The 72,089-nt window shown below is 43.8% G+C and overlaps 2 protein-coding genes across 2 annotated transcripts in view; one reads left to right on the top strand and one right to left on the bottom strand.

Moving 5' to 3' along the window:
- The first annotated feature begins 5,124 nt into the window (after positions 1 to 5,124).
- LOC145358344 (putative G-protein coupled receptor 82) lies at positions 5,125 to 42,195 on the top strand. Its single transcript, XM_080212296.1, has 2 exons — positions 5,125 to 5,298; positions 35,639 to 42,195. Exon 2 carries the CDS (start codon positions 35,643 to 35,645, stop codon positions 36,663 to 36,665), a length of 1,023 nt encoding a protein of 340 aa, XP_080068422.1. The 5' UTR covers positions 5,125 to 5,298; positions 35,639 to 35,642; the 3' UTR covers positions 36,666 to 42,195.
- Positions 42,196 to 64,115: 21,920 nt separating this feature from the next.
- LOC145358327 (putative G-protein coupled receptor 34) overlaps positions 64,116 to 72,089 on the bottom strand; it is a 10,834-nt gene continuing 2,860 nt past the window's right edge. The window contains exon 2 of the mRNA XM_080212243.1: positions 64,116 to 65,247. Within this exon, the coding sequence (XP_080068369.1) occupies positions 64,175 to 65,224 (1,050 nt within the window). The 5' untranslated portion in view covers positions 65,225 to 65,247 and the 3' untranslated portion in view covers positions 64,116 to 64,174. The remainder of the gene's footprint in view (positions 65,248 to 72,089) is intronic.

Below are 72,089 nucleotides of genomic sequence, written 5' to 3' on the forward strand. Positions count from 1 at the left end.
CTTTGAAACCTTCTCCATTGTAATGGAACTCTTTGATCTCCAACAAATTCAATGTGCAGTGCCTTGAAAAAGATTTCACTGACAGCTCAGTGGCATTCTGCTCCAACCATTTGTGCTTATTATCATTTCTCTTCCCACTTGAATGGATTTCAAGTATCCCATTGATCCTGACTGCAAAGTTGACATTATAACCAATCCTTATTTGCGTTTCAGATAAGGTATGCGAAACAGAATAAGCCTTCAGTCAAAGTATTTGGTGAATTGCCGCACACTAAATGTGTGGGCAAAGTTGTAGTTCATCCAATTTTAATGATGGCACAGTGGTTAGCACTACTGCACCAGGGATGTAGGTTTGATTCCCATCTTGGGTCATGGTCTGTGTGGAGTCTGCACATTCTCCCCATGTCTGTGCGGGTTTCCTCCGAGTGCTCCAGATTCCTCCCACAGTTCAAAAGGTGCGCTGGTTAGGTGAATCGGCCAAGCTAAATTCTCCCTCAGTGTATCCAAACAGGCGCCAGAGTGTGGCAACTGGGGGATGTTCACAGTAACTTTATTGCAATGTTAACAGAAGTCTGCTTGTGACTAATAAATAAATAAACTTAGAAGAGAAAGTAGTGACAGATATGTAATGAGCTGAGTGACAGGAATCAGAGAGTAGTAGTTATTGGATGTTTTTCAGGTTGAGGGTTAGGTTTGTAGTGGAGTTTCTCAGGGATCAGCTGGGACCCCAGCTCTTCCAGATACATATTAATGACCTAGACCTTGCTGTACAGGGCACAATTTCAAAATTTGTAGATGATCAGAAATTTAGAAGCATAGTGAACTGCAAGGTGGATACTGCTAGAACTTGAGGACTTTTTTTTATTCATTCGTGGGACATGAGTGTCGCTGGCTGGCCAGCATTTATTACCCATCCCTATATGCCCGAGGGCATTTTAAGAGTCAACCACATTGCAGTGGCTCTGGAATCACACGTAATCCAGAGCTAGTAAGAATGGCAGGTTTCCTTTCCTGAAGGACATTAGTGAACCAGGTGGGTTTTTACAACAATTGATAATGGTTTCATGGCCATCAGCAGATACTTAATGGTAGGTTTTTTTATTGAATTCAAATTCCACCTCCTACTGTGAAGGGATTCAAATCCAAGTTCCCTGGCTGGGTTTCTGGATTACTAGTCTAGCAATAATACCATTAGACCATTGTCTCCCCAGACAAGATGATTGGTATAGGTGGACAATTGGCTCATGATATTCAATGCGGAGAAGGGTGAGTGATTAGTTTTGTCGGAAGGACATGAAGAGACAATATAAAACAAAGGATACAATTCTAAAGTGGGCGCAGGAGGGACCTGGGTGGTTTTGTGCATGGAATTTTCAGGGTGGCAGGACAGGTTCAAAAAGTGGCTAATAAAGCAAGCAATATTCTGGGCTTTATTAATAAAGGCATAGAGTTCAAAAGCAAGGAAGTTATGTTGAACTTATATGAGACACTAGTTTGACCTCAGGTGGAGTATTGCATCCAGTTCTGGGGATTGGACTTCAGGAACGATGTGACGGCTTTAGAGAGAGTACAGAAAAGATTCAGAAGAACAGTTCCAAGGGTGATGTACATATTTAGGGATAGATTGGAAAAGTTGGGACTGTTTTCCTTGGAGAAGAGAAGGCTGCGAGGAGATTTGATGGAGATGATCAAAATCATGAGGTATTTTACAGGGTAGATAGGGGGAAACTTTTCTCGCTCTTGAAAAAACTGAGAATGAGAGGACGCAGATTTAGAATTATCAGCAAAAGAAACAGACATGGCATGACATAGTGAGTGATTAGGGTTTGGAATGTAGTGCGATACTGATAATGCAATGGAGGCAGGTTTAACTGAGGCAATCAAAAGTGAATTAGATGGTTATCTGAGAAGGAACTGTGTGCAGGGCTCTGGGGAGAAGTGGGGGTGGTGGGCAATGGTACTCAGTGAGTTGCTCATTCAGAGATCCGGTGCAGACACAATGGGCCAAATGGCCTCATTCTGTGCTTTAACAGTTCTGTGATTCCGCAAAATACACCACCACCCCTTACTATGGACATGGTTATTTGTGTCACTGGGTAAGTCAGAATGGTGCGCACCATCTTTACAAATATTTAGACAAGGAGTGTGTGATCTTTCTTCACTAGAATGTGCCCTTGTTGTACCATCATTCAGAGAATGCAAAGAAATCATTAATATACAAACTCTCACGGAATTTAGTTTTAGAAGTTAAACGTCAAAGAGGTTTTTTATTTAAACATAGGGAGCAGAATTCCTCCAAGACATAGATATGCGTTACCACAGCTTACTCTAATAATATTCCCCTTCCTAACCCCATCAAGAGGATTGTCTGTGTCGATCTGGTATTATTAAAAATTTTGCTGAGCATCGAGTAGAGACAGATCATATGTGTGCCTTTAATTTTCCATCAGTGTGATCCATGTTTTATAACTGTTTCATTCTGATGGATCACAAAATGGCAAGGTATGAGAATCATAGAATCGGTAAGAAGTCTCACAACACCAGGTTACTGGTGTTCTTACTGAAGACTTCTTACTGTGTTTGCCCCAGTCCAATGCCGGCATCTCTACATCAATCATAGAATCGCACAGTGCAGAAGGTGCTCTTCAGCCAGTCGAGTCTGCACCGACACGCGAGAAACACCTGACATCCCACCTAATCCCATTTACCAGCACTTAGCCTTTAGCCTTCAATGTTACGACGTGCTGAATGCTCATCCAGGGAAATGGAAAACTTTACAGACCTGTTGGGGGCGACTTTGAGCCAACAGTGCATTTTAATACATTAGTTTATTATTAACAAGCACTCCCCCCCACTCCTCCACCCCCGCACCACCTCACCGGATCTTCAGCAGGTACCAGCATGCCGTCACACCAGTGCCACTTATATGTCCACCTAGATGTGAACCTGCCATGGGGGTTTCCCCAGGAAAAAGTCTGACAACACCAGGTTTTAGTCCAACCTATTTATTTGACAATATACTCGCAAGCTTTCGGGTTAGCCCCTTCGTCAGGTGAATGGAGAGTTCTGGCCTCACAGTTTAAAGAGATGTGTATACATCTCTTTAAACTGTGATCAGTGCTCCTTCCACTCACATTATCAGCCACTTCAGGTCTTGAACAGCAGGTTAGGTGTAAGGATTCGCATTCTAATCAGTAATCTCTAAACTGCCTGTGCTTTATATGCTCTGTCTGAGGCCAGAACTCTCCATTCACCTGACGAAGGGGCTAACCCGAAAGCTTGCGAGTATATTATCAAATAAATAGGTTGGACTAAAACCTGGTGTTGTCAGACTTTTTACTGTGTTTACGCCAGTCCAACGCCGGCATACCCACATCATGGTTTCCCCAGGGCCAGAGTGGGAAAGATAGCCCCTGGGCAAGTGGTCAGGAAGTGGCCTTGCACTAACTGCCCCTGGCACAGGTTGGCACCATCCTTGGGTCAACCTGGCAGTGCCAACTTGGCAATGTCATCCAGTGCCAACGTGTGGGACCCAGTGGAAACATCATGGGGGGATTTATGTAGATGTGGTGGTGACCAGGAGCAGACAGAGGGGCGGCAGATGCCGGCGATGGCTGCCGGGGGGTGGTTGGTGGTAGTGGTGGTGGTGGTGGTGGATGGTGGAGGTGGGTGTTGGCTCAGACGGTGGGGATGTGGTAAAATATGCTGATGATTGGTGGGGGAGAAGGGTCCGAGGTCGGGGGAAGGGGTGGGGTAGAGAAGTGCTGATTCCGAGCAAGGATGGTGGGGGCGATGCCCCTAAGACCTCCATGGTAGTCTGGGGGGAAGTTTTATCAGGTTCTGATCAGGGTGCCATTTTAAGATGGTGCCTCCAAGCTCTGAGCAGCGGGGTTTTGCCAGCGTGCTGAAGCCTCATCGCCCTGTATGAAGATGAGAAATATGCCCCCTTGATTTTTTTGGCAGAATGTCGTAATATCTGGAGAGAAAGCTGACTGTTTTCTCAGGAAACACGCCTGTTTTCTCACCAGAAACTACACTCTGCCATTGTTTAGTAAGATTAAGACAAGACACAATATTTGAGGGGCATAGATCAGCTAGATAGTCAATATCTTTTCCCAAAGGTAGGGGAGTCTAAACCTAGAGGGCAGATGTTTAAGTTGAGAGGGGGGAGACACCAAAGTTTCCAGAGGGGCAATTTTTTCACACAGAGGGTGGTGAGTGTCTGGAATAAGCTGCCAGAGGTAGTAGTAGAGGTGGGTACAATTTTGTCTTTTAAAAAGCATTTAGATAGTTACATGGGTACGAAGGGTATAGAGGGATATGGGCCAAATGCGGGCAACTGGGATTAGTTTAGGGGTTTTAAAAAAAAGGACGGCATGGACAAGTTGGGCCGAAGGGCCTGTTTCCCTGCTGAAAACTTCTATGACTCCATGACTTTTACCTTCAATAGGTCAATGCTAACCTTCATCCTTGAGTATTTGAAATGGAAACATATTCAGTCATGATTGAGTACCATCATTTCCCACACAACCAAAACCAACCTGCAGGGTGGGAGGGGGGGGCGGAGATGTAATTGACAGCAGATGACTTTACGCCACAAACGTAGATGAAACATCTTACATGTGAGGGAGGAGAAGTGATCATTTGATGCATGACACAAGCTGGTGCAGTTAAAAGCTTTTTAATATTAAGTGGCAAAAGAAAAGGTGTTTTAACAAATTGAATCAGAATATATATCTACCCTGTTGGACCTTTGACTATTCTGTGTCACAAAGTGAAGGGAGAGGTGAGTCCAATATTCTGCGTACGGTAAAGCAATAACCAAATATTCTCCCTTATATAATACTTTTTGAAGACAAGCTAAACATTTTGACCCAGAAATGTAAATAGAAGTTAAAAAGCAATAAAAATGTTTACAGGCATTGCAATTGTTTTCAACTTTTGTCTTTTCTTTAGATAAAAGGCAACTAGGTACATCCCATCTGTTTGTGGGCAGGGAGATTTCATTTTGCACTAGGACTTGTGGTAGAGTGTGCTTTTGTGTGGGCAGTCTCTCTGGCACACAGCTTTCTTACTCAGACCTGTTGCATAACCTAAGCACCTCATAGCAGAGCCTGGTTTCCCCATTTGACGAGTTCTCTTGAGTGTGAGCTGTCGAACGTTCTTCATATTGAGCGACACCGCCACTGCGTGAGGATTTTACTTTAAGATCTCTGGCGTTTACTTGTCCACAAACTTGGGCAGGATAAGTGAGGTGTATTGGGCCTCTGAATTGTCTGTCACAAACTGGAGAGAGGGGTAAGTGCAATATTCTTCATGTCTGAAGCTCACATCCATATATATATATATATATATTTTTGAAAATGCACAGAGTTTTACAATCATCAACATTTTAATATAAATTGCCAGCAATATTGCTACAAATTACATGTTGCAATATTCTCTTTTAAAAGAAAATAGATACACTTCTGTTTACTAGTCTCGGAGATGAAAGCAAGTACCGATGAGTGAAAAATTTCAGTGCGTATTTTAATCTGAAGTTTGACTTCACTGTGGTTTGAATGAATCGACCGTTAAATGTATGGGGAAAGACAGGAAACCTGTAGCCAAATTTTGTGGGTTGAAGAACAATTTCTGGACGGATGCGGGGTGGGGGCAGGAGGGGAGGCAGGGGGTGAAAGTTTTCCTCAGTTTGGGGTATTTGTACCGAAGCAAAAAAAAATGTTCTTTGCAATGTTGCCACAAACACTCAGGGAATCTCTCACCCACCCTGGCCGGGGGGTGGGGGGTGGGGGTTGTGGGGGGGGGGGGTTGAGCAAAGGAAAGATGAAGGAATAATATATAAAAGTAGAGAGAACACGTGCTGAAAATGAGTCTTCTCCCTCAGCTGTGCAGTTCCAGTAGTTCATTTCCCCTTTTGAAATTCTATAAGGCCTGTCTGCACTACATGAAAAGGGTGATGAGGAATCTTTTTATACAGATACTTAAACGATGAGCTATTCACAAACTGTGTAGGGTGTCAAAGGTTGCTGACAAACCTCTCTGCTTTTTGGCTAAGGTCAAGCGTCAGATTAAGCCGAAGATCAGGTGCAATGCTTTACCCTGTCACCGATGTCTCTCTTCATAGAATCATAGAACCCCACAGTGCAGAAAGAGGCCATTCGGCCCATCGAGTCTGCACCGACTACAATCCCACCCCAGCCCTACCCCCATATCCCTACATATTTTACCCTCAAACCTACACATCCAGGTCACTAAGGGGCAATTTTAGCACGGCCAATCAACCTAACCTGCACATCTTTGGACTGTGGGAGGAAACCAGAGTATCCGGAGGAAACTCACACAGACAAGAGGAGAACGAGCAAACTCCACACAGACAGTGACCCAAGCCGGGAATCAAACCCAGGTCCCTGGAGCTGTGAAGCAGCAGTGCTAACCACTGTGCTACCGTGGTGCCCCACACGGGGACCGTGAATTGGATTCAATTTGGGTTGGTCAGCAGAGCAAGCGAGGAGATGGATTAACAGTTTGCCCTGTCCACTCTGAGCATTCCCTTTGGAACTTTGAGAATGGTGTCAGTTTTTGTATTAAATCCCAAAGTATAATCCTATTTTTGGACTGCTGACATGTTTCCACCACTTCACGATCTGGGTCCATGAATAGTGGGGTTGAATATGAGCAATGAATTTATCATTCAATTGTATTCTCATTCGCAATACCAAGTTGTAGACTAATCAGCTGCTGTTAACAGGAAAGAAGATGGAGGCTAGAATCTCAGGCACTCAAAGTTGCTGGTGGCTTGGAAAGGAACAGAGAAACTTGTAATAATGAAAGTTAAGTGAATGAACCAGGCGGTTTTAGCGCACAATAAACAGACTTACCATTTAACAGTAGGGCCAGAAAAGAAGGGTGTCCCAGTATTAGATGATTTGAGTCATCCTTTTTTTCCTTAGCTTGCATAAAATAAATAATTTGAATCGGAAATGACTAATAGACTGAATCAGGACATTACTATACATTGAGTCTTTGAAGGTGAGGGGTCCCTGTTTATTTAATTTTACAGTAAGAAGTTTCTTACCGGTGAGTCTTCTGATGAGCTCTGTGTAAGCTCTTCTGTGTAAGCTCGTGATTCCAAATAAACCTGTTACATTTTAACCTGGTTTTGCGAGACTTCTTACTGTAACCGCCCCAGTCCAACACCAGCATCTCCACATCATTTAACATCCAGGTGGGCCAAGACTATCCACTTTGAGTGCAAATAGTGATCCAGACGTTAATTACACACAAAATTACACAAACCTCAAATTCATTTGCTTGCTGCCAAATATAAAATCTTCCATGAAACAACACAATCCCAGTGTCATAGATTGTAAAACTGCATTAAACATATTTCTTGAACTATTAAACCCAATATGATTTATTCATACAGCTGAAAATGGATTTTTCACAGAGTAAGTGTTTTTAATTACTTTTGTTTTTAATCACCCACCGCCTGTGTGAAACCCAGTTTTAAATAGCCCAGAATAATCTATTAGAACAATTAACTAATTTTAATTACATACTGTCCTCAGTTTCTTAGTAAATCAAGAATATTTCAATATGCACCGATTAGAGCCCTTGCACCTAACAAGCTTAAATTTTACAACCTCCTGAAAGGGTGTAAATAACAGAACCTCAGAATGGCTGGAAGCCTTATCTGGGAGTATGGCTAAAGTGAAAAGTTTATTAATCGTCACACGTAGGCTTAAATTAACACTGTGGATAGGGCCAGCTTCTAATGTGATATTTAAATTGGTGCAATGAGCCTCTAAATTGCTCCGGATATAATTTATGCTTAAAATGCGCCGACTCTTTGCAATAGTTTGGCTAATTTCAAGTGAATTGAAGTAAAGGAAAGTGCCACCTTGTGGGATATCCAGGCATTATTGTATAAACTGGTCCCAAATCATAATTTTAATCTATTCACAGGAATATTTATCACCCATTCTTAACTGCCCTCTAATTCAAAAAGGCATTTTTGAGTCAACCACACTGCCATGGATCTGGAGCCACATGTAGGCCAGATCAGGTGGATGGATGGATTTTTACTACAATCAACAAGGTTAGGTTGATTGGCCATGCTAAACTGATCCTTACTGTCAGGGAGATCTGCAGAGTAAATATGTGGGACTATAGGGCTGGGTGGGATTGTTGCCAGTGTGGGTTCAATGGGCCAAATGGCTTCCTCTTGCACGTAAGGATTCTATGACAATGGTTTCAATTCCAGATTTTTTTCAGTTCAAATTTCACCCTCTGCCATGGTGGGATTTGAATCCTGGCCCCCAGATTTTGCCCCAGGTCTGTGGATTACTACTTCAACGTCAATACCACTATGCCACCACCTCCCATGTATACCACCATCACCCCTGGATCTTGCCTCATGGTGCTTTGGTTTGGTGTAATCTGCAGTTTACTGATCATGTGGATTAATTGGGTGCACATGGTTAATCCACCAAACCTGTTGTTAAACATCTCATTGACTTTTTACTATTAAAATTGGATGAGCAGACAGAGTTGGTCAATTAGATTGGGAGAATGGGTTAAAAGGTAGGATTGTGGAGAAACAGTGACAGATATTTAAGGAGATAATTCCCAAGAAAGGCTGTATGAGAAGGAAACACCATTTGTGGCTAACTAAAGAAGTTAAGGATGGTATCAAATTGAAAGAAAATGCACACAATGTTATGACGATTAGTGGAGAGTTAGAAGAATTTTAGAAACCAACAAAGAATTGTGAATAAAAATGAGAGCGAAGTTAGACCATGAGAGCAAAGCTTACTAGAAATATAAAAATTGAGAATGTGCGGATGATCTTACCAAAGCAATGTTAAGTGCTGAATGACCTTGAAAATGGGAGAGAATCACACCCATTTATTTGGGCAAGTTTCCAAAGCAATCTTTTGGCACTTAGAAAAAAAAAGGCAAAATGTGATTCTCGCCAGGAGGGGAAGCGGATGAAGCCTATTCCAACAAGAAGCCAACTGCTGAGCTGTAGTGTCACCATTGCATTGGTACCCTGATCTCACAGTGTGCTGTGTGCAGTGCGTGAAAACTGGGAGATCTGTCACTTCTCCTGGACATCACATTTCCTCACGCCCAATCAATACCTGGGACTCCACCCATCCCATCCCCCACCAATTGCTCCCACTACCTGGATAGTATCCCCCAATGCCCCCCCTCCCCTCCCCAGATCACCACACTGGCTAATCATCACCTGAACGTCCCCCTCCTGGCTGATTATTGCCCCGATCCCCCAAGCCAGTAAGATCACCCCCTAAGACTTTCTACGATTATATTAAAAGGAAAAGAGTAGCTAAAGTGAGTGTTGACTGCTTAGAAGATGAGACTCGGGAATTAGTAATGGGAAGCAAGAGCAAGTATTTTGTATCAATCTTCACTGTAAAACATCCCACAATTTTATTGAATGGTGGAACTGACTTGAGGGGCTGAATGGCTTCCTCTTGCTCCTAGTTCCAATGATCCTGTAGTCATCCTTTCAAGTAGCAAGAGAGAGAGAGGGAGTGTATAACTCTGTTTCTCTCACAAGGTAATGGACTCAAAACTGCATTTTTAAGAAAAGTGTGAAAAATTTAAACTCCCCAATTTCCTTTTCATACCTCAAGAGCTCAATAATCAGATCATCATCAAAAGTGTTTTCATCTGTAATTGGTGTCAAGACCTGATTGCTATTTTTTGTGATTTTTGTGGTAACGCCTGTCTCCTAGGTCAGGCATTACTCATTTCAGCTCTGATTTTGTGTAGATAATGATTCCACAGACATGAGCTGACCCCATCAGATTGCACTGGAAGTGGAAGGTGGAAACAAAAATGGCACAAAGTTAGCAATGCTGCTGAATCTTCCAGCAAACTTATAACAATGACAAGATTTGTCAAATGCTACCAGCCAGCAAGCTGGAATTGCATTAGAAAACTGAGCAGGTAGAATCATAGAATCCCTACAGTGCAGAAAGAGGCCATTCAGCTCATCAAGTCTGCACCGACCACAATCCCACCCGGACCCTATTCCCATAACCCCGTAGATTCACCCTGCTAATCCCCATTGCCGCTAGGGTCAATTTACCATAGCCAATCAACCTAACCTGCACATCTTTGAACTGTGGGAGGAAACAGGAGCACCTGGAGGAAACCCGTGCAGAAACAGGGAGAATGTGCAAACTAGGGCTTTATTTCCTGGAGTGTAGAAGAATAAGGGAGATTTGATAGAGGTGTATAAGATTTTGATGGGTCTAGATAGACTGAATGCAAGCAGGCTTTTTCCACTGAGGCTAGGAGAGAAAAAAACCAGATGGCATGGGTTAAGGGTGAAAGGAGAAAAGTTTAAAGGGAATACTAGGGGGGGATTCTTCATGCAGAGAGTGGTGGGAGTGTGGAATGAGCTGCTGGATAAAGTGGTAAATGCAGGGTCACTTTTAACATTTAAGAAAAACTTGAACGGGTTCATGGATGAGAGGGGTGTGGAAGGATATGGTTCAAGTGCAGGTCAGTGGGACTAGGCAAAAAATGGTTCAGCACAGACAAGAAGGGCCAAAAGGCCTGTTTCTGAGCTGTAATTTTCTATAGTTCTATGGTTCTATGGTTCCACACAGACAGTGACTTGAGGCTGGAATTAAACCCGGTGCCCCTGGCACTGTGAGGCATCAGCGCCAACCACTGTGCCACCCAAATGCACCTGTAACATTCAGGTTTCTTGATATGAAAACAATATACACAAATTCCTTCTCGAAGGAAAAAAGCAGTTTGGACTAGTATTCTTAGTTCTCAGTTTTTACTGGCGTTCCGTTTTAAAGTATGCAAGACCAATTCAGACCAATACTCTTAATTCCCCATTTTTATTTCCATGTAACTCACTGAATAGAAACAAAGGGCGGGACAACAGTTTGATGAGCCAGATTAAGAAATCACTGGTGGTCAGTTCCACAAGAAATAAATATATGTTAAGCCAGGGAAGCAATGGCATAGTGGTATTATCGCTAGACTCTCAATCGAGAAACTCAGCTAATGTTCTGGGGACCCAGGTTCAAATCATGCCATGGTAGATGGTGGAATTTGAATTCAATAAAAAAAATCTGGAATTAGGAATCTACTGATGACCATGAAACTGTTCTCAGAAAAGCCCATCTGGTTCACTCTTGGGTCACTGTCTGTGCGGAGTCTGCACATTCTCCCCGTGTCTGCGTGGGTTTCCTCCAGATACTCTGGTTTCCTCCCATTGTCTGAAAAACGTGCTGAATAGATGCATTGGCCATGCTAAATTCTCCCTCAGGGTTCCCGAACAGGCGCTGGAGTGTTGCAACTAGGGGATTTTCACAATAACTTCATTGCAATGTTAATGTAAGCTTACTTGTGACACTAATAAATGAACTGAAACTTAATGTCCTTTAGGGAAGGAAATCTGCCCTCCTTACCTGGTCTGGTGACGCCAGAATCACAACAATGTGGTTGACTCTCAACAGCCCTCCGGCAATAAATGCTGGCCAGACAGTGACACCCACGAATGAGTAAAATAAAACACAATAACTTTGCAAAGGAACAATTTAATATTTTTTGATTGATTCAAAACATTTCTACCTCAGCTGAGCTCAATTATTCTCAATCCTATGATAATGGCATTGTTATCAGCTGTTTTTACAACCTGAATGGATTAATTTATCCAAAATATTTCTGTAAATTTTAAGGTTTTTTTACTGAAGAGGTCACTCAGTAGTTATGATGTTGATGGAAGACTCCAGTTTGACTTATAAGTCAAGTGTTTGATGTATCATCACCATTCCAGCTAAATCTGACCGATGAGAGAATATCATTTTCAATTACACAATGACAGGCAACCGAAACTGCTTGGCATGTTGCTTTTAGAAAAACCTAACAGTGGTGCAAACCTTTTCAGACGAGCAATGAACGGAATTTGATTTTCTGCTTTATTCTTTGTTAGATTTCAGTGACAGCCCAATATAAATTACTTTAATTATTATACCCACATATAATAACGTTTAGAACATTTAATAATGTGGTCAGCAAGAGAAGGATACCCATGGGAATTTTCAACTTTTAGAATTCAATGGAATTCAATATTTTGAGTGCCCAATGGACCCTGCTCAGCGGTACAAGATCAGAGGAGGATCATTAATGATCATTGACGGTATGTATTTGACCTCAACCACTGAGACATTTAGTATGGACTGAAATTGTTTTCTACTGCAATTCTCCATCCGCCATAATTTGTTTTTATTCCCTCGTGGGAGAATTTATTGTCCATCCCTAATTGCCTTTGCAGGGGCATATTTTTAAGAGACAGTCACATTGCTGTTGGTCTGGAGCCACGTGTAGGCCAGACCAGATAAGGACGGCAGATTTCCTTCTCTAAAGGGACATTAGTGAACGGCAGGGGAAAGGGGGTGGGGGTGTTACGACAGTTGACGATGGTTTCATGGACATGAATCTGGGTGGCACAGTTGTTAGCACTGCTGCTTCACAGCGCCAAGGACCTGGATTTGATTCCAGCCTTGGATCACTGTCTGTGTGGAGTTTGCACATTCTCCCCATGTCTGCGTGGATTTCGTCCAGGTGCTCTGCTTTTGTCCTACCGTCCAAAGATGTGCAGGCTAAGTGGATTGGCCATGCCAAATTGCCCCTTAGTGAGGGGAACAGGTAGAGTAAATACATAGGATTATGGGGATAGGGCCTGGTTGGGATTGTGGTTGGTGCAGATTCGATGGGCTGAATGGCCTCCTTCTGCACTGAAGGGAATCTATAAATACACTTCTAATTCCAGATATTTTAATTCTAATTTCACCATCTGCCATGGTGGGATTTGAACCCGGGTTCCCAGAGCATTACCTTGGATCTCTGGATTACTCATCTAGTGACCAAGCCACCTTCTCCCCTATTAATGGAACGGATATTGCCCAAATGTTACTTCTAACAGAATGCTGATAATCCCCAGAGAAAACAAACCAACCAATCCACTGGACAGTTCCTTATTTTATGTTTTATCTGCAGTTTTTGCAGCTAAAGACTGCTGCTAAATAGGTAACTTTAAATAATGCTTCATAAAGTACAGTTTACAAGCATACGATTGCTTTACATTACATAAATATTGTTAGGTACGTAATACAAACTCCCAGGTAACACTGAGCTTCCAAACTATAGTTTATGATTGGGACCTAGTGTAGACCATATACCACCTGTGTGAATATTTGCAGCCCTAAATATGCTTCCTTTTCTCAATTTTATCCCTTTCCTGCCTGAAAATGACAACAGTGCTGGAGGCTATTTATATTTTGCACTCTTCATGACTGAGTTCAGATGTGACCATTGATGAACTATTGAACCCTGACACGCACAGACACACACACGTGCACACACTCATGCACACAGACACACACACAGACACGCACATACTCACACACATGCACATACTCATGCACACAGAGACACACGCACATGCATACACTCATGCACACAGACACACACACACACTTGCACATCCTCACACACACAGACATGCGCACACACACACACACACACACACACACACACACACACACACACACACACACACACACACACACACACACACACACACACACACACACACACACACACACACACACACTATCCTGGCTAATTATTTTTCTTTTATGCTTTTCCTATTCAGTCTACACCAAACACAGAATCCCTGCTGTTGCGCCAGCTTTGATTAGATAAAACCCAAAAAGTAATTAAATGAAGAATATTAAAATGAAACTGAAGGCAGAATTCACCCTGCTCCCGTCCCCAGGGCTTTGTTTTAAATTGCAGCAAAGCTCCCACGACATAACTGTTACCAGTGGAAAAAAAATGAGACGTATGCTAAAATAAAATTCAGATTCAAATTTCAAAATTCAAATTTAATTAGGCAATGCTATCTTAGGGCACATCGACACAGCAATCACTTCAATTCTGGTTGCATTAAGATAGATCCCTATTTACATTGCCTGCACTGTTTGGGTGTGAGCTCTGGGCACACCAGTATATATTACAAAGAACAAAGAACAGTGCAGAACAGGAATAGCCCCTTCAGCCCACAAAGCCTGTGCCAACTCATGACACCTTCAAAACTAAAGACCTTTTACCTCTACGTGGTCCATATCTCTCTATCCCCTGCCTATTCACGTATCTGTCAAGATGCCTCTTGAACATTGCACAACTCTCTCCCCGACAAAAAATTAAATCCTTCACAGACAACAGGAAAAGGAAGAGGAATTTATTCTCTAAATGTCTGTTTGAAGAAGTACCTGGGAGGTCCTTGCAAACTTTCCAAACCAATGTTGGCATTATTCATTCCATTCAGTGCCAAACTGTGATGACGACAGAGGCCTGAAGTCTCCAACCTCACCTGTCAAATTCTCCATTCTCCCTGGCATCAGTGGTGGGGTGAACAACATCAAAGAATTCTGGCCAGAGTTTCTCAATCCATTTTGCTCCACAGGTCAGTTCAGTTACAGTCTGAAAAGGGAGAATTTATGGAACCATAAAACCACAGAACCATAGAACATTACAGAACAGAAACAGGCCTTTTGGCCCTTCTTGGCTGTGCCAAACCATTTTTCTGCCTAGTTCCACTGACCTGCACCTGGACCATATCCCTCCACACCCCTCTTATCCATGTACCTGTCCAAGTTTTTCTTAAATGTTAAAAAACTATAAAACGTTACAGCACAGAAACAGGCCTTTTGGCCCTTCTTGGCTATGCTGAACCATTTTTCCAACCGAGAACAAGAAAATGGCAGAGCAATCAAACAACAACTTTTACTGCGGACAATACAAATAACTTCCCAGAAATGCTAGGGAACCAAGGGTCTAGGGAGAAGGAGGAATGGAAGGAAATTAATATTCACAGAAAAATAGTGCTGGAGAAATGAATGGGACTGAGAGCTGATAAATCCTCAGGTCTGATCATCTACAATCCACGGTCTAGAGGAGGTGGCCATGGAAATAATGGGAGCATTGGTTATCATTTCCAAAATTCCATAGATACTGGAACAGTCCCTGCAGATTGGAGGGTGGCAAATGTAATCCAGCTATTTTGAAAAAGGGTTAAGTTTTTGGTTACTGACTGGTTAGCCAAACATCAGTAGTAGGGAATATGCTGGAGTCTATTGTAAAGGATGTGATAACAGGACACTGAAAAAACAGGATTAGACAAAGTCAACACTGATTTATGCAGGTGCTGTTGACGTACCTAATGGACTTCTTTGAAGATGTAACTGATTGAACAGATAAGGGTGAACCAGTGGATGTGGTGTATTTAGAGTTTTAGAAACTTTTGATCAAGATAAAAGATTAGTGTACAAAATTAAAGCACACAGAATTTGGGGTAGCATGATGGTATGGATCGAATGTTGGTTAGCAAACAGAAAACAGCATAGGAATAACTGGGGTTTTTGGAAGTGACAGTCTGTGACTAGGGGGGTTCCCACAGGGCTTGGTACTTGGGCTCCAGCTATTCACATTTGGATGATTTGGATGATTTTGACAGACAAGGGAAATAAGAACATAAGAATATAAGAAATAGGAGCAGGAGTAGGCCATCCAGCCCTTCGAGCCTGCCCCGCCATTCAATAAGATCATGGCTGATCTGTCGCTGCTCAGTTCCACTTTCCCGCTTTCTCCCTATAACCCTTAATCCCCTCTCTTATCAAAAACCCATCAACCCGCGTCTCAAAAATATTTAGCGAGGCAGCCTCCACCACTTCAACGGGCAGAGAATTCCAGAGATTCACCACCCTTTGAGTGAAGAAGTTCCTCCTCAACTCCGTTCTAAACCGCCCCCCTTTTATCTTGAGGCTGTGCCCCCTGTCTTTTTTGAGCGGGAAGAGTCTCTCCACCTCTATCCTATCCATCCCATTCATCATCTATAAGCACCAGATCCAAGATAGCTCGCTCCCTCGTCGGCTCCAACACACACTGTTCGAGGAAACTATCCCAGCAGCATTCCAAGAACTCTTTCTCGAGCCCCCCGCGTCCAACATGGGTCGACCAATCAATATGCAGATTGAAATCCCCCATAACTACGGCTGTCCCATTCCTGCACGCCGCACTTATTTGCGCGTTAACAGCCTGCCCCACCTCCAGATCATTATTCGGGGGCCTATAGACGACACCCACCAGCGTCTTCCTCCCTTTGCTGTTCCTAATCTCCACCCACAACGATTCCACCCTCTGCTCCTTGGCTCCAATATCATCCCTTGCTACCACCGTGATGCTATCCTTAATCAGCAGAGCTACGCCCCCCCCTTTTCCCTCCTGCCTATCCTTCCTAAACACTTGATAGCCCTGTACATTCAGCTCCCAGTCCCTGTCACCCTGCAGCCACATCTCTGTAATGGCCACCAGATCGTATCCATTTGTGTCGATCTGCGCCACCAGCTCATCCACTTTATTCCGAATGCTTCTTGCATTCAGATAAAGCGCTTTCATCCCAGCCTTCACCTGGACCCTATTTGCCGTAACGCCACCTACCATACTCACGCCCCCTACTCCCTCTATTATTGGGACATCCTCGGCCTCTACCCTTACCTGTACCCTCTCCTTAACTTTAGACCTCGTAACATCACCTACCCTCGCACCCTCCCCCCCCTAATTAGTTTAAAGCCCTGTCTACAGTCCTCTTTACTCGATTCGCCAGCACTCTGGTCCCAGCACGGTTCAGACCAACCCCATCCCGCCCAAACAGGTCCCACCTACCCCAATACTGGTGCCAATGCCCCATAAATTCAAACCCATTCCTCCCACACCAATCCCTGAGCCACCCATTCACTTCCTTAATCCTCAGTCTGCATTTTGCTTACGTCGCCGGCACCCACATGTACCACAACGATCGGATTCTCACCCTCCCACTCCAGGTTCCTCTGCAGCCCAGCTGCGACATCCCGTACCCGAGCACCAGGCAGACAACACACCCTTCTGTGCACTTTGTCATTGTGACAAAGGATAGTGTCAATACCCTTCACCCCACTATCCCCAATCACTACTACGTTCCTTTTCCCCTTCTCTTTGCCTATGTCCTGCTGCATCACTGTACCGTGTGCAGTTTGCTCACCAACCTCACCTGCCTCGTTCTCGTCCAGCCTGGAAGCAAGAACCTCAAACCTGTTATGCAGATTAAGAGGCTGAGGCCTCCGCTCCTCACCCCCCTTCCTCCTCCCAGCAGCCCCCTCTTGTCCCTGACCCTTAGAGTTAGCCAGTCTAGGGGGGGTGGATGTCTCTTGCACCCCATTGACAATGGCACCCTCTCTCCCCCTGATGAGCCTCAGTGTCTGTAGCTCAGATGCCAGCTCATTTACCCTGAGCTGGAGCTCCTCCAGCAACCTGCACTTACTGCAGACATGGTCACTGGGAAGGACCCTGGGGTTCACCAGTTCCCACATCATACAGAAACCACACATCACATGCCCCTCCATTATTCACTGTAGTAGTTTTGAAAAAAATTTTTTTTGTTGTTTTTTTTCCCCTTGTTTTTCAAACGAACTCACCTGGCCTTTTTTCTTTCCAGCCCTTTTTGATATTAAGCCCTAATAGCTCACTCTGCTTCCCACTCACTCCGTTGCCCGCTCAGACGCTGCCCGCTGTCTACACCAGGCCTCCTTTTAAACCTGGCGCTGATTTAAAGCTGATGGCCCACAACTGCCTGCTAACCACTCCCTCAGAATTCTTAAAGCAGTAAATACAATAAATAAATGCTTTAAACAGTTCCACAAAGAACAAAGTGCTTTAAACTTATTTTAAACATGTTTTTAACAGGTAAAATCTTAGCTCTCTCTCTCTGCTCCTTCACTCGTCTGCTCCAGCAAACAATGGAAGGAGAAAGCGGGAAAGTGGAACTGATCCACTTCAGATCAGCCATGATCTTATTGAATGGCGGGGCAGGCTCGAAGGGCTAGATGGCCTACTCCTGCTCCTATTTCTTATGTTCTTAAGTAATATTCCCAAATTTGCTGATGACACAAAATTTGGTGAGAAGGGGAATGGTGAGGAGGATGTCAAGAGGCTTCAAGGTGACTTACACAAGTTGAGTGAGTGTGCACATACATGGCAGATGCAGTATAATGAGTAAAATGTGAAGTTATTCCACGTTGGATGGAGAAACAGAATGGCAGAGTACTATTTAAATGATGGGAGGTCAGGAAATGTTGGCATACAAAGGGACCTGGCTGTCCTAATGTACCAATCACTTGCAGTTACAGCAAACAGTTAGGAAGACAAATGTATGTTGACCTTCATTACAAGAGGACTTGAGTACAGAAACAAGGATGTCTTGCTGCACCTGTACAAATCCTTGGTAAAACTAAACCTGGAGTATTGTGTGCAGTTTTGGTCTCCCTGTCCATGAAAGAATATATTTGTCATAGAGGGAGTGCAGCAAAGTTTCATCAGACTGATTCCTGGAATGGCAAGACTGTTGTATGAGGAGAGATTGGGTTGACTGGAGCAGTGTTCACTGGAAGGGCATCTAATTGAAACATATAAAATTCTGACTGGGCTGGGCAGACTGGGTGGAGCGATGATGTTTCCTCTGACTCAGAGGATTCAGGACTCAGAATATGGAGCAGGCCATTTAGGACTGAAGTGAGGAGAAATTTTCACTCAGAGGGTGGTGAACCTATGGAATTTGCTATCAAAGAGGGCTGGGGAGGTCGCTTCACTGAATATATTTAAGAAGGAAATAGATATAATTTAGACTCCAAAGGTATGAAGGTATATGTGGAGACTGCATGAATATGGTGTTAAGATAGAAGATCGCCATGGTCATATTGAATGGTGGAGCAGGCTCAAAGGGCCTGTTTTGCTCACATTTTCTACGTTTCTACATTTCTGTGATTATGGGTTTACACCATAAATTTAGAGTATGTTCAAAGTGGACTGAATTTAAACTTGTGCACTGTAAATACTCCCAAAATCAGCTGAACTTGTTTCTTTAAATATTTTTCACCATGGATATGGCTGACAGTGCCCACCTGACAGTGCCAGTCTGGCACACTGGCAGTCCCAGTTGGGCACTGCCAGTGTGGCAGGGCAGTGCTAACGCAGTGGGGCATGAGTGGGGGTGGGGCCTGAGTGCAGGTAGAGCCTGAGCTGTGGCTATGACAGGGGGGCTATGCCGGAAGTCTATGTGGGGGAGGGGGAGTCGTGAAGGAGGGGGCATAAAGGAAGGCCCATTGAGAAGGCCTAAATGCCAGCGATCTGTGTTGGGGAGGGGTTGGGGAAACATGCTGCTGAAGAGAGGTGTAGGTGTTGCAATGAATGGAGGGAGTGTACTGTGAGATTGGTGCGCCTTTTCAAAGCTGTGCCTGATCATTTTGCAGCCAGGCTCAGCTCCGTACTTAGGCCTCACCCCTCTCAGAACCGGTGCGCCACTCCCCACTCCCCCAGAATTACTAAGCATGGGATAATTCCAGCACGGAACGCTTTGGTTTTCTCGCCAGAAATTTTGGTGGCTTCATTCTACATGAATGTTCAACCTGCTTTGACAGCCACTGCATGGCAACAGTTCATCGTTACTTAGCAAATTGCTAGAACACCAATGTCTACCTGCCTGTTATCACATTAAGTGAACATGTCTGACAGCACACAAGGTATAAAGCAACACAAACGTTTAAGTACATGACTTGTCTAGTTTGATCTGACCGTAACTTGGTTTCCATTGACTCAAGAGTGAAACAGTTGGTTATAAACATTTGAGCCTCATTATTTGCCTTACCAGAACTTCATACTTGACCAAAGCAGGGGAAAGAAAGATTGATGAGTTTCAAAACAAAAAAAACCCAAAAATACAACCAATAAGGTCTCAAAAATCAGAAGGAGATGCAGAGTGCTTCCGAAAGCTTCAGTAACTTCAGGTGGGCAGGTGGGAGGAGGGTAACCTAGGAAAGTGGTTCGCAAGCAAATGAAAGGATTGAGGTAATCCACAAAGACAAATCACTGAGAGCCACGTGAAGCACATTCTCAATAACTTCTAACTAACAGTCTGAAAAACATGCTAGTTAGGTGCATTGGCCATACTAAATACTCCCTCAGTGTACCCGAACAAGCGCCAGACTGTGGCAACTAGGGGATTTTCACAATAACTTCATTGCCGTGTTAATGTAAGCCTACTTGTGATACTAATAAATAAACTGAAACTTAATGTCCTTTGGGGAAGGAGATCTACCTTCCTTACCTGGTCTGGCCTACTTGTGACTCTAACAAATAAACTTTAACTTTATATTTCAACTTTACCAAAGAGAAGAAAAGTAAGGTAAGTTTAACAATTCATTGGATTCTGGTATTTCTTTAAAGAAATTAGCATTCTACGTAACGTTATCTATTTTCTCTTTTAAAAATGTGCTCCATGTATAATGCAAGTCTGAATGATATTGTTGAAATTACAAATTGCATGGCACAGAAAACTGCGCACAGGGGAGAAATTCGCTTGCAAAGGCACCACATGGAGTTGCATCAATTTCAGGGGCCTGGGGGACAGATGCAGTCAGTGTTGTGGCCACCCCTTGCATGGTTCAGAAGGGATCCACCTATGCTATCAAATGAGGAATGCCTAGCATAGCTTCCCATCTTGAAGAGTGACATACGCCTGCTTGGCAAGGCCAACAGCAGTGCCACATAAAGGAATTTCTCCCTCATGACGCCCACCATCTTCCTTTATCTATGCTGCCTTCTTTGGATCTAGATATTGTGAAATATCTGGCCCACTGGTAGGTAGAGCTTAATGTCACATATTCATCACATGTTAACATCTATCAGTTGATTCACCCACATGTCATTCCTATTAATTGCCCTGGCATCTCTGCTTAATCTGAAGAAGAGGATGTGGTGTGCTCAGATGTCAGATATCAGTATTACAGGAACATAGCGTGATGGGGACTTTTCATCGTGTTGTTTCTCCAAAAAGATCTGACTCTCAGTTACAAAAGCATCTTGGCACCTTTATCTGTCACAATCCAATTGTGGCAAAGTTGAAATTCACACATTCACTCAGGCCAGGCATTCGGTTCACATTTAAGGGCAGCTCAGATGGACAGTGGTTAGCATTGCTGCCTTACAGCGCTAAAAGCCTGGGTTCAATTCTGGCCTCGGGTGATTGTGAAGAGTTTGCACGTCGTCTGCGTGTCTGCATGGGTTTCCACCAGGCGCTCAGTTTCCTCCCACAGTACAAAGATGTGCCGGTTAGGTTGATTGGCCAGGCTAAATGCCCCTTAGTTACGGGGACGAGCAGAGTAAGTATGTGGGGCATCGGTGGGATTGTTGTTGGTACAGGGTCGATGGGCTGAATGGCATCCTTTTGCACTATAACTCTATGGGATTCTATAACTCTATGATTCTAAAGTCCCTTAAAGGGCACATTATTTAACTGAATGTCTTCCTAATTATTTCTACCATACCTTTCATTATTCCATATATGTGCTGAAGCCCATAATTTTCTTTTTGAAAAATTTTTGCTTTAAGTTATCAAGATCATGCTTCTCACAATCACATTTCAATCTTTTTGATGTGTCTTCTCGCTGATACAGAGATACAGCCTGTGAAAATACCATTGGACAAAGTTCCTTTGGCTTATTTTCTCTGTAATTTGCATAATTTTAATGTCAAGTCAAGCTGGTGAAGTCTCGTTTTCAAAAATAAGCACAAGTTAGTACTTGGGCAATAAATAGATTGTTAGTGCTCATTTTAGCACCAAATTGGTGCTAAAGTGTCCTCCATAGTTCCCGGTCTGAACTGCTGCAGTTGAATTGTTCTAATATTCCTGAAGATTATTTTAATAGGTGTTGATGAAACCTGCCATAAATTACATTAGACTTTGCCACAGACGCTCTCTGGGAATTGGCCAAAGGCACATTTTAGTCACGGCAAATCTTGCCAGCATTAAGTCTATGTTCTCGTTGCAATTTTGATAGTTTTCAGTGAAAATGGGTGGCATAGTGATTAGCACTGCTGCCTCACAGTGCCAGGGACGCGGGTTCGATTCCCAGCTTGGGTCACTGTCTGTGCGGAGTCTGCCCATTCTCCCCATGTATGTGTGGGTTTCCTCCAGCTGCTCCAGATTCCTCCCACAGTCCGAAAGGTGCACTGGTTAGGCGTATTGGCCATGCTAAATTCTCCCTTGGCGTACCTGAACTGGTACCAGAGTGTGGCAATTAGGAAATTTTCATACTAACTTCATTGCAGTGTCAGTATAAGCCTACTTGTGACGCAAATAAATAAACTAAACTAAAACTAAATTAAGTTCTCCCTCAGTGTACCCAAACAGGAGCCAGAGTGTGGTAATTAGGGGATTTTCACAGTAACTTCTTTGCAGTGTTAATGTAAGTCTACTTGTGAAACTAATGAAAAAAAAATAAACTGAATTCATCGAGACACAGGATAAATTTCACAATAATGGATGTTGACTTTTGGGAAAAGGGGAAAATTTGCAAACCAGACAGCTGTCTTGCGCTGTAGTTCTGTGGTTCGTTCATTTCCATACAGGATGTCCACTTATGTTGTAACTTGCATAAAATAATGCAAGTCAGAGTAGACAGACAGTTCTCTAACACGTTAAATTGGGGTATAAATGCACCTATTTGCACTGTTTGCTTTGTTGCTTTCCCTTCTCGATGAAATCCCTACTCCAATCGGAGCAGTTCAACAATATGTTCAAGGGGGTATGTTTGCTACGGAGGAACAACATTATTAAAAGGAACGTCTTCACTGGATGCAATTTACTGGCAAAACAATATTTGAAAAAGAAATATAGCTGGCAGAATCTACGGAGCAGTTTGTTTTATTGGGATAAATTATTATTGATGAATTCCGACCTAGAATTAGAACAGGCAAATTAAACGAAGTAACAAAGGCAACTTTGTATATATAGCAGTTGCTATTTGATCACAATTTTCCTTTCTATCTTCAAAATAGCAGGGAAAAATCAAAGGCAAGCTTTAGATTTAAGGAGTAGCAACATGAAAAACAGGGCTACATTTTTAAGCAAAAAGCAGAATGCTGCAGAAGCTGAAAATCTGAAATAAAAGTTGGAAATGCAGGGGCAGCACAGTGGTTAGCACTGCCGTCTCCCAGTGCGAGGGACCTGGGTTCGATTCCCAGCTTGGGTCACTGTCTGTGTGGAGTTTGCACATTCTCCTCATGTCTGTGTGGGTTTCCTATGGGTGCTCTGGCTTTCTCCCACAATCCAAAGATACGCGAGTTAGGTTGATTGGCCAAGCTAAATTACCCCTTAGTGTCAGTGGTCAATAGGGTAAATACATGGGGATAGGGCCTGGGTGGGATTTTGGTTGGTGCTGACTCGATGGGCTAAATGGCCTCCTCCTGCACTGTCGGGATGGAATTCTATGAACCACTCAGCGAACAAAGATCCGTTTCAAAAAATGGTCTCAAATCTGCGACCTGACTTCCGATTAAAGGCCTGGAATAATTTATTTTTAATTCATTGATGGGAAGTGGGCATTGCTGGCTGGCCAGCATTTATTGCCCATCCCTAATTACCTGAGGAAAGTAGGGAATCAATCACATTCTGCGGGGTCTAGAGTCAAATGTAGGCCAGACTGGTAAGGATGGCAGATTTTCTTCCCTAAAGCGCATTAGTGAACCAGATGGATTTTTCTGACAATCAACTATGGTTTCATGGTCACCAGTATATTCTTAATTCTGGATTTTTTTTTAATTGAACTCAAATTCCACCATCTGCTGTGGCGGGATTTGATACTGGATCCTCAGAACGCTAGCTGAGTTTCTGGATGAATAGTCTAGCAATAATACCACTCAGCTATTGCCTTCCCCATGAATGCGAACATACATATTAGGAGCAGTAGTAGACCACAAACCCCCTTGAGCTTACTCCACCATTTAATATGATCATGGGTGATCTGTTTGTAACTTCAGCCCCACAGTTCTGCCTACTCCTGATAACTTTTCACCTTCTTGTTAATCAAGAATCTATCTAGCTCTGTGTAAACTGACATGGTTTCTCACCAGAGATGCTGCCAGAACCTGCAATATCTTCTGTCTTGTTTTTACATAGACTCCGTAGAATTCCTACACTGCAGAAGGAAGCCATTCGGCCCATTAAATCTGCAATCATAATCCCATCAGCCCTATCCCCATAACCCCATGCATTTAACCTAGCTGGTACCTAAGGGGCAATTTAGCATAGCCAATCCACCTATTGGGCACATCTTTGGACTGTGGGAGGAAACCAGGGCACCCAGAGGAAACCCACACAGACACGTGGAGAGTGTGCAAACTCCATACAGACAGTGACCCATGCTGGGGATCGAACCCAGGTCCCTAGCGCTTGAGGTAGCGGTGCTAACCACTGTACCACCATGCTGCCCTATTAACGCTACATTTTTAACCCTATGCTTTTTGCATTCTTTCTGCCTGATCAGATGTTTGCAGATTTTACCAGGAGCCAAATTACATATTGATAATTTGTGAAAAGGGTTCAGGGTTAGAAACGGTGCTTTTAGCTGCAGGATCTGTCATTAGGTGGCTGGGATCAAAGTCCTTCAGCCTCCCCTGATTTTAAAGAAATGTGAGCCATCTCAACCTATTCTAACTGAGTATGAAAGGGACTGACCATCTGACACAACCACAATGATTACTGATGTGGGAAGATGAGAATCCCCTGTCACTCTCGGGTCTGGAAATGAGACTCTTTGTGTGGAGCTCAGTTCCGCATGTGACTTACATTAAAGCTGAAGTAGTTGCTGCTGCTAGTGAGTCTAACCTTGTATGAAATCTGTAGGGTGGGACATACCTCTGGCCTGGTCTCCCGAAGCAGCTGCTCAAGTCAGAGTTCAGTCACAGCAGGGAACTCCCAGTAGGGCAACAGAAATGCCTTGGAATGTCCTTAAAGTATCCCCAAAGAGATGATTAGACTTCACCACCAACTGATGGGAGTCCCTACCTTGTAACTGAGAAGGTTTGTTCCACAAAGTATCGAGCATATCGCGTCGGGAACATGAAGAGGCAAAGTTGGAAAGAGTGCGCAAACCACCAATCACCTCATCTAGCTGACCCTTAAGCACTATCTAGTCCCCTTTTCTATCCACCTTCTCCTGACCCCTCCCCACCCTGTGCCAGAAGATTGCTCATTGGCCTTGTCAGCCATCTTGGAACCATCAAACCAGCGTGGAAGCCAATCATCCTCGGTCCCCAAGGAAGAGTGTAAAACTGAAGAACATTTGAACCGATATATGTGACATCTTGATGAACACAAATAACTGCTCAACAGAATCCAGAGTTTCTGAAAAACAACTATTCAAGGCCATTGAATCTTACAGGACTGTTCTGACAGTCTTGCCTTTAAGTTATGTTGGAAGGATATTTAAACTTTAGCTTGAAGTTCTTTTTCATTTTTGTATAGGAGTGTGGAGGTTTATGGGGATAGGGCCTGGGTGTGATTGTGGTCGGGACAGACTCGATGGGCCAAATGGCCTCCTTCTGCACTGTAGCGATTCTATGTTTCTATAGACTTTTTTTGCTAAAAGATTTACATTTAACAGTACAACAAAAAATAGTTTTGAAAACCCGAATCAAGACTCAGTTTACTCGATGTGGTTCTCAGTAATGGTTTCCTGTTTATAGTATTGTGAGATTGACACTGAATGCCATGCTATTTGGCCACAATAAGTCTGTTCCTCTTTGCAAACACTGAAATTGGGTTAAACGTAATATTAAACATTTCCAATACGTGTTAATATTAACAAAAATAATCTGTGACAGGCACTTATCCGAAGCTTGGTTTCACGTAGAATTGAAAGTATTAGTAAATCAAAGCTCTTCACGACAAATTCAGAGTAAAAGTGCGAGTTGCCGGACTTTTGACCTGTGTTTAAATTTTTATGCAGGGGGTTATTTAGCTTTTCAGGCTGCGGTGCAAAACACAACCTGGACAAGTGGGTGGTCGGGGAAATCCAGTTGCGTTCCGAAAAGCTGTCATTGCAAACCACAGAGCGCTTGAAAGAAATTGCACACGATAGATGTTTTTGTTGGCTCACTGAAACATAAAAAACATAGAAGATAGGAGCAGGAGGAGGCCATTTGGCCCTTCAAGCCTGCTCCGCCATTCATTACGATCGTGGCTGATCGTCCAACTCAGTAGCCTAACCCTACTTCTTCCCCATAACCTCTGAGCCCATTCACCCCATGTGCTGTATCCAGCCACCTCCTGATTACGTTTAGAAGTCAAACTTCTAAATTGTTTAGTAAAGAGAAGCTGCAGGAGTTGCTCTCTGAGTAAGAGAAATGCAGAAGAATATTTTTAAGGAGATTATGCCCAAACTTTCGATTTGGGATGTACAACATGCTGAATTGTAGAGACACATTCAATTATGACATTCAAAAGGGAATTTCTTGAGTACCTGCAGGGCAATTGGGCAAAAGTGGGGCAGCGGGACTGGCTAACTTCCCCTTGTAGAAAGCCAACATAAATTCGACAAATATCCTGACCCCCCCCTTCCATTTACTTACGGTACTTCAACTGTTGTCGGCCTAGGAGAGAAGTATACAATAAATGCCAGAGCCCTTAGAAGCATTAACATACCGAGGGTCCACTGTTCCCTGAAAGTTACAACATAAGTAGATAATGTGATCAAGAATGTTTGCTTTATCATCCTGGGCATAGAGTACAAAAAAAATCGCAAGTCACGTTGTAGCTGTACAGAAATATATTTTGGTCACATTTGAAATATTGTGTACAGTTCTGTTCACAACATTACCAGAAGGATGTGGAAACTTTGGGAAGGGCACCAAAATTGTTTACCAGGATGTTGCCTAGTTTGGAGGGTATTAGCTATGAGGAAAGATTGGACAAAGTTGATTTGTTTTTACTTGAATGTTGGAAACTAGGGGGTGACCTGATAGAAATTTACAAAATTATGAGAGGCATGGATAGTTGGAGTCTTTTTCCCAGAGTCGAAATGAAAATTACAGTGGAACATAGGTTTATGGTAAAAGGGAGAAAATTTAAAGGAGATGTGAGAAGGAAGTTTTTTTACACAGAGGGTGGCAACTGCCTGGAATGCGTTGTCAGAGGAGGTGGTAGAAGCGGATACAATCACAATGTTTAAGAGTCATTTTGACTGATTAATAAATAGTCAGGGAATAGAGGGATATGGACTGCATAGAGGAAAAAGGTATTTTGTTTAGAAATGTGTTGATGTAGGCTTGGTGGGTCGAAGGGCCTGTTCCTGTGCTTTACTCTTCTGGTCATTCTTTATTGAATTGTTCCACAGTAAGTGGGTAGCATGATGGCACTGCTGCCCCACAGTGCCCAGGACCTGGCTTTGTTTCTCAGCTTGAGTCACTGTGCGGAATCTGCTCGTTCTCCCTGTGTCTGCATGGGTTTCCTCTGAGTAGTCTGGTTTCCTCCCACAGTCCAAAAATGTGCTGATGAGGTGCATTGGTCAAGCAAAATTCTACCTCAGTGTATCTGATCAAATGCTGGAGTGTTGCAACTAGGGGATTTTCACAATAGCTTCATTGTTACTGTAAGCCTACTCGTGACACTAAAAAATAAACTTTAGATGGTAAGATATTAAACTTGACCTTTAAAAAAACAAATACATCATTATATGGCCGAGTTTAAGTTTTTTTTAATCAGTCAAAATTGCAGAAATACTCAACTTTTCCAATAGCAGAATTAATAGTTCAATGGTTTTTAACTTTTTAAAAAAATGAATACTCCATGGTTGGTTAGGCTGTTAACTTTCTTGCTAGATATTCTTAGCAAATCCTATTTAGAGCATATAAAATGTCCACATATAGTTTGCGCTTTCTGTCAGTGTCACAGTTACTTTCTAACACACTTCAAATATCACACTGCAAACACTTCAGATAACACATCAGACTATAGCACATCCTTTGGGTAAGACTTTCACTGGGTCAAAACCCACCCACTTGCACAGAGATAAGATCAGGTCACTTGATTCTGCGTGGTGCCATATGAGAGATTAGGTCGGAGTTATTCATAGAATACAACAGGCCATTCGGCCCAACAGGTCAGGCTGGTATTAATGCTCAGCTCGAGCTTCTTCCCATTCTTCTTAATCTAACTCCATTTGCATAGCTTCCCATTCCCTTCCAAAGCTTTGTTTGAATTTCCTATTTTTCTTGACGACACTTTAATTTTTTTCATTTACCCCACAAGTGGAAACACTCCCCGTGTCACGGTGAGGCAATGGCCCATTGGCATTAATGCCAGACTATTAACCCAAAAACTCAGCTGCTAATGTTCTGGGGACCTGTGTTCGAATCTGGCCACAGCAGATGATGGAATTTAAATTCAATTAAAAAAAAAGAGATCCTCTAGTCATCTATTCTTGAAAGAATTGGTGTCATCCATGTAAATTATTTTTTACAGTTCTTTCTAGTGTCTCAATGTTCTTTTGACATTATGGCAACCAGAACTGTACACTGTACTCCAAGTGTAGTCAAATAAAGGTTCAATGCAAGCTTAGCAAGATCTTCCCTATTTGTCAATTCCATTGCTATCCACTGTTAAATCTAATTTATCAATCATCTATTTCTAATCATACACAGCAGAGACTTACAGCCTGAACTGCCGTTTATGCCATAACTTTTCCCTAAATTTGCTTCCTAGCAGTATTGCTGATTCTGCTGTTGTATTGAATACTGCTGGGAGCTAGGATGTCAGCCCAGCACTGGGGGGGTTACTCCACCTAATAACAGAGTTACAAAATCTCTCAATGGACCCAGAAAATCTGAAGGAACACATTAGGAATAAGATTCCACACTCCATTCAGTAAGACAGTCAAAGATGCAGCACAGCTACAGCTTACCAAGCCTGCGGTTTCTACCCCTCTGTTCACCTACCGTTCGTGTCTATCAAGACACCTCAAGGTACTTTACGTATATTGCATGCTGCATAGACTAATTTATCCCAGACATCGCACTCTTTCATCACAGTTAACTAGAATTTTTTTTACCATTACTGTGGGTTTTGAGGTTGTGCTTGGCCAAGACTGATAGACACTGCTGTTGGTAAACTTTATCTTTATCTTATTTGAACATTGTGCGGTACAAAGCTTAGCACGAGACTAAGGATAATCTGCACTGACATTCCGACAGAGCATCTGACCCAGGTCCTATCCCTGTAATCCCAAGTTAAATGCAATACAAGGCTTAGCATGAGGCTTCAGTCAGTAAGGGGCGCATAGTCAGGAGGCTATGCCTGAGTGAGATGGAGACCGAGTGAGTAAGGCCCAGTAAGTCTTTCCAGGTCTAAAGGTCAAGCTCCAACATAGAACTAACTTTCAAGTAAATTGAACTACCATTCCAGTGATGGTCTCCTTCTTGTAAATAAAAGGACACTTCTGTTTCTTCTCAGCGTTCCATTTTCAGTCTCTACAGGATAAGATCACAGATGGAATGCTTTTTCACCTGGCCTCTACAATTCTGGACACAAATCCATACTGGTTTCCCTGGCTGGAGTTCTGATGAATTCTGAACTCCACATTATTGGATATAGTTTCTGAATTGATTTGCATGATACTCAACATGATCTCTCTATATCTGCTGCTTTGAGACATGGCGTAAGTGTGTGTGGAATAACAGCAAGTTGAGGTGGGTGGGATGAGTCTATGGTCATCTTCCTATCATATGTTCTGATGGAGACAAACCATTCTGGAATGGAACAGAAACTCAGCAGTGCCACATGGATGTAGTCATTCTTTTTCATCTAAGCCGTTACTGTCCCTAATCCTCTTTTGGCAATCTCCATCTGAGTGAACTAGTCATGTGGCAAATGACTAGGTGGCACCTTAGCACAATGGTTAGCACTGCTACTTCACAGCTCCAGGGACCTGGGTTCAATTCCCAGCTTGGCTCACTGTCTGTGCACATGCTTCTCGTGTCTGTGTGGGTTTCCTCCTGGTGCTCTGGTTTCGTCCCACAGTCCAAAGATGTTCGGGTTAAGTTGATTGGCCATGCTAAAATTGCCCCATAGTGTCCTGAGATGAGTAGGTTAGAGGGATTAGAGGGTAAAATATGTAGGGATATGGGAGTAGGGCCTGGGTGGGATTGTGGTCGGTGCAGACTCGATGGGCCAAATGGCCTCTTTCCGTACAGTAGCGTTTCTGTGGTTCTAAATCCAGAGGGTCATACATTTATTTGTCAAATGTGGACCATTATCTGAAATGAGTAGATTTGGAATGGCATGTGTGGTCAAAACTTCTTTCAGTAATTTAGTGATGGATTCTGAGGTGGATCATGAAGATATTTAGCCTCAATCCATCCAGAGTAATGGCCAACAGCAATGAGGAACGTCTTCCCCCTGAGCTCGAAAGAGCCATTCCGAAATATTTCCAGGGTCCGGGTAGAAATGGGGATACTATCTGTGTTTATTTATTATTGTCACAAGTAGGCTTACATTAACACTGTAATGAAGTTTACTGTGAGAATCCCCTAGTTGCCACACTCTAGTTCGGGTGCACAGAGGGAGAATTTAGCATGGCCAATGCAACTAATCAGCATGCCTTTTGGACTGTGGGAGGAAACAAAAGCACCCGGGGGAAACCCATACAGACACAGTGAGAAAGTGCAGAGTTGCACAGACAGTGACCCAAGCCGGGAATGGAACCTGGGTACCTGACGCTGTGAGGCGGCAATGCTAACCACTGTGCCACCGTGCTGTCCACATGGTTCTCTTGGCTCCTGGAAATGGATTGCAGCGACGCAGCTCAAAATCATTTCCACCAAATGGAATTTTGTAGTGTAGCATAACACTTTGTAATGGTGAGGTGTCCCTGGGTGTATCCGCTGAATGATCTCAAATCTGAGAATTCTATTGTATAACCTGTCTCTCAATGTAGTTCAGTAATATGCCAACTTCAGCTGGCATTTTCTCTGCGCTGTCCTTATCCACGACATCAAGATGTCTTCTATGTTTGACATTTTGCTTCAGGATGAGATTATTAGGAACACATTCCAGCCACCCTTTGATACAGTTTTCCTGGAATTTAGCACGTTTCCATCTGTTTTTTTGTACCTTTCAAATTTTGTTTAGTGTCTGTGTTATTACTGTTAGAAATTTTGTGATCAATGAGGCATAAGATGCCACGGGCAGGATTTTCCAGCCCTGCCTGCGGCTGGTTCTTCTGTTCCTGCCGAAGGTAACCCCCGCCCCCCCTCCCCGCCACCCCACCCCTGTGGCAGGCTCCCTTGCATTGGGACCGGTGAGCCACACAAAACACTGTAGACATCGGCAGGACTGGAAGATCCCGCTGGCAGCCAATGGCCTCTGCTGCCGGAAAGCATATCACAGGGAATTGGAAAATCCCACCCCACATCTTCCAAAAAATTGATGTCTTTTTGTTCAGGCTTTTCAACATGAATATGTGAAATGCATTTGATTTGATCTGATTTATTATTGTCACATGTATTGGGATACAGTGAAAAGTATTGTTTCTTGCATGCTATACAAACAAAGCATACCGTTCATAGAGAAGGAAAGGAGAGAGTGTAGAATGTAGTGTTACAGTTATAGCTAGGGCTTGGAGAAAGATCAGCTTAATATATGGTAGATCTATTCAAAAGTCTTAATGGCAGCAGGGAAGAAGCTGTTCTTGAGTCGGTTGTTGTATGACCTCAGACTTTTGTACCTTTTTCCTGACAGAAGAAGTTGGAAGAGAGAATGTCCAGGATCCTTAACGATGCTGGTTGCTTTTCCAAAGCAGTAGGAAGTGTAGTTAGAGTCAGTTGGTGGGATGCTGGTTTGCGTGATAGACTGGGCTACGTTTACAACCCTTTGTAGTTACTTGTGGTTTTGGTCAGAGCTGGAGCCAAGCTGTGATACATCCGGAAAGATGTTTTCTATGGTGCATCTGCAAAAATTGGTGAGAGTCATAGCAGACATGCCAAATTACAGGCTGTGACTGTACATAAAAAGTAGTTTTGTACAACGTTCCTGATGCTATTTCATTGCATTCTCATCAATATTTTAATGAATGTAAGTTGCGTCTCGCCTGCTGTGAAACCATCCTTCAGATTTTATTGAATTCAATGTTGCTGTCAGGCCTATTGCCAGCTCAGCAACATTGAAAAACCAATTTCTCAATGCAGGATGTGGAAATTCCCATTTTTTGTCTGCCCTGAACAACTTGCTGAGAAAATTATGGGATGTGGAGCTTTGAAACCTATAATTTCAAAGAATGTAATTTAGTCAGTGGGTACTTAATTCCAGTTTTCTGATTCTTCCTTAACCCTTGGATTAGATCAGATCTAACTGCAGGTGGTCTTTCCAACTACAGAGCTTTCAACCTGAAATTTCCACTGGATTATATCTTAAGAAATGACAATAAAAGGATGCACTTATCTCATATTATAGTAGTGCTCACTTACATATTATAAGATTTTAAAAATATATCTGAACTAAGATTTACAGGGTTCACTTGCTTGCAATAACACTCCCCACCCTCCTCCCCCCAACATTCGTAAATCATGTCAGGGTCTAGACACTTAACCATTTGGCAAGAAAGAAGGGCGAATTCGGAGTTTATCGATCATTAATAATGTAATAGGTCAGAAAGAGCAATAACCGTGTCAATTCACAGTAATTAGCAGTGGTTAACAGTAAGAGGAGAAAACTTAACTTTAACAATTGAACAGACTTTTCTCCACCCTGAGACCGTGGTGAAGTAACAACTCAGATGAATATTGAAAACAGCTCCCAGCACTTCTCTGAAACCATCCCTCTCTCCCCCTCACTACCCACAGGAGAGATGGGGGCGGTGGCAAGAAGGGGAAATGGGAAAATGGAAGTGAGAAAGAAGGATGAATGTCCCTATTTTACTATTTTAATTCTAAGTGCAGGGCGGACTTGAAACTGGGGGTGTTTCAGAAAGGACTTTTAGACCCGTTCTCAGGCACCCCCGTGTGTACTGTGGCTGAAAAAATACCAGCGATTCCAAATTGCACTGCAGAAGCCTGTGGGTGGAGCATAACGCACCTGAAACCCTGTAGTTCCGATCAGCGCCTCCAACTGCACATTCACAGTGAAAAAAAGAATGTGGTTCCTGTGCCACATCACTCCTGGGCTGGATGATGCCTACCCCTGGCCCCCACAGACATTGCCTCTTCCCCACAACCTTATCCACTGCCCAGATCAATTGCGGACCCCTCTCCCCTTGCCCCCCCCCACCACCAATCTCAAACAGAGTGACAGCGGACACCTCCTTTCCCCTCACTGATCTCAGGCAGAGTGGCAGCAGACCCCCCCTTCCCTCCCACTGATCACAGGCAGAGTGACAGCAGACTCCCCCTTTCCCCCTTACTGATCACAGGCAGATTTGCAGCAGACTCCCCCTTTCCCCCTTACTGATCACAGGCAGATTTGCAGCAGACTCCCCCTTTCCCCCTTACTGATCACAGGCAGAGTGGCAGCAGACCCCCTTGCTCTCCCACCGATCATAGACAGAGTGGCAGCAGACCCCTCCTTCCCCCTTGACTGATCTCAGGCAGCGTGGCAGCAAATTTAAATGCGTGCAAATGTATTTAAATGGCCGTCGTGCTCATTTCGGGTGCAGTACTGATTGTGGCCATTTTCAGGCCTTGGTAAAGGGCCAGCCAGCGTGGAGGCAGGCACAGATCGTGCTACTCGCTTCACACCCAACTTTATCAAGTTTTGGCACCCAAAAACGGACGCAACTTGGTGGTAAAATCGGGCCCAATAAAATGGATGAACGAGGTGAAACAAGATGAAATAAAATAAAGGGAAATGGGGTGAAGATGGAGGGGAGAGTTCATTCTTTGAAGTTGTTGAACTAAATGTTCAGTGCAGAAGGCTGTAAAGTGCCCAATTGGAAGATGAGGCGCTGTTCCTCCAGTTTGCATTGAGGTTTGCTAGAACATTGCAAAAGGCCAAGGACAGAATGTGGACAGGGGAGCAGAGTGGTGTGTCAAAGTGGCGAGTGACAGGAAGATCTGGATCTTGCCTGCAGTTGGACCAAAGGTGTTCATTGTTTGGTCTCTCCGGTGTAGAGGAGACCACATTGGGAACAGTGAATGCAATAGATCAGATTGAAGAAGTGTGTGTGAAGCACTGCTTCACCTGAAAGGGGTGTTTAGGAGCTGGGATGGTGAGCAGGGTGGAGGTAAAAGGGGGCAGGTGTTGTACTTTCTATGATTGCATGGGAAGGTGCTGTGGGCAAGGGGTGAGGTGTTGGGTGTGATGGAGGAGTAGGATGTCTCAGAGAGAATGGTCCCTGTGGAATACTGATGGGATGGAGGGGGAATGAGGAGAAGGTGTGTTGAGTAGTGGCTTTGTGCTGGAGTTGCTGGAAAAAAATTAAATCACAATTAATCGCAAAAAAATTAATCACAGTTAAGTCGGCCTACTTAACAGATGTGGCTGGTTTCCAATCCTTTAAGACTTGATTAGCTGTAAAGACTCACATTCTAATCAGTAATCTGTAAACTGAGTGTGTGCCTTTATATGCTCTGTTTGTGATCAGAACTCTCCACTCAGCTGACAAAGGGGCAAAGTGTTTGCTACCAAATAAACCTGTTGGACTTTAACCTGGTGTTGTGAGAGTTCTTACTGTGTTTACCCCAGTCCAACCCCAGCATCTCCACATCATAGTTTCCAAAAATGCAGGTTTAGCTTTTCTTGAACTGGCTTCCGTCAATTTTAGCAGAAATTGCCTAAGAATATATTAATTCAAACTACAAAATGATAGTCACACTGGTGATTTTGAAACTATCAGCAATACGTTGAATGAAGATGTGAGAGATTTCATGTGGTAGTGTGGTGAATCCTCTGCTCATTTTGCTGCACCTCACTGTCTTGCACTTCCCTCTGCAGATGTTTGTAGGAGCCTCTCATTGTCAATACAACAAGGGAAAGATTACATTGAGGTGCTTTCCCATTGCCTTTCTCACTTGTGCCTCAAGGGTTCACTTGTCCTGTTCTTGAAAGATCCCCTACCTACAAGCAGCTGTTGTTCCTCAGGATTTCCACCATCAGCACTGAAAATTTGATTGTTCCCCTATTGGTTATGGTTTGTAACCCTGAGCTGAGGAGCCTTAAGTGGGTCTACAGGAGACCTGCCAAAGAATAGAGCAGACAACCCCCTGAGGTTTCACATGACCCTGCTACCCCGTGTGTATATAGTGCCATTATTGTGCACTATATTATACAGACAGCATGGTGGCACAGTGATTAGCACTGCTCCCTCACAGCGCCAGGGATCTGGGTTCAATTCGGGCCTTGTTTGTGTGGAGCTTGCACATTCTCCTCGTGTCTGCGTGGGTTTCCTCTGGGTGCTCCGGTTTCTTCCCACAGTCCAAAGATGTGTGAGTTAGGTGGATTGGCCATGCTAAATTGCCCCCAGGTGGCAGGGGGATTTTAGCAGTGTAAATATGTGGGGTTATTGTTAGTGCAGACTCAATGGGCCTTCTGCATTGAAGGGATTCTATGATTCCTTCTAAGTTACATTCAGAAGAGGTGGAAGTAAAATTCTGTTTGAAATGTGATGTGAGGCGCACAATTCCTGTTCAAGCGTGTTAACCTTTATTCGTTTTCTTTCAGCTAAATGGTGACAGAAACCAACATGCTCGCGATCACGCTGACCAACCTGACCAACATTTCCCAGGAATGCAACCTGACAGCCAGCCGCCTGGAGAAGGTGGTCCTCCCAATCCTCTACTCTCTCATCATTTGTGTCGGGCTGCCAGCCAACTCCATGGCGCTCTGGATGCTGCTGCAAAACAACCGGAAGCACGGCATTCTCATTTACCTGATGAACCTCGCCATGGCTGACCTGATCAGTTGCCTGACGCTCCCCTTCAGAGCCACGTTGCTTGTCCTCGGAGACACCTGGAAGGAGAATTCTCCCATCTGCACCATTGTCATGATCATCATTAACTTCAGTTTCTATTATACCGTCAGCTGCAGCACCATCTTCCTTGCATTTATCAGCATCAGCCGATACACCATGATCGTGAAGTCCAGCAACAGCCAGCTGAATAGATTTTACGACACAAGTTTTGCCCGTTGTGCCTGCACCGTCACCTGGGTGATAACGACCATCCCCCTTCTCGCGCTGAACATAAACTACTTCTTCAAAGAGTTAAACTTCGATAACGCGAGTTCGGTATGCTACAACATGCAGTTGCAGTACGGTAAGAGAGTGTCCGCCAACGCCTTCGTCGCGGTTGCTCTGATGTTCTTGATCATCCTCGCCATGTTTGCCTTTTCGTACGCATCGATAGCGCTGCACCTGTGCACCGTGAGGAGGAAAAGTACCAGCCAGCACAACCGGGTGATCCACATGCGGGCACAAATGATTATCATCGCCGCCATGACCGGATTCGTCGTCTGCCATTTGCCCTACCACGTTTATCAGATCGTCATCGGGTTGCAGAGGTTGAACAACATGAGCTGCCAGCACCTCCTGGGAACCCATCATGTGAAACTGATAACGCTCTGGCTGGTTTCGCTGAGCAGCTGTCTGAATCCTATCCTGTATTTCCTTCTCTCGAAATCCTTTGTGGAGAACAGGTCGAAGAGGCAGAGCACGTCAAAGAAGAAGCTGACGTCTGAAATCACCTCTTAAGCGTAGGCCCACAGGAGAGGAAGCAAGACCTTCAGTTGTTTGGTGGCGAGCCTCACAAGCCTTTGTATTCATCTACTGTGGTTAAAGATCATCATTGGGAAGGACTTCAACAAACTCCAAATGTGTCCCTCAATGATCTGGTCACTGGGGTAGACAATAATGTCACTGTATCATCAATCAAACCCCCTCAGATACATGATCTATCCTTAGGCAAAAAAAATTGAGAAACGTGTGGAAAAACTACCCGATGGCAAAAAGGAATAAAAATCGCCTCCTGGTGTTTGGTACATGGAGTAACCAGACTCTTCCATACTAAAACCAGCAACCCCGTCCAAAGCCCATATAAAATTAAACCCCCAGAACAGGGGTAAACTGGGGCGGGGCGGGAAAGAAAGTTTGTTTGGAACATAAAAGAAAAACCACCAAGAGACAAATGAGGCAGAGTTAGAATATGACTGTGGGATTGAACTCCTTAGATATTTCAGCAAAAATATTAAGATCATTCAGATGGAACAGTTATGGCCTTTCCCCAAGTTTCATCGAACTGTGTCGAACATTGCTTGGCTGTAATATACTTGCTTACAAGAAAAATGATAAGATAATTGTGTGAGAAGCGACAGTGCTTTACCCAAGTGATTTGGCAGTGAAGAGATCATTATTTCCAGGTTGCTGATTGGGGTGGGCGGGGGGAATGGGAATAGTACTTGAAGGGGTCAATGTTACCAATGGACCATGTAATCAAAAAATGGCAAGGGCCACATTTCATAGAGGGCAATCATAGAATCCCTACAGTGCAGAAGGAGGCCATTCAGCTTACTGAACCTGCACTGACAACAATCCCATTCAGGCCCTATTCCCATAACCTCACATGTTTACCCTGCTAATTTACCCTGACACTAAGGGCCAATTTTAGCATAGCCAATCCCCCAAATCTAAACACCTTTGGACTGTGGGAGGAAACTAGAACAGCTGGTGGAAACCCACACGGACATGGGGAGAATGTGCACAGACAGTCGCTTGAGGCCGGAATCAAGCCCGGTTCCCTGGCGCTGTGAGGCAGCAGTTCTCACCACTGTGTCATCGCACCATCCAGTAACTTATTTGGATTGGAAGGTGTACCATTCTCTTTGTCATTGTTCCTTTCTGGATTATATACCATTCAAGCCTTCTAAACATGCAATTGATCACAATTTTCTAAAAAAGATTGATTAAAAAGTATCTACTGCAATCCAAGAATTAATTTTTGGAGTGTCGCCCTTTACCCCAATTTTGGCCAAGTTCTCGAAAGGCTTCTCAGAAGTTGATTCCCTTTCTGAACTTAGCGCTAGAATTTGTGTTTCGGGATGTTGACATCGTGCAGATTACTCCACAGTACATCAGGCAACACGTGTGACCGCGTCACTACTGCATGCACCTCTACATCTACCTTCAACTGGCCAAATCCTTCGAAATGCTGCTCCAAGTCAGGAAGAAATGAGTTTAACCTGTCCATCAATCTGGAAAGATCCAAGGTTTTATTGGTTTATAACATTAAGCAATGATTTTAAATGTTTCCCACCTTAAGGATTTCAGTGTGAACAAACTGAAAAATAGATCACATAGAGGGAGAAATATATTTTTGGAACACCAGTCGCACAGACTTGCATCAGTTGCCCCTGATCAAATAGCACTTTAACTCTCACAGCCACCTTTAATGAAATCAATGAAGAAACTAGAAGCTGTGCTACGCAAGCAAATTTCTCCCCCAGAAACTGTTGGCAATCCTATTTAGAGAGGTATAGCAAGATTTTGCTCAAATATTATTGGTGGCCTTATTTAGAGTTAAATAACAAACTGATTTTCTCCGCAATTATTGGTGACTCAATTCAGAGTGAAATAGCAAGCTGACTTCCTCAACCAGCATAATACTTTGTCCACTTCTCCCCATGATCATTGATTGGAAAGGTACATTCAACCATCATTAAATGCGCCAATTTACTATTATGTTATTATGTTTGCTTGTATCTTTCACTGAAAGAAAAAACAATTACATCCAAATCCATAAGAGATTGAGTGGGCAGTTTTCACAGGCTCCTTCAGATGCTCAATTCAAATTCTCTGAATTGCACATGATGGGGCCTTTTGAGATGTTGGTTTAGCCCTCATTATAAATGAGATGCTATCTTGGAAAGTTAATCACTAGAAACTGCTGTCCAGACGATTACTCAGAGGTTGATTGCCACTTAAACTGCTTGCTAAATAGACTGCATGACATTTTGGTGGATATGGTTTGTCCTAAAGCCCTCTTCTGACAGCTAAATAGAACTAAATAATTTTGTAAAATATTTTGACCTTTTATGGTTTACATGCTGTTGGTAGGTTGAACAAGGTGTTTGAAACAGATAAGGGGACTTTCAATGATAGTTTGTCAAGAATTTACCAATGCTCCATCAGTATTTATTTTGAAAGTTCTCTGAGCCCTTCACCTAAAAAGCTTATGTGCTGTTATACCTCACCTTCCGGAGTCTCCAGTTTGATCATGGGCATCTTTTCAGGAGCCCTTCAGGAGATCTGTAGGAGGAATGGGAGGAACACCAGCCCCTTCAGGAGAGAGGGACAGAGGGCCAATGTTAACATTTTCCACTTTGTGTGTAAAGGACATCCATCTGCGTCTGGACCTTCCCCACCAGGAACCTCAGTGTAGTGTTTGAGAACCTGTGCACTGTCTCCCTCGGTCCCTGAACCGGCATCTTGCCGCAGTGTCAGTGGAAGTGGACGCGTGATATTCACATACACTGTTTCACCTAACTCCCAACTTCTACCCAACTCCAAAAGCACTCTCACAGCCAGGCAGCACTCACAGTGCAGTCAGAGCACTGAGGGAGAATTGAGCATGGCTGATGCACCTAACCAGTATGTCTTTTGGACTGTGGGAGGAAACCAGAGCACCCGAACGAAACGCCCACAGACATGGGGAGAAACAATTGTTTCTAATCAGCATTTGAAGAGTTGAACCTGCAGATTTCTGTTTTAACACCTTGAAGCAAGCTCAAACAATCGTCAGCAACAATTGAGACCAGAATTCAACACAAAGCCAGACTTTCAAATAGGCACTAACACAAAAACAAACTTTTGCAGAGGTTGGAATTCTGAAATAAAAACAAAATGCTGGAAATCTCAACAGGTCTGAGAGTATCAGTAGAGAGAGGAAAAGAGAATTCATGTTTCAGATCGATGACATTCAAAAAAATAGTGGCAGAGCGAGGCAGCTTCTTGCAACCTGTCCCTGGTATACCCTCTAATTCTATCTTTTACTCTCATTCTAAGCTCTTAAAACCTAACTCTAATTCCTTTAAATTTTCTCACTATATTCTGCACCTTCTCCTTTCCTCCTCCCCTATGTACTCCATGAAAGGTGCGTTTTGTCTGTACAGCGCGTAAGAAGCGATACTTTTCACCCTATCCCAATACATGTGGCAGTAATAACCAAATTTTAAAAAAACCTATCAGAATGTCAACTGCTTCCAGGTCCAATGAAAGATCATCGATCTGAAACATTGGGCTAAATTTTAGTTCCTGTGTCCTGTTCCCAAAGCCAGGCTGAATCGAGGTCGAGAATCCGGATTTGGCTGTGGTGGGAACCGGAAAGAGATTTTGAGGAGGCAGCTGACTGACAGGCCACCTCCTGGAACCCATCCAATTAAGGAGAACAGGCAAACCCCACACAGTCAATGGGAATGGCCAAGGCTTAAGGCCATCACCAGCCCCACCAGGAGAATTGGGTGCTGCCACTGTAGGTAGGGGACCATGAAGGGTCTCATCTGGAGACACCCTCTGAAGAAAGACTTGAAAATATTTTAAAGTATACCATAGTGCAGATAGGAGCTACTCCACAGAATGTTCTGCACTGAGGTTGTGGCCCTCACAGCCCAGCCAGGATCGCATGTTTGGAAGGATGAACCTCTGATCTCCCTGATCTACCACTTGGAGGTTGTCACCATGCCATCTGTGGATCTAGTCACATCAGACAGGGGCTGGCCGTTTTCTGGTAAGTTGGCGCAATTGGCACTTAATTGACCTAACTGGCTACCCACTGCTGGGGGGCTGGTATACTCCTCCCCCCCATTTCCCCTCTCAGAAGCTACCTCCTGAAAAATGACCAGAGGCAGGAACCTACCTGCAAACCTGCACTCCAGGTAGTGGATCAAAATTATTGACACACCCTCCTCTGAACTGACCTCCAACACAGAATACCATGAGGCTATGGCCTTGTGGTATTATCGCTAGACTATTAATGCAGAAACTCAGCTAATGTACTGGGGACCCAGTTTCAAACCTCACCACAGCAGATGGTGGAATTGGAATTCAATAAAAACTATCTGGAATTAAGAATCTACTGATGACCATGAAACCATTGTCAATCATCGGAAAAGCCCAAAGTTCAGTAATGTCCTTTAAAGAATGAAATCTGATGTCCTTACCAAGTCTGGCCTGTATGTAACGACAGAGCCACAACAATGTGGTTGACTCTCAAATGTCCTCTGAAATGGTCTAGCCAAAGGATGTGCAATAAATGCTGGCCAACCAGTGACACCGATGTCCCATGAATGAATGAAAAGAAAGAATGAAAACCCAGCCCTTTAAATGTTACTTTCTTCACAGGTGCTGGCTGACCTGCTCAGCCTTTCCAGCATTTTCTGTTTTTATCTCAAATAGGTGTGTCTTTTTATCACATTGAGCATGGTTCACCCGTCTACAAAAATAGCATCCTGACAGTTATTAGTTTTACCACCACAGTTGGAACGAGTTCAAACTCTTACCATTCATATGCCCTCACAACTCATGGGTTCTGATGTTACCAGCATGGCTGCCCCAAAACAGTTATGGGAGAGGCTCACAAAGCGGCATTCCCCATTGGCCTCGGGAGAGAGTGCCGGTAAAATCAGGGCCATTGTCTCCGTATGTTAACACAGTGTGCTTACCTTTGTCATCAAAAGACTGTTGCTGGCATTAGGATTGTAATGTTAAGAAAATATGTGGGATGGACAGGAAGATTTTCAATCTTTTAAATCGTAAGAGTTTTATACCTATGAACGAGGTGGTCACAGATGGCTGAACTGGAATATACATTTATTCACTGTATGATGTCTATTATCTTCCATCTTTCATCAGGAGGTAAAGTGTTATTCATTTTTGCAAGTAGATTTAATGCAAAGAATGTAGAAATAACTTGCCCTCAAACTGAGTTTAAAATGAAAGGCTTGGTAATAGAATGTGAACTTGAAAAGCTACATCCAATTGTAGAAGATATCTTTTTAATTTCCCATCTCTTAAATTGAACTTGAGATGAATCTGGAAAGTTTGTATGGAAAAGTTAAAGTTAATGTACATATTGTGGGTGCTGTTCTAGATTTAGCGTTATTAAGATAATTAATGAAACATGGCATTCTTTATTTCTACTGTCGCACAAGAGGTATCATTTAAAAATTATGCAATCAGGTCAAACCTGCTGTATTGATTTCCTGCTATTGTCTACTTTTGTACTTTTAATAAACTGGTTTGACATTTATAGCTAATTCACACGATCTGATACAAAGTGTTTGTCCTTTCACTATTTCAAATGAGTTAAAATTTCACACGGTCTTTTTTGTTTCATATCGCTGTGTCACAACAATGGAAACTAAAACCCTATTTACTGTCTGAATACCTGGCCTTATAGTTTGTGGATCTTCAGTGGATTATCCACTGTCAACCCCAATCCTTTTTTTATTCTTCAGCTTTTAGCATTGGCTCTCTATTCCACACGCATTCCTAAAACTACCAAGCCTCAGATGTGTCATGTTAAATTTATCTATATTGGAAGCCTTAGCCTTACATAGGCCTATTTCCTGAATCTATCCAAATTAGCGTGTGTGTGTGCGTGTACGTGTGTGTACGTGTGTATGTGATGTGTGTGTTTGTGAGATGAGTGTGTATGTGACGTGTGTGTTTGTGAGATGAGTGTGTATGTTACATGTCACTTAGGGCCGGACTTTTCCAGCCATTCACACCAGCAGGAACTTCTGCTCCCGCTGCCGGCACACCCCTCCCCCCCTCCCTGGGTTTCCTCGGGATGCATTCAATGGGAAATCCCATTGACAATGCCTGGGCCAGAAGATCTTGCCCCAGGCCAATGGTTGTCTCTGCGTCTGCATGTGTGGGTTGTGTGGAAAATCCCACTCAGGAAGTGTAGGTTGCTATCATAACCTGACCTTTTTACATGCAGTCTGTGGTCTGGAGCTGAGAACAGTCATGGTAGAGGCTCCAATGTTCTGTCCATTACGTAGCTCACTGTAATCTCTACTGCTCTTACTGCCTGACTTTGATGTATGTTGGAAGGATTTTGCAGGTTGATTTTCAATCTGTTTGGCCACATTGTGAACGCACCTTCCTTGGCCAACAAGTCCTGAATGGGACTCAAGCCCGGAGCTTCTAACTCAGAGGCAGGGACGTTACCCACTGCATCACAAGATCTGAAATTGACCTGTACCATAAATGATTGATGAATTTCTAACTACTGTCAACCCAAATTCATGACTAATTCCATTGATGCTCTCATCTGAATCACTTAATTCATCATCGAACATAGTGGCCACACATTGCAATCTTACCAAAATAATCTTCAGTGCAGCACTTCATTGAAAACTTTCTGAAAAGCAACCAATATGAATATCAACTGAAGTACCATCATCCACTAACTTTACATCCTCATCAAATAATTCAATTAGCTCAATGAAACAAAACACCTAACTACTAAAGCCATGCTGGAAATCTCCAAAAATTGCACAATTCTCTAAATGATCATCTTGGAAACATTCTGAGAGGTTATCATTGACTACAAACTTAACCAGAATATCCATATTACTATAGTGGTGACAACAGTAGGTTAGAGACCTGGAATTCTGTGGTAAGTCACTCACCTCCTGACTCCCCAAAGCCTGTCCACCATCTACAAGGCACAAGTCAACACTATGTTGGAATACTCTCCACTTGCCTGGAGGGTGCAGCTTCAATGACACTCAAGAAGCTTGAAATCACCCAGGACAAAGCAGCCTATTTGACCAGTACCCCATCTGACACTGCAGAAACTCACCAAGGCTTCCTCGACTGCATCTTCCAAACCTGCAGCATCTATTACCCATGGCAGATACTTGGGAGCACCACCACTTGCAAGTTCCCCTCCAAGCCACATACCACCCTGACTTGGAGCTGTATCACTGTCTCTTTAGCGTTATTGGGATAAAATCCTGGAGCATCCTCCCTAACAATCCCGTGGGCGTACCTGCACTAGATAGACTGTTGGATTGCAGCCTTGGTGAGCTGCTGCCGATGGTACACACTGCTGCCAACCTGCATTGGTGGTGGAGGAAGTGAATGTTGAAGGTGGTAGATGGGGTGTTAATCAAGGAATGGGGGTGCTTTGGCCTCCATGGTGTTCAGCTTCTCAAGTGTTTTTGAAGGCACACTCATCCAGGAAGTGCAGAGTATTCCAGCTCATTCCTGGTTTATGCCCTCATGTGAATAATTAGTAACAAATGCTGGCCTTTGTCATTGATGGAAGAATAAAGACTTATTCTGTGTTTACTTCATAGGATCAATTTTATGATTGCATAGAATCCAGTTGAATGGTTTCCAATTGCAAAAATGGATACAAAGGGCTTGCTTTTGGAGAAAGGCTGGGAGGTGCGAAGACTGGTAAACTGGAGGTGAAAGCCCAAAATCCTCCCACATCACAGCAAATTACCCGAGCAAGAAACCTCAGCCACATGGCTGCTGGCCAAATGGCCAATCGTGCCAATGAAGGACCATCTCCTACACTCCAGTGTTATATCGCCATCGGGATGGTAGACACCAACGACCTCCCAGTGGGTTCCTCGAGGTGGCCATCCTTTACGTTGGCTTCACAGCCCATGGAGAGGCTCTGTGGCAGCAAAGGTCACCCCTGTGGCTCCAGTGTGACCATCGGAAGATGCCCCCCACCGACCTGTGCCCCCAGCTGCCTAGCACGGTAAGAACAAAACCCCAGCATGGAGACAGCCTCTAATCTTCACACAGCTTCAGCAGCAGCCACACTAACAGGAGCAGTGTTGATGCTGCCTCCTGATTTGGGGGGGGAGGGCTGACAGATCTGGGAGCTGGCCCGCTGCCCTCATTTAGGTGGTGGTTTTGGTGATGACCTCATAATTAGCAGTTGCCAAAGAAATGTACCCCCCCTACCCTATAATCCTGCCATCCATTAGTGTGGGTTCTTACCTGGTGACAACATTTTGTCCAAAGCCTTCATTTAACATTCTCGGTCATCAACCCTAACCCATCCTATCTCGTAAAGGACTGACATGTTTCTTAATCACATCCTATCTGAACAGAACAGCACCATCACCACCCTCCTCCAGTCACCTAATGTTCCCTTCATCTTTTTTTAGAAGAATCCAAAAGGCACCTGGTACCTGTCCTTAAATGCTTTTCTTTATACATTGTGTTATGTTTCTTTCTGAGACCAATTTTCTGAGGAAACTTGGAATGGCGCAGTGGTTCGCACAGTTGCCTCACAGTACCAGGGACCCCGGTTTGATTCCCAGCTTGGGTCACTGGCTATGCAGAGTCTGCATGTTCTCTTTGTATCTGTGTGGGTTTTCTCCGGGTGCTCCAGTTTTCTTTCACAGTCCAAAAAAATGTGCTGGTTGGGCACGTTGGCTATGCTAAATTCTCCCTCGGACTACCCAAACAGAGTGTGGCAACCAGGGGATTTTCACAATAACTTTATTGCAGTGTTCATGTAAGCCTACTTGTGACACTAAGAAATAAACTTTAACATCTTACTTTAGTAATATAGATTTCAATTCAACATGAATCCTCCTCAATCTCATGAACATTGATGCTGTTCCCTGTCCATAAAGAAAGAGCTTATCTTAATTTTTCTCATATCAGTTTTTCCTGTATTGCTGCTTTCATACTCAGCATTGCACAGTATGTTTAAATCAATGGATGACACTGTAACAGTAGCAATATGACTGCTATTCTGGTCTCCTCTAAAAATAGCGCTGTAATCTCCAAAACCACAAACTTAGAAGAATGTTCCTTTTCCCTTTTTATCTGCAGAGATGGTACAACTGGACCTGAAAAACATATCATTTCATCAGACTAACCAGGAGGCAAGGTGATAACAGATTCATTAATATATAAAGTATCCTTTAGCTGATGATGTTGCCATGCTTCCAGTGTAATCAAATTATCCACATAACGACAGCAGCAGCTCTGTCCTCTTTATTTATTTTTATTTATTAGTCACAATTAGAATCATAGAATCCGTACAGTGCAGGAGGCTATTCAGCCCATCAAGTCTGCACTGACAACAACCCCTCCCAGACCTCATCCCTGTAATCCTACGTATTTACCCCACTAATCCTTCTCGCCTATGTATCCCAGGATTCGAAGGGGCAATTTAGAATGGCCAATCCGCCTCATCTACACATGTTTGGACTGGCTTACATTAGGCTTACATTAAGGTTGCAATGAACTTAATGTGAAAATCCCCTAGTCGCCACACTCGGCACCTGTTTGGGTACACTGAGGGAGAATTTAGCATAGTCAATGCACCTAACCAGCATGTCTTTTGGACTGGGGGAGGAAATTGAAGCACCCAGTGGAAACCCACACAGACACGGAGAGAATGTGCAGACTCCACACAGACCCAAGCTGGGAATTGAACCTGGGTGGCACTGTGCCAGTCTGTTTAGAACAAGCGTGCAGGTATGCATGCCATTTCTTCCCAGGGGTCATGAGGGTTGGGTCTCTCAGAGGGATGATGATTTGAATGCTTGACATCCTAATGAAAAGCTGATAATGCGGTTGGAACACTGTGGAGGTAGGGCGTAGTGAGTGCAGACTGAGATATCGTCTCGCCTGCTGAACTAAATCATCAGATCTTTCACTGTTCTCAGAGTCAGGCCTGAGGTCCCCTCCAAGGTTAGATCTGAATGCTACATGCCTGAGTTGTTTTTTTGTAAAGCCTTGACACTTGTTAAATCTGCAGGTTTCTGTTTAAGGCCTCCAGGCAAACTCCAATCATGTTCACCAGCAATTAGGCTCAAAATTACGTGCTATATCCAGCCTTTCACACAGATGTGTCTTATCCATGCAGCACCCACATAAACATCTGTTTTCACCCTTTCACCAGAATAAAACCCCCTGCATGTCTCTGACTTAATCTTCAAACATTAGGCAGAAAACAAGTAAAATAACATTTTGTCAGTCCAGATCTAGTTTTCACAGCCGCTGTACTATTGCTACGAGTACAAAGAATTCAGATAGTTTTGTTCTGATGCAAGAGAACACTAGTGGTGCACTTGAAACAGTTTTGTGGACATTGTTGTTTGTGAAGTCAGACTTTGGTTCGATGCTTTCAGAATCACCACCAGTCCACCAAGTCCATCCACAAGTCAGGTTCAACTTCAGGGCAATGAGAGATACACACGCCCAAAGACAAGGCAAAAGCTCAAGAAGTGTGACTTTTCTGAGTACGTATTCGGTGTCTTTTGTCTTGTGGTTCTGTTGGAAATATCTTGCTGACTGTAACTTGTGCTACCTGCTGTACCTTTGAGACTCGTTATACAATGTTGAGTTCAGCCTCAGGCTTCACTGGAAAGATCACAAAAGCAAAATGCCCAGTTGAAAGTTTCAAGCAGCGAGGAGCGTTCCCCGTGACAGAGGGGAGAATGGATACATTCGCACCACGTTGGTCGAACTGTCCCTTTCCCCTCCCCAGGGCTACTATGTGTTTTTTAAAGCTGTATGCAGGCTTACACTAGCACTGCAATGAAGTTACTGTGAAATCCCTTCGTCGCCACACACTGGCGCCTGTTCGGGTACACTGGGGAGAACATAAGAACTTAAGAACTAGGAGCAACAGTAGAGCATCTGGCCCCTCGAGCTTGTTCCGCCATTCAATAAGACCATGGATCTTTTCGTAGACTCAGCTCCACTTACCCGCCCGCTCACCATAACCCTTAATTCCTTTACTGTTCAAAAATTTACTTATCCTTGCCTTAAAAACAATTTAGCACAGCCAATGCACCTAACCAGCACGTCTTTCAGACTTGTGGGAGGAAACTGGAGAACCAGAAGGAAATCCGCACAGGCACAGGGAGAACATGCAGACTCCACACACGACAGTGATCGAAGCCAGGAATTGAATCTGATCCCTATGAGGCTGCAGTGACACCGTTAAAATTGCCTGGATCCAAAGTACAAATACCCCACTTCAGTGGGAGTCATGCCGTTGATCAACCTTCTAAAACAATAGTCAACAGATGCCACCTCTGCCATTTGAAGAGTGATTGATAGCAACCCCCTCTAGACTGCCACTTCAAATTGTATGGAAGGTACTAGGTTATACATAAAACAGGAGGATTCATACCGGAACCCGGTGAAAATAATGTAATGAAAATGTTATTGCAGGTTTTGCTCTAAAACAATTGACCATGAAGGCAATTTCTAAAGAGCTTCTCATGGTGGTTGGATGATGTTTCAAAAAAAACCACCTCGCAAACAAAACACTGGCACCTCCACAATTTATGTGACGTGTACAGTAACTGAAAATTTAGACGAGCTGATATGAGTCTTAACAACTGTTTTCTCAAATGCAATACTAACAAGGAAAGGCATTGGAGACAACCGTGCAATTATGTGAGGCATAATTGGACAGTGCACCAGGTCATTGAATAAACTCATTCACAGTGTGTGTATGGGGAAGAGAAACTGCCAACATAGGTTGGCAGGTGGCACTGCCCATGTGGGAACCACTCTTCCAGGTGAACACCGAGACATACATACGTTGAAGACCAGGAAGTTTAAAGATTCAATGGGGCAGACCTGTTGGCTGAAGGAGTTATTATGCCCGTTGCATTGGAAATTGGTTTGAGCTAAAAACTGCATTAGATTTTTTTTCTAGATATCGTGGTAATCAACAATAATTCCTCAACTGTAAGCAAGGGGCCACTGTCAGGATGTGGTGACTGTGGTGGAACTGCTGAATCTAAACCTTTTCACGCTATTTGCTTTGTTTGCAGTGAACTCAAGCCCCTGAGTTGTCCTCGCGAACAGAATGAAATTTTAGGCTACAGATCATTTGAAACAAAGCTTCATTAAGTTTACAACTAGTCTTTAGCGGGTATTCAGGTAACAGAATATGAATAGCCATTTAAAAGACATAATACTTATTCACCACTTCTACGTAACTTACACCAAGATGTACAAGCTAAAAAAAAACACACTGGACTTTCTCACAGTTATGAGATTTATAAGGTTTACATTTGTGGGACTGTGTATTTAATTTAGGGTAAAATGACAAGGTTAATGTAATCTGTTTGACAGTAAGTCTGGGTGATTTGATTGTTGGAGATTAAAAGACCCCAGATTGCACCTTCTTCCCAGTAAAACAATGCATTTATGCTTGGAGACAATGGCAGCAGCCTGCATACTAACAGTGGATAGACTGCAAGTCTCTGATGTCTCATAAAAGTGTTGAGAATATTATCTTGTAAGCAATTGTGCTTTAAATGGTCAATTTAGTTTCAAGGTGAAAGAGAGTTGGGCTCTCAAGGATAAATATTCAACATTTCTAACTGGATACAGGGACCATGTGGTTCAAGTTGTCATGGAAATGGGCTTTGAGAAGGAAAGCCCATAGACAATTAGTCTGCCAGGGTCCTGGAGAAATAGAGCAACTAGGGTGGGAGCTCATGATTGGGTTGAAAGCTCAAAGTTGTGGAAAATTGAATCAAGACTGGAAGATTTGCCTAGTTTCAGCCAGGCAAGAAGTCTCCAGGCAAACTTGCACCATCAAAGGCAGTGTAGAGTTAAATGTGAAAGACAAAGCTCAAAATAAACCCTTGGGAGATAAGAATCATTTCAGGTTGATTCTGGGAGAATTGAAGGTCTACTTAAAAGGACTGTGTAACTTATACACAATAGCCACGTTTTCAGTTGTATTAAAAATTTTGTTGCATGGAATAAAATATAAGTTGCCTACAACAGTGTTTCATCAATAATGCTTTTTAGACTAAATTTAGAGTTTATTTGTTAGTCACAAGTAGGCTTAGTCACAAGTGGTCACCCTGCAATGAAGGCACTGTGAAGATCCCCTAGCTGCCACACTCCGGTGCCTGTTTGGGTACACTGAGGGAGAATTTAGCATGGCCAATGCATTTAACCAGCACATCTTTTGGACTGTAGGAGGAAACTGGAACACGCGGAAGAAATCCACACAGACATGGGGAGAACATGCAAACTTTGCACGGTGACCCAAGGTGGGAATCAAACCAGGATCCCTGGCACTGTGAGGCAGCAGTGCTAACCACTGTGCCTGTCTGTTAAATAAATGTCTTAAAACACAAAATCATGCCACGGTATCCTTTCAAAAATTAAATAAAAGTTTAAAGTTTTCTTTGTAAAACGTATCAGTGTCTATGGAGATTGTAATAATTTTTACAAGCTTTATAATTTATTATTAAATAAAATCTGTTATGGATAAATTACACAACCATTGTTAAAACCAAATAGTTCAAAAAGGCAAGAGAAGTAAAACTGTTAAAAGTCAAGTGGGATCACAGGAAATTCTGTGACATAAATTATACTTTAAGGTCTTAAAAAGTGACCCTTAGCCTTGGACAAGTGTGACAATCTAAAATAGCACTAAGTGCTAATTTGAATTCATAAATGTTTCAGGCACAGTTCTTACCCGCTGTGTAGATGGGTTGAAAAGGTAGACTCTGGCTGTGGTAGAAAGAATATTTTTTATACAAATCCTATTTGTAAAACACATGCTGATTTTTTTCTGAACAAGCAAGAAATATTCTTACATGCTCCGCCCTTTGTCCCATCATTTAAAGCCAAGACTTTGGCCATCTATATCCTGTTTTCTGAAATTCTCCCATTGAACCCCTCCATCCCCCTCAATTCTTTCAAGCACCTTATTAAAACTCACTTCAGCATTGCTCTTCTTATACCTCTGTGACTCGCTTTGGGACATTTTCCTTCATTAGACACATCATATAGCAATTACTGTGATTGGTCTGTTGAAAACAACTTGATTTCTACTTTGGCACAAATAAGCTACTTTTGTATTTGTTATGAGTCAGATTCAGCAGATTAAAGTTCTCTTTGCCCTGTGCCCTGCACGTAAGAAAGCTCCAAATTTGAGAAGAAGAGGATCAGAAGGACCTTGGGATCCGGGTCCATAGGACTCTTAAATCGGCCTCGCAAGTGGAGTATGTGGTCAAGAAGGCGTATGGTGTACCAGCCTTCATTAGTCGAGGTATTGAGTTTAGGAGTTGGGAGATAATGCTGCAGCTTTGTAAGACCCTAGTCAGACCCCACTTGGAGTACTGTGCACAGTTCTGGTCGCCTTATTATAAGAAAGATGTGGAAGCTATTGAAAGGGTGCAGAGGAGATTTACAAGGATGTTGCTTGGATTGGGAGGCATGTCTTATGAGGACAGGTTGAGGGAGGTAGGTCTTTTCTCCATGGAGAGATGAAGGATGAGATGTGACCTGATAGAGGTTTATAAGATGTTGAGAGGTATAAATCAGGTGGATTCTCAGAGGCTATTTCCCAGGGCTGAAATGGTCGCTGTGAGAAGACACAGGTTTAAGGTGCTGGGGAGTAGGTACAGAGGAGATGTCAGGGGCAAGTTTTTCACTCAGCGGGTGATGGGTGAGTGGAATCAGCTGTTGTCGGTGGTGGTGGAGGAGGTGAACTCATTGGGGTCTTTTAAGAGACTTCTGGATGAGTACATGGGATTTAATGGAATTGAGGGTTATAGGTAGGCCTAGTAGGTCGGGATATGATCAGCGCAACTTGTGGGCCGAAGGGCATGTTTGTGCTGTAGTTTTTCTATGTTCTAACTTAGGGTGGCATGGTGGCACAGTGGTTAGCACTGCTGCCTCACACCTCCAGGGACCCAGTTTCAATTCCAGTCTTGGATCACTGTCTGTGTGGAGTTTGCACATTCTCCCTGTGTCTGCGTGGGCTTCCTCCAGGTGCTCCCCCCACATTTGAAAGTTGTGCAGGTTAGGCTGATTGGCCATGCAAAATTGCCCCTTGGTGTCAGGGGGATTAACAGGATAAATACATGGGGTTATAGTTCATCCAGCAGAAGGTATTCTTCAGTTGTAGGCACAAAAATGAAACAAAACTTACCCCAACAGATAAATCAATGAAAAAGGTTTAATAAAGAAACATCATTTCTCCAACACTTGAGGCCACTTGCATGGTCACCCCCCCAACACACCGCCTGCTACCATTCCCATGGTGGGTGGGACAGAATAACTCCACCGATGGTGTTATTTATCCTTGTAGTATTTCATTTGTTAAAAGATTCTAGGAGTTATAGTTAGATTTTGCACAATTATTTCTGGAATAGCTTAAGAATTGAATTAGTGAAGTGCCAAAAAAAATGGTGGTTTCGGAGTGAGGCAACTTCTTGCGAGCTATCCCCAACATACTCTATACGTCCATCTTCTACTCTCATTCTGTGCTTTTAAAACTGAATTGTAAGTCTTTTCTGATCTTTCCCTTCACTCTACCTGTAACTGCAACACTATATCCTGCACCGTCTCCTTTCCTTCTTCCCTATGTACTCTATAAACAGTATGCTTTGTCTGATTAGCACACAAGAAACAATAGTCTTCACTGTATACCGATACACGTGACAATAACAAATCAAATCAAAGCTTCACAGAGCCTAAGGTTCGCATTCTCCTTTGGAGGCAGGGAGCAGGAGGCAGGTTCAATTCCATGTCACAAGCCCATATCCATTGTCAGCCTGTTGGAAACAAAATTCAGTGCTTAGCGCTGCTGCCTTACAGCACCAGGGACCCAGGTTCGATTTCCAGCTTGGGTTACTAACTGTGCAGAGTCTGCATGTTCTCCCTGTGTCTGTGTGGGTTTCCTCCGGGTGCTCCAGTTTCCTCCCACTGTCCGAAGGATGTACAGAATAGTTGCTTTGGCCATGCTAAATTCTCCCTCAGTGTACCCAGGATTTTCACAGTAATTTCATTGCAGCTTTAATGTGAGCCTACTTGTGACACTAATAAATAAGCTTTAAACTTAAACATTTTACTGGGATTGGGGCCTTGATGAACCTAGAAATAGGCCTGCCACCCGGTTAGTGTCCTGGGAAGGGGCAGGGAAATGGAGATGAATCCTCAGAGAAACAGGGTATTGGTCCAGCCAGAATGAACAGTTATTGCCATGGCTGTCATTTGCACTTTAATGCTTTTGAAGAAAAGCTGACAAAGTTCCAACATTCTGGAGGGCAGGGACAAACTTACAATCATGAAGAGGGTAATCTGGTAGAGATTTTTAAAGAAAATTCAATGAATTTTAATATAACAGGGTACAATACCTCTGCAATGATCAGCATCTTCAGTGCAAATTGGAACTATCTGTTCTGATATAAGATTGACATCAGCTCTGACCCCACCTCAATTCAGTTGGACTGATGCCTGACAGCTGCTGAGGTTGGCAGCCATGTTGTTCAGTGGCCATGTTGCTTGGCGGCCATTTTGTTTGCTGTCCCTCTTCCATTTTCATCTGGTCAGGGAATGGGAAAATTCCGGCATAAGTGCCAATTAACTCAGTGTATTTGATGTCAAATCATGTCAACTAAGTGGGCCTGAAAAGAAGAGTAGGGTGGAATCAAGTGAGGGATAAAGGAGACAGAAAGAAAGTTAAAAATAAATATACTTTTAAAAATTTTGCTAATATTTGAAGTAGTGCAATTCCGTGCATATAAAAGTTTATTTTCAGCATTAAAGGGATTGTTCGGCAGTAATTAAGACCAATCATACTGTTAAAAATCTGTGCTGAAAGGACAAGCCTTAATTTGTTCTGCCAGGTTTCTGAGAGTCTTGATGAAATACTGAATTAACGAAGCTTTTGGAGGAGTACAGCAACTCAGCCAACATGTAACTGAGCAGGGCAGTCACCAGAAATAGTGCTGTTTGATTTACTGTTTATTGACAGCATGTATGCACTGATAACCTCACTCTGACTTCCAAGAGGTGGACTGGGATAAACCCACTGTCGTTCCTAATTCTGCCACTTGATGGAGATAAGGAGCCAGATTGATGACGCTTGGTGCATCATCAATAACAATAGTAATCATCTCGAGTCCCCCTGCCATTTGTAACCAATTGGATTGCCTCAACTTCAGTTTAAACTTTATTAGTGTAACAAGGAGGCTTACATTAACACGGCAATGAAGTTACTGTGAAAATCTCCTAGTCGCCACACTCTGGCGCCTGTTTGGGTACACTGAGGGAGAATTTAGCATGGCAAATGCACATCTTTCCGATTGTGGGAGGAAACCGGAGTACCCAGAGGAAACCCACACAGACACGGGGAGAATGCCCAGACTTTGCACAGTTAGTGACCCAAGCTGGGAATTGTACCCAGATCCATGGCGCTGTGAGACCTCAGTGCTACCCACTGTGCCACCATGCCACCCCAATTCAAGTCCTTAAGGCATTAATATGAACCATAGAGTTCTACAGTGCAGAAGGAGACCATTTGGCTTATTGAATCTGCACAGACTACAATCCCACCCAGGCCCTATATCCATAACCCATGCATTTACCCTAACTATATATATATAACACACAGGGCAGGGTAGGTGTAGGAAAATGCTTTGTTGAAATGGCGGCGTGGGCCCGTTGGGCCGAAGGGCCTGTTTCCCGTGCTGGGTTGTTCTTTGTTCTTTGTATATCCCCTGACACTCAGGGACAATTTAGTATGGCCAATCTACCTAATCCGCACATCTTTGAATGTGGGAGGAAACTGAAGTACCAGGAGGAAACTCACGTGGACCTGGGGAGAACGTGCAGACTCCACACAGATAGTGATCCAAGCCAGGTATTGAACCCGGGCCCTTGGCGCTGTGAGGCTGCAGTGCTAACCACTGCGCCACCATGCCGCCCACCCCAATTCAAGTCCTTAAGGTAATATTGGGAAGTTCCTCATGAATGAACAGCAAACAACAAAACCAGTCAATTGTTGAACTACACACGCAGGCCATAGGATTCCAAGTTGGAGAAAGTTGCAATTAAACTTCACAGGGGGCTGGTCAGACTGCACTTTGAATGCTGCCTCCTGTAATACTGACCAGCAAACAAGGGACATTGAAGAGACAATATAGAAAAGAAAAGCCATGTGACCAACCAATCAATCAGATGAAGGGCCTGAAAGACTGGAGAGAATTAGGAGAAGGAGACACCTGACTGCTGATCTCATAGAATGAGAAGGTGAGAATATTACCTTATATTCAATTAGGAAAGGAAAGCAACGTAAGAGGAGCAAATAATAAAAGGCAATTTTAGGATTGATCTCAAGATGTTCTTTCTCATCTGCTATGGATCATCTCAGATGAGGCAACAGCAATGTTATTGGGTCATTTAACGTTGTGTTTCTGGAGTATAAGGGCCTGGCATATATGGGGTTAATGTGGGGCTAAGCACAGTGATGACTCATACCCAGGGAGAGTCCGGTGTTGGACAGAGCTGTGTGTACCAGCCAGCATGGAGACAGCTCCTAGTCTGAATCCTTCACTGCGTATTGTTCAATAGTATAGGATCAAGAGAAACCAAAGTGTACTAATAGTTCTAAGAGTCAATAGAGAATTAGGGCAGGATTTTCCTGCTGATCGGGTTCTTATGGTCATGTCAACAGCAAACGCAGCCCCGTGGCCTGTGGAAGGTGCAAATAATGTTGACACTGATGGGATTGGAAGATCCCACCGTCAGCCAATGACAGGCCACTTCCACCACTGCAAAACATGCCGCAGTGGCGAACAAAGATCCCGCCTTTAGGATTAATTTATGTATGATTATGAAGACTTCTTTAGGTCTATTGAACCAAGCTGACTTGGAAATACATCGCTGTTCCTTCACTGTTACTGGGTCAAAACCCTGGAATTCCCTCCCTAACAGCACAATGGGTGTACCTACCCCACAGGGAGTGCAGTGGTACAAGGCGGCAACTGACCACCACCTTTCTCCAAGGCAATTAGAGATGGGCAATAAATGCTGGCCGAGCCAGTTACAGCCACATCTTGTGAATGTCTCCTTTAAAAATAGACTGGGCCTCATGGCTGTAACTGCAAATGAACAGTAGGTGTCCTCGCATGACGTGACTCGTATGTCTCATTAAGCAGACACAAGTGTGCTGACGTCAAGGCTTCTGGCTGTACCTTAAGCTGCCAAGGCCCTGATCTCTGGAATTCCCCTCCACCTTGCTTTCATCCTTTAAGATGCTACTTAAAATCTCTTTGATCAAGCTTTTGGTCAGCTGACTTAATATCTCCATTTGTGCCTTGGTGTCAAATACAGCTTGGTAACTCTCTGGAGAAGCACCCTAGGATGTTTTATTAGATTTAAGATGCTAAATAATTACAAGTTGTGGTTGAGTTTGGGAGGAGAGCAAATTGACAGGGAAAGTAAAAGATGAAGTAATTTAAGTGATGGCTGAAGTGACACATCAAGATAAAACAACAAAAGCAGCCTGCGTGTCTGTACCTCTGTTACATATAAAAACTTGACTGGAGCAAATGTAAACAAAACACGACAGCGAACCACATGAAGCAAAATTAAATTGTTCAAAAACTTCAACAGCTAAGTAGGTTTTAAGGAGCGTCTAAATCGGGAAGAAAGAGGGTGGAGAGATGGAAAGGTTTAGAAAGAGATTCTCGGAATCTGGGACTTTAACAGCTGAAGGGATATCTGCCAATGACAAAGTGATAGAAACCAGGGAAGCAAAATGTCACATTGGTTACACCTCAGTAGAGTCATGGAGTCCCGACAGTGCAAAAGGAAGCTATTCGGTCCGTCGAGTCTGCATCGACTCTCTGACAGATCATCTTACCCAAACCCTATCCCTATAACCCCACATATGTATCACACTAATCCCCTAACCTACACATCTTGGGACACAAAGGGGGAATTTAGCACGGCCAATTCACCTAACCCACACATCACTGTGGGAGGAAACCGGAGCACCCCGGAGGAAACCCACACAGACAATGTGCAAACTCCACACAGGCGGTCACTCAAGGCCGGAATTGAACCCGGGTACCTGGCACTATGAGGCAGCAGCGCTAACCACTGTGCCACTAGGTTTGATGAAATCTTTGTAGTCTTGACCATCTCCTTTGTGTCTAATAAGGAGATTCGTGGCTTCTGATCTGTTTTGATTGTAACCATGAGGCCGATGATATAGAATCACAGACTCCCTACAGTGCAGAAGGAGGCCATTCAGCCCATCGAGCCTGTACCAACAACAAACCCACCCAGACTCTATCGCAATAACCCCACGCATCTACCCCATTAATCCCCCTGACACTAAGAGGCCGACATGATTCCAAACAACCGGCAGTTAAACTGCAAAGTGGTGAAGGAGGGTTATAATTGTCAGCAGCTGGGACTCATCCAGAAGGAGTTGCCAAAATCCATTGTTTGCTTTCAGTTTTGAAGATACTGAGCGCTCTGTGAGTTTAATCAGACTTTTGTCCATTGAAGACATGGGGGGCACTTCTCTAGCTACAACATTACTGAGCTCATTGCTCATTGAAACCCTACAGTACAGAAAGAGGCCATCTGGCCCATCGAGACTGCACTGACCTCAATGCCACCCAGGCCCTACCCTTATATCCCCACACATTTACCTACTAATCCTTCTAACCCACACATCCCAGGACACTAAGGGGCAATTTTTTTAGCATGGCCAATCAACCTAACCCGCACACCTTTGGACTGTGGGATCACCCAGAAGAAACCCATGCAGACACGAGGAGAATGTGCAAACTCCACACAGGCAGCGACCCAAGCTGGGAATCGAGCCTAGGTCCCTGGAGCTGTGAAGCAACAGCGCTAACCACTGTGCTATCGTGCCACCTCAGGTCAGCTCAGATACAATGGACCTGTTTAGGTTTGGGACTGGGGAATCCTGGAACACCGTACAGCTGGCTGTGTGACCAGAGAGGTGATTCCCATGTCTGTCATCTCATCCAGCTGCTGCTACACCTGTTTCAAGAGTGGATGTGGGATCTTCTGTGGAGTGAGTCATCCTCTCTGAGTGTGATCCTGTCTGCGTTTTGCAGTCTCCCCCCACAACCCCCCAGTTCCCCCCAGCCCCCAGCTCCCTACCCTCCCCGCCCCCACTCCCTCCAGTCCTATAAAAAGTGCCAGGAACTCATGTTTGTATTTGAAGCCAAGGCCTTGCTGGCTGAATTTGCCAATCTTCTGTAACAGGTTAAGTCAGACGCAGGCTTTGCCGCTAATTGATAATCACTCCCGGCCGTAGGTCATAAAGAGGTCTCCTGCTCCACGGAGGGTCGTGTTGGGGCAACATCAGCTGCTGACTCACCAGCTGTGGTTCCTTGTCCAACAGGAGTGTTGCCATGGTTCCTGCGTCTAATTCAAAAATACCTTTAAAAAAAAACCATTGACTGAAATGTCCACATTGCAAAATGAAAAATCAAGATCTTTGACCTTACTCAAGAAGGATGACTTTATGTCTTCCAGTCTTGCAGTCTCAAGCTCGGAGATGATCTTTGGGCTTGTATATTTCCCCACTTAGAATATTGTGTCTCAGTTTTAGTCCCCTTACCTGAGGAGGGATGTAGTTGCATTGGAGGCAGTTCAGGGGAGGTTCACTAGGTTGATTCCTGAGATGAAGGGTTTGTCTTATGAGGAGAGATAGGGCAGTTTAGGCCTCACAATAACTCCAGGAGTCAGTTATGAAGGAACTATGTTTTTATTGCACAAATGAAGATAAATAATAATCACAAGCCTGTGGTGAACACAACAGCTCTAGACTGGGACCAAAAGGGTATTGGATTCTCTCAGGATTTTGCTTTATATAGGGCATGGTACACAAGTTCCACCCGATGGGCTAATTGTCAGTCCTCGGGAAGCTTGTATTGAACAAGCCCAATTGGGAGGTCAGTTACTGATTCCCCATGCAGTTGGTGGGGGCTATCACAGGCCTATACTGCCTGGAGTTTAGAGGAATGAAAGGAGATCTAATTGAGGTGTACAAGATGATAAGGGAGACTGACAAAGTAGGACATGGAGAGGATTTTACCTCCTGTGGGGCAGTCTAGAACAAGAGGCCATAGTTTTAGGATAAGGGGTGGCAGATTTGAAACAGAGATGTGGAGAAATTACGTCTCTCAAAGGGTCGCGAGTATGTGGAATTCGTTACCCCGGAGCGCGGTGATTGTCAGGGCATTGAGTAAATTTAAGGAAGAGGTGAACAGGTTTTTAATTAGTCAAGGTTTGAAGGCCAATGGTGAACGGACAGGAGTTGAGGCTCAGGTGAGATCAGCCATGATTATATTAAATGGTTGGACAGTCTCAAAGGGCTGAATGGCCTACTGTTGCTCCTAGCTCTTATGATCCTCATGATCTTAAACTGACCATGAATAAATCAGTAGGTTCTTTTGGCTATTGGATTCTCTAACTGAATTTTGCACTTTCAAATACTTTATTTCTTCTTAGCTTAAAATAAGTGTCAAATAATTTGAGCACCACTTCAAATTTTGTGGATGATTCTTCACTTCCCTGCCATGTAATTGTGTAATCCGCAATCAGGTGAACCAAATAAAACAATGGATGCATCTGCTATTCTTCTGATTTTTTTATTTAAACCTGATGCAATGCTGTATCTTAAGAATCTTTTTCTCGAAAGTTCCCTATTTTATGATTCATCTGCACCCTAGTTGTTAAAGCATGAGACAGCAGTGCTAGCCACTTGCTGCCTCACGCTGTTCAAGTTAAAGTTTATCTTATTAAGTGTCATAATTAACACTGCAATGAATTTACTGTGAAAATCCCCTTGTCAACACAGTCCGGCGCCTGTTCGGGTACGTTGAGGGAGAATTTAACATGGCCAATCCAGCTAACCAGCACATCTTTCAGACTGTGGGAGGAAACCAGAGCACCCGGAGAAAATCCATGCAGATATAGGGAGAACGAGCAGACTCCGCACAGACAGTGACATAAGCCAGGAATCGAATGCAGGTCCCTGGTGTTGTGAGCATGGGTTAAATTCCATGCAAGGGTTGCAAACAATCTGACACAGCCCCAGCCAGACAAAAGAGTAGGATGGAGTTGGCATCTGGGGAGCAGAGTTTGTGTCAGGCACTACAGAGAATGGTTTTACTTTTTCTGATGGAGATTGAATTGGAAGAAATTTCTGCTTGAAGGGGTTAAAGATCAGGTGCACGCAGCAAAAATGTCTGTGAAGCAGCTGTGACAGCATATGAACATAAGAACATAAGAAATAGGAGCAGGAGTAGGCCATTTAGCCCTTCGAGCCTGCCCCGCCATTCAATAAGATCATGGCTGATCTGTCGTGTCTCAGTTCCACATTCCCGCCCTCTCCCCATAACCCTTAATCCCCTCTCTTATCAGAAACCCATCAACCCGCGTCTTAAAAATATTTAGCGAGGCAGCCTCCACCACTTCAACGGGCAGAGAATTCCGGAGATTCACCACCCTTTGAGTGAAGAAGTTCTTCCTCAACTCCGTTCTAAACCGTCCCCCCTTTATCTTGAGGCTGTGCCCCCTAGTCCTACTGTCTTTTTTGAGCGGGAGGTCTCTCCACCTCTATCCTATCCATCCCATTCATCATCTTATACGTCACAATGAGACCTCCCCTCATTCTTCTAAACTCTAACGAGTACAAGCCTAGTTTATTCAGCCTCTCCTCATAGCTCAACCCCCCCAACTCCGGCATCAGCCTAGTAAACCTCCTCTGCACTCCCTCCAAGGCCAAAATATCCTTGCGTAAGTACGGCGCCCAAAACTGCACACAGTACTCCAGCTGCGGCCTCACCAATGCCCTATACAGCCGCAGCAAGACCTCCCTACTTTTATATTCAATCCCCCTTGCTATGAAGGCCAGCATCCCATTCGCCTTCCTGACCACCTGCTGCACCTGCAAGCTGGGTTTTTGCGACTCATGCACAAGGACACCGAGGTCCCTCTGCACCGTCGCCTGCTGCAGTTTTTCACCATGTAAGTAATAATCCTTCCTACCATTATTCCTACCAAAGTGGACCACCTCGCACTTGCCAACATTAAATTCCATCTGCCATTTCCTGGCCCATTCGCCCAGCCTATCTAGATCCTTCTGCAGACTCTCCACACCCTCCGTACAATTTGCCTTTCCTCCAATCTTGGTGTCATCAGCAAATTTTGACACCCTACACTCGGTTCCCTCCTCCAGATCATCTATATAAATGGTAAATAGCTGAGGCCCCAGCACCGACCCCTGGGGCACTCCACTAGTCACCGTCGCCAATCCGAATAGCACCGATTGACCCCCACTCTCTGCCTCCTATTTGACAACCAATCCCCTATCCACGCTAACACCCTACCCCCAACTCCACGTCCCCTGACCTTCTGCAATAACCTCTTGTGAGGTACCTTGTCAAACGCCTTCTGAAAATCAAGAAAGACCACATCCACCGGCTCTCCTCTATCCACCGCCCTAGACACATCCTCATAGAACTCCAGTAAATTTGTCAGACACGACTTCCCTTTAATGAAACCGTGCTGTGTCTGCTCTATCAAGCAATTCCTCTCAAGATGCCTCGCTATTTCCTCCTTGATGACAGATTCTAACATTTTACCTACAACAGACGTTAAACTAACCGGCCTATAATTCCCTGCCTTTTGCCTGGCACCCTTCTTAAACAACGGCGTAACATTAGCCGTTTTCCAATCTTCTGGCACTTCCCCGGAATCCAGTGACGTGTGGAAAATAACCACCAAGTAGTAATAACCACCAATAACCATGAAGTATAATAGCAAATAACCAATAACCATGAAGTATAATAGCAAATCAAGACAGTAACTTTGGTAATCTCAAGCCACTGCTCCAGATAACAGTTAAAGAAGGTCAAGGACTTCAAATAGGTAATACATAATGTACTATGTAGACATGCCTTTTTAATACTTGGATATTGCAATTAGGTTAGTGTATTGATGCTGTAACTAGTCAACTGTGGCACTGCTTAGATGACACAGTGGCACAGTGGTTAGTACTGTTGCCTCACAGTGCCAGGGACCTGGGTTCAATTCCTGGCTTGGGCCACTGTCTGTGTGGAGTTTGCACATTCTCCCCGTTTCTGCATGGGCGCTAACAAAATAACCTTTAACTTTACGGTCTGAAATTTCTAGTAAAGAACTCCCACAAATTTGTGACTCAGCAGCTAGGATGAGTTAAGTCGAACCACTTGAAGAGCAGTTAGAACATGTATCACGTTGAACCATTTCCACACTGCCCTTTCAGCAATAAGGCTGAGGTATATTTGTTCATGATTTGTAATGATGCAGCCTCCTTCTGCTCTGACACACAGTCAAGCCTTTTTTCCCAGTGCTTTGCCTTGACAACCAGACCTGAGTTATGGCTGCACGTTGCATTTTTTTGTCATCAAAGAGAGACAGAAGAGGAAGGGGAGTGTCTGCCACTTGTATGTTCTAAAGGCTCATTTGACACCACACGTATGTATAATATTAGGCTACCAGAGCAGAAAGCCCAAAATATGACATGAAGCCCACTGGACCCTAACAGTTTTTCTACTTTGGCATTAATGTGAGGATTAAGTGTTTCACTCCAGGTGTGAATCTATTGACACTCTAGGAAACTTTTATCAAAACAAACTTTATTTAATACTACAGTTTAACTATGACAAATGAATTAGCTCAACATTTACCAATTGAAACACTTTAAACATGACAGGATACAATTCTTGACTGCTAACCTACCTCTATTAGTTCCAATTTAAGCAATATCTGTCTTATAATCTTAAACTGTTCTTCAAAGTCAGTTCGCGACACACAATCTTATGCACTTGTTAACCATGCTAGGGCCTTTTAAATGCCTCTGGGTAGAGAGACAATGGGACACCTGTCTTCTGATAGCCCCAAACTGCAACCTACAGAGGAGAGAGAGAAAGACAGAAGAGAGAGAGAGAAAGAGAGAGAGAGACAGAGGCACCTCTTGCTTCTTTCAGGATCAGGCCAAAATTGACTGTTTAAAAATAAAGGAGAACTTTGTGTTTTCCCTGTAAGCTTAGCTCCTCCCATTCACATGACTCTGCCTCTGTCAATCAACCTAATCAAAACCCTACTCAGTAAACCCAGGGGAAAAATCAAAATTAAAAAAATGCATTAAATCAGGTTAAAACAAATGCACCCCTAGCTAAAACAAATCATTAACTGCATTCTCAGCATGTGGGCTGCCTGGTGCAGACAGATCAGCACCATATTAAACAAAGCTGAATTTTATACATACCCCTCACAAGAAACATGATATAAATGTATTTCTTATAGGCACAGTATCATCACAATGCATACACACTATAAGGTATACATGCTTATCAATCAAGCATTAGAAACAGCTTTGTAAAGAGTATTTGCAATTTTCTGCTGCAGAGAAACCAAAATCAAATTTAGATCTATAATAAAAAAGAATTCAGATTATTGAACACATTATAATTTAATGTCTTTATTGTAATATTCTGCTCATTCATTATAAAACAAAATGCACACGGTCACACATTGCATTTACAAAACAGGTCACTTTGAGTAAGTAAAAACTCTTCTGAAGCATCTAGCAGTAAACCTGCCTCCATCTGACCACAAAAAAAACAAACAAAAAAGTCCCTGCAACCTCAACACTTGTGAAGTACAACCACTACAGCACTGGAGGAATCCACGGTTGCACTTGGCGTAGGTTAAAATAGACACAGCTAACATCCTGCCAAGACCAATTACTTTATCTTGAAATAAAATGCCGGTAATCAAACAGCTTACTGAAAGTAGCAAGCGAGATAAGGAAGCGCAGCCATTGGCGCCACCATCTCCCAGCCTGGATTGCAAGAGTGGCTCAACTGTCAAAGCCATTGTGGGTTGCATTGTTGGTATGATCAATGGTTTGCCTTGTCCTGCTCCACTAGGCATTGTAAGTGCCCGAATCAAATCAGTGAGCACCTGCTATTCCAGGTAAGATCTACAAGTTCTGCAAACATCATAGCATCCTACAGCCCAATTGGAGGCCATTCGACCTATCAGACCTATGACAGAAGACCTTAACCACGCTCTATTTCCGTAAACCCTATCTATTTGTGTACCCAGCTAACCTACACATATTGGGACACAAAGAAACAATTTTAGCATGGCCAGTCCATCTAACCTGCAATCTTTGGAGTGTGGGAGGAAACCAGAGGAAACACATGCAGACACAGGGAGAATGTGCAAAATCCGCACAGGCAGTCACCTGAGGCCAGAATTGAACCCAGGTCCCTGGCACTGTGAGGCAGCAGTGCTAACCACTGTGCGGCAGCAGTGCTAACCACTGTGCCACTGTGCCTCCCTTGAGTGCCAATGTTTAACTATTAAAAAACGTCGGAGGGAATGCTTTCATCTTAAAATTCAGATGTAAATACTCCCATTTCGTAGACTTTGCACTTTATCATAAGTTTGTTACGATAGCTTGCAGAGACAATTTCTGGGGATTTTTCCACGCTTTGCTGGTCAAGGATAAATTTAACTTTGGAAGAACATTTGGGGATTAGATAATACAGAATTGGGTCCAAACAACTGTTCAATGAAATTAGCCACAGTAAGATGACTTTCGCCTTTTGCATTTGTTCCAGATGCTGGCATTCATTGTTGGAGATTCGATAAATACTTGATGTGAGCTGGTAGCCGTAATATGGCAAATGGCAAGCAATGAAGGCAGTTATGGCAGCAAAGATTATGAACTGGGTCCGTATGTGAAGGTCCTGATTTCGCTGAACTGTGCTGCTTCTGCTGACTTTGACCAAGTACATCATGATAAAGATATAAAAAGCAACAAACACCAGCAGAAACATGAAGAAGACGATTGAAATGACTACAAACAAAATGGACGTGGCCTGCGAGTCTTTGTAAACTTTGACACTGTAACACATAGAGTCAGATTCATTCATTAGCCTCAACATGTGAATTAAAGGCATTGATACAATTAGAATCCCCGCAGTCCAGAATGCAATACAAGCGTATTTTGCGAAGGCGGCCTCGCAAATTGCACTCAGTTTGCTGCCGTGGTACCTTACAATGATTACATAACGACTAATGCTTATGGAGATAATGCAGAGTGTCCGGCACGCCAGTGTGGAGTAAAACCCCAAGTTAACGATCGCTGTTATGGCCATGCATGTCACAGAATTTTCATCCAAGTCATCACCTGAAATAAGCAGAACTAGTCGGAATGGAAGGACCAGGCAGTTGATCAGGTCGGCCACTGACAGGTTCACCAGGTAGACAAGGACTCCATGCTTCTTTAATGATTTCTGTGCAAATAGCAACAGGGTCAGCAAGTTGGCCGGCAATCCAAAGCAAATGATGAAAGAGTACAAGACCGGGAGAGTCACCTTCTCCAGAGGTCCAGCTGTATAGTTACACGTTATGTGGGGCTTTGTGCTGTGATTCATGATCCACTGCCGCTGTCAATGCCCTGAAATGCAAACAACATCTTTTAAGAACAGAAGGGGAGATTCAGAGGGTAAAATAGTGGCACAAGTGTGCTGGAGTTTCCTGGTGTTGGGGACGGAGCAGGATATCTAAATGGTGAGAGATTGCAGAGCTCTGAGTTCTCAAAAGGCAGTGGAAGCAAAGTCTTTGAATATTGTTAAGGCAAAGTTAGATAGATTCTTGATTAACAAGGAGGTGAAAGGTTATCAGAGGTAGGTGCAAATGTGGGGTTGACGTTACACTCAGGTCAGCTACAATCTTGTTGAATGGCAAAGCAGGGGCCAAGGGGCCAAGTGGCCTACTTCTGCTCCTAATTCATATGTGCCTATGTAACATGATTCCCCTTGTTTTAGAGTCATTCATGCATCGCAGGGAGAGATTGAAACAAAACTGAGGGGAGGGCGACCTGATCGAGGTGTACAAAACTATGAGAGACATGAAAAGAGTGGATAAGGAACAGCTGTCCCCCTTAGTTGAAGGGTCTGTCATAAGAGCACATTGGTTCAAGATGAGAGGTAGAGGTTTGGGGGGAAGTCAGGAAAACCTTTTTACCTAGAGGATGGTGATGGTCTGGAAGGCGCTGCATGGGAGGGTGATAGAGGTGGGTTGCCTCACATCCTTTAAAAAGTATCTGGATGAACTCTTGACACATCCTAACATTCAGGGCTAAGTGCTGGCAGATGGGATTAGGTGAGTGTTCAGGTGCTTCTCATGTGTCAGTGTGGACTTGATGGGCTGAAGGGCCTCTTCTGCACTGTGTGATTCTATGATTCTATGAGTTCTTACATTTCAAAAGAACACCAGCTGCTGGAGCACTCTTCCATGAGATTATGCCTAAGATATTGAATTTCAACTCCTTTCCCCACAGTCTGGTGGCCTAGTTTTGTGCAAACTGTAGGAATCAGGGCAAATCCCATTGGATCGAAACCTCAATTATATGCTCAAATCTTGAGAGTGAGATTTGATCCGACAACCCTCCGGCTGGGAGGTGACAGTGTTACCTGATAGGCGAAGGCTGGCACCCAAGGCATCAACCTCAAGCTACTTATACATAAACCAATTTGGAGTACAGGAAATAATTTTAGATAAAAATAAAATGTTTTCAAATGTGAACACCATTTAAAAGTGAAGGTGAGCACTGAAGTCAGAGGATATGGAATTAGCAATGTGTTAGAACCATAGAAACCTATAGTGATGAAGAAGGCCATTCAGCCCATCGAATCTGCACCAACCACAATCCCATCCAGGCCCTATCCCCATAACCCCATGCATTTATCCTGGCTGGTCCCCTTGACACTAAGGGGCAATTTAGCATGGCCAATCCACCTAACCAGCACATCTTTGGACTGTGGGAGGAAACTGGAGCACCTGGAGGAAACCCATGCAGACACGGGAAGAATGTACAAACTCCACACAGATAGGGATCTGAGCCGGTAATTGAACCCAGGTCCCTGGTACTGTGAGGCTGCAGTGCTAACCACTGTGACAATGTGCCATCCAGGCAGTTCTTTATATTTGTCAAGAGGCAACTTTCAAAGGACTGCAGAGGCAGTTCAGAAATAAGCAAGTAACAACAGAGACATTTAAAACACAAGCAATACATGGTAGGAAGCACGGGAAATAGGATAAAAACAGAAAATTCTGGAAGTACTCAACAGGTCTGACGGCATCTGTGGAGAGGGAGAGCAGGAGACAATGAGCAAGATTTTCCAGTCCCCGCGGTTGGTTTGCCAGTGATGGAGATAGTTCACCATTGGTCTTCAGGTCTCATCGATGCCTACAGCGTTTTGAGTGGCTGATCCATCCCATTACCGCGGAACCCCTCTTAACCTACAGTTTCACCCAACACCCTCCACACCTAATGAAAAAAAGATGGACTCCCACATAGAGAACCCTCTATTGGGGATCTCCCCAACTGCCAGGTGGCAGAACGGACCACCAAAGTATGTACTGATGATGGAGGAAGGCAAAATGGTGTAGGAGCTGGGTGATTGGGGGAAGAGGGTCACCTTCGGTGGGATTGGAAAATCCCACCCAATGTTAATATTTTCGCCAAAAGACCTTTCGTCAGAGCTGTAATACATTTTAAATAACTGTAGAGACAAGGAAAGAGGGAAGTGGGGGAAAGGACAAAAGGACTGTGTTGGGGCAGAAGGCAGAGAGGGCTAGGTGACAAAGGGATGATGTGCAAAACAAAAGAAGGTGATAGTGGGGCAAATATCAAAACCAAAGATGTGGCATAGAGGAGATGTAAATGGCATTAATAGAATCAATACTGAAAGCTGATATCTGAAAAAATGGGTGCAGAGGTTATGACATTGAACTGTTGAACTCAATGTTGAATCTAGAAAGTTGTAAAGTGGCTCATTGAGGATTAAGGAGTTGTTCCTCAAACTTACTTTGATTTGGTTGGGAACAGTGGAGTAGGTCAAGGACAAAGAGGCCAGAGTGAGAGTCAGAAAATTTTAAGGACAGATGATCAGGAACTCGGGCTCTCACTTGCAAAAATGATCACTCCTCTGAATTTGGCCTTCCCAAGAAAAAGGTGGAAGCTTTTAGAGATATAATGGTTAGCGCTGCTGTCTCATGTGAGGCAGCAGTGGTAACCATTGTGCCTCTAAAAGGGACCGGTTTTTGATTCCTGGCTTGGGTCACTGTCTGTGTGGAGTCTGCATGGGGGTCTCTCCGTTTCTGCATGGGTTTCCTCCCACAGTCTAAAAGATGCGCTGGTTAGGTGCACTGGCCATGCTAAATTCTCCCTCAGTGTACCCAAACAGGTGCAGGAGTGTGGCGACTAGGGGATTTTCACAGTAACTTCATTGCAGTGTTAATGTGTGCCTACTTGTGACACTAATAAATAAACCTAAACTAAAACCGGATATGGATGACGTACATCCAGAGGTCTTGGATGATACAGGGATTAAAACAGCTCAATAGACTCTGGAAAGGTTCCCAGGGACTGAAAGTGATTAACACTAGATTAAAAAGATATACTTCTTACAAGTCAACAAGCATTGGCGACAGGAAAACATTTTAAAAAATCATGATTGTAGGTTCAGAATAGAGAGATTTATATTTAATTAACTAGATGCAGTGCCAAATAGAGAAATGCATTTACAGTTTTGAAAGTGATTGGGGATTAATCACTGAGGTTAAATGATGAGAGCACAGAAAGTGGGCGACCACCAATACAGATTTTACAAGCTGTGTACGTGTTAGCGTGCTATCTCATGGGTTGCTTTCAGATATCAGAACTTGTGACTGGGTCGACTTAACTATTTCTGTTCTGAAAATCTATTTCAAGTCATACATGAACTTTTTTCACACTATTTCACAACGTATGCACAGATTCTACTCATTTTCCTGCAATTACTCATCCGTCACGCTGTGGTTATTTTGGCGTTCCCAAATTCTGAAACTCAGCTACGTCCTTTCCCACTGGGATTCGGCTGTCATGGATTAGCAATGTGTCCATAGCCCATAAGGTAGATAGCATCCGGAAACAAAAATTGATGGAAAAGATATGTGCTGAAATCTTTCACTTAGGCGCCACTGAACCCACGTCCAAACACACCGTTCTGCGAAACGTAAGGGTGATGAGACATACGTCACAGTCACCATTTTGGTCCTGGATAACTCCACAGCTGTTGGGTAATGGCACAAACTCAAACCAAGACTGAATCACCGATTTCACCATTCAGTTTGAGAGTGTACAGCAACAAAAACTGATTCACACAAAAGGCTGCAGGGCCAAGCTAGATAAACCAACCGATAAAGGACAGTTCTTAATAGAAGGGAAGGCAGTGGCATAATAATATTGTCATTGGGTTACTAATGCAGAGACCCAGGGTACTGCACTGGGGAATACAGGTTCGAATTCCCCCAATTCAAATTCAATTAAAATCTGGAATTAAAAGACTATATAACCATTGATGACCATGAAACCCGTCTGGTTCACCAATGTCCTTTAGGGAAGGAAATCTGCCGTCCTTACTTGTTCTGACCTACTTATGACTCCAGATCCAATGCAGTGTAGTTGACTCGGGGTTGGGCAATAAATGTTAGCCAGCCAGTGACATCCACACTCCATGAATGAATTAAAAAATAATCCAACCTGATTGGCGAAGATAAAAAGTAGACCCAATGTTTTCCTTTACTGAGAGTTTATCAACTTTGTTAAGTCTCATATCTCTTCGCTAACGACCAGTGTCCCAGCTGTCCCTTATTTGTACTCCGATAATAAAACCAATATTCAAAAAACTAAACAAAGATCATAACAGTGACTGCCTTTGGTGGAGCTCTGTAACTAAAATAAAATGTCAAAAGACAAGTTAACTGATTGAATCAACATGTAATTTCTAGGGATGATAATGCACCCAACCCCCCGTGATGTCAACCAGTCATGAAAGGCCTGAAGCATAGTGGTGGACACTACATGCTCCCACTTGGCTATGAATCTAGCTGCGGTAGAGGGGCAGATTGTTGTGTTGGATAATCTCCCCCTCAACCGCCCGCTGCGTGGAACTGTTAATGGTCAGCTGCGCCAGGCCCAGCAGCAGGTGTACGAGGAGGCCTTTCTCTCTCTCTTGACCTCTTCCACACCTGGTGACCAAAGATTAGGAGTGTGGGGTTGAAGCACAAACAGTGGTTGAGGATCAGCCCCTTCAAAGAACTAAAAATGGGCTGCAAACTCGGGCAATCTATATAAACGTGGATCATGAACTCCCCTTGGCCGCAGAATAGACATGCGGCCTGAAGGTATGTGAACCATCTTAAGCTTTGACTTCATGGCACTGCTGCATGCAATACCCTCCACACCAGGAGTCCATTGGGTAAAGGGAGGACTCCCACATAGAGTGCCCTCCACTGGGGACCTCCCCCACTGCCAGGTGATAGAAGGGATAATGGAGGAAGGCAAGTAGGTGGAGGGTTTGCAACGGCAGCCCATACAGTAAACCCCTCCATGCCGAATGGAAATGCACTGGGAGAATTTCTATGGGACAACTTAAATTGTAGCTCCCGAAGGAGGTCCTGGTTTATATGTGCTCAAAATATGCAATTAAAGAATGCTCTTCACCTGCACACCCAAACAATATTGGCTAGAGTTTTCCGGCTGTTCATGCTGGGAGGGTCTTCTGGTCCTGCCGGTACTGCACTGCAGCAGTTGGTTTCTGAGGGGCCTGGGGTGCAGTCAATGGGAAATCCCATTGGTAGCAGCAGCAACAGACGATCCCACCACTGGGCAAATGGCAAGCTGGCAGAGCAGGCTCGAAGGGCTAGATGGCCTACTCCTGCTCCTATTTCTTATGTTCACTTATGTAAACACACTGCAGAAAGCCAGGAAATCCTCCCTGTAACATATTATTAACAATTGTGTCTGTACTTCTGCTTCTCAGTCCCTCCGCCAAACAATATTTTGTGTCTACCAGCCCATCGTTGAAAGAATATCAGTGTAATGGATTTTAACCCATCGTGGATTAATGATACTAGTTTCAGAATGATGGTGTGAAGCCAAAAGGTCCAAGTTATACTGCTGATTCCCTGTTTCTCTCTAGCAGAGGAAAACACTGCTCTGCAAGAACGCATACTTATCCTCCCTGGTGCTCAGATAGCTTGTTTTACAATTGATTTGCTGTCCCTAATTGCCATTGAACTGAGTGGTTTGCTAAGCCATTTCACCCACATTGCTATGGCTCTGGAATCACATGTAAGCCAGACCAGATAAGGGAGGCAGATTTCCATCCCCAAAGGGTATTATTCAATCAGATGGGTTTTTGCAACAATCGACAATGGTTTCATGGTCATCACTAGACCCTTAATTCCAGATATTTTAAAATTGAATTCAAATTTCACCATCTGATCCGAACCCAGAACAGTGCCCTGGGTCTACTAGGGTGGCACAGTGGTTAGCACTGCTGCCTCACAAAACCAGGGACCCAGGTTCAATTCCTGACTTGGGTCACTATCTGTGTGGAGATTGCACATCCTTCCTGTGTCTGTGTGGGTTTCCTCTGGGTAGTCTGGTTTCCTCTCACAGTCCAAAGATGTGCTGGTTAGGTGGATTGGCCGTACTAAATTGCCCCTTAATGTCAGGAGGACTAGCTACGGTAAATGCATGGGATTACGGGAATAGGTCTTGGGGTGGGATTGTGGTCAGTGCAGAATCGATAGGCCAAATGGCCTCCTTTTGCACTATAGGATTCTATGGTTCAATGGTTGCTAGTCCAGTGACAATGCCACCATGCCACCACCTTCCCATAGCGACCTCTTAAGAGTAAGGAGCTGGTGAAAAGATGACATTTTTGCAAATATGCAAAAAAGATTCCATTAATTTTTCCAGGGTTCCCAGTGTTTCAAGATAGTGCAGAAGGAGCAAGATTATCTGCTCAGAGCACTCTGGTATCACGTGAAGAAATTTAATTCGGATGACTAAGTCTGAGTTACATTAAACTTTTCAAACAGACATATGAAACCAAAACTATTTCACATCCGCCTGAAACGTGAAGTACTTTGACAAATTTCAGACTCAGCATCGGACACTGAGGCCAGAATTTTACCAGCACGTCCGCCCTGATTCCGGGGGCGGTTGAGGCTCGGAGAAGGGCATTCTCCACTAGCCTCGGGCAGGGTCATATGAATTTCGGGTGGACGTGCTGTTAAAATTCTGCCCTGAGAATACAATATTCCTTACTTCAGAGGAACGCAGGAGAGGCCAGATTCCCCTCACTATGAAAAACCACCAATTTTGCATTACTGAATTTTAAGCGAGATTCCAGATATTTTTGAAACCGTTTAACTTAAACGCTCCAAAACAAAATTGAAAGA

The sequence above is a fragment of the Carcharhinus amblyrhynchos genome, chromosome 25, assembly GCF_965287045.1.
Source record: "Carcharhinus amblyrhynchos chromosome 25, sCarAmb.v2.hapA, whole genome shotgun sequence".
NCBI lineage: Eukaryota > Metazoa > Chordata > Chondrichthyes > Carcharhiniformes > Carcharhinidae > Carcharhinus > Carcharhinus amblyrhynchos.

What these genes read in the sequence shown, in the direction of transcription:
- LOC145358344 (XM_080212296.1), top strand. Translation starts at nt 35,643, where the DNA reads ATGGTGACAGAAACCAACATGCTCGCGATCACGCTGACCAACCTGACC.